We start from the raw sequence: 72089 nt of genomic DNA on the forward strand, positions 1-72089 counted from the left end.
TGGTCTGGGGGTGTGTTTTTGTGGAAGTAAAATGGAAGATTTGTACAGGGTAAAAGGGATCTTGAAGAATGAAGGCTATCACTCCATTTTGCAATGCCATCCCATACCCTGTGAATGGGCCAAGTTTCCTCTGACAACAGGACAACGATGCAATGCATAACTCCAAACTATGCAAGATGTATTTAGGGAAGAAGCAGTCTGCTGGTATTCTGTCTATAACAGAGTGGCCTGCACAGTCACCAGATATTAACCCTACTGAGCTGTTGTGGGAGCAGCTTCACTGTATGGTAAGAAGAGCCCATCAATCCAATCCAACTTGTGGGAGGTGCTTCAGGAAGCATGGGATGAAATCTCTTCAGATTACCTCAACACATTAACAAATAGAATGCCAAAGGTCTGCAAAGGTATTTGCTACAAATGGAGGATCGCTTTAAAAAAGCAATGTTAGAAGGACATAATTATTACTTAATAATATAAAATCCTCATTTCTAACCATGTCAATGACTATATTTCTCATAAACTTCCTATTCAAACTAATTTCATTTATGTCTTCATGGAAAACAAGAACATTTCTATGTGGCCCCAAACCTTTGAATGGTAGTGTGTTTATAAAATAAGGTTACCATATCTTTTTTTTGGCACCGACTAATGTCCCAAATCACTTGTTCAATGTGACTAAATACCCAGACTAAAGCCCCAGACTGCTGCTGGCAGCCTCATGCGGGAACACCTAGTTTATTATACAGATAATGACAACTTCAACATGTTCTATAGTGCTAGAAAGATATTTCAAGCAGGCAGAAATCAACCGACAAAAACAAATCTAGGTATTTTGCACTTTTAATAAATGACACTGTTTATTGTGTTCCACATTTTTCCATATAAAAAAATGTCAGAAATACAGTGAAATAACTTAAGCAGTCTATAAATACAAAGCAATGGACAGAAATCAGTAGGTTCCGATATGGTTGTTTCATTCGGTTGTTGCATATAATTGTTTCAATATAAAAAGGCAATGCTACACAAACATGTAAACAAAACAAGAAATCAGAGCCTTTAATGCCATATACCAGTATTTACATAGCCGCCTCCCATTATCTGCTTGGGTTCTGAAAAGTCCCATGCCTCTGCTCATTGTTAAAGGCCAGAATGGATACCACAGTAGGTGATCTGTGTGTGTGTGTGTGTGTGTGTTCAATCAAAAGTTCAGGCACTGCAGGTGATGTGTACTCCTCCAATGAGGAGTTAGGGCTGAGAGGTCTGGTTCAGTCCACTTCTGTCAGGCCACAGGGCCTCCGGAACTCTTGACCACGCTCGTGGATCCATTTGTTGGACACTGGCAACACAGAAATAGGCTTTCTATTGTCAAAGTCAGTGAAAATAAAACACTGCTGTAAATTGCTTATGAAGGTTTGACTGAAGCCTTGTGACACCTACAACAAATACTAACTAGGAAGTAGTTAAAGCAACACATTAGATGACTGACACCAATACATGGTTTAAGATCAGAGAGGCTGCTTTTGTGTCTGGATTGGAGTCTGACTCACCCCATTTACTTCCTACTAAGACAGGACATGCAGCGTGTCTGGTCCTATAGTCTCCTTCTCCGCTCCTGAAGAGGTTGTACCAGAACACTGCAGTTCCCTGTGGACACAAGTTGAGGAAACATCGCTTGGTCAGTACATCCAAAGTCCCCAGTGGCTCAACATAACTGCCACACAAAAAAATGGTGCAGAGTGGGTCCTCTAAGCATTATCAATCAATCAATCACATTTATTTATAAAGCCCTTTTTACAACAGCAGTTGTCACAAAGTGCTTTTACAGAAACACCCGGCCTTAAACCCCAAGGAGCAAACAACAGTAGGGTTGAATTTCAGTGGCAAGGAAAAACTCCTTAAGAAGGCAGAATTTTAGGAAGAAACCTAGAGAGGACCCAGGCTCAGAGGGGTGACCAGTCCTCTTCTGGCTGTGCCGGGTGAGATATTAAGAGTCAATTTAATTTAAACTAGGTCAGAAGTATGACCAGAAGGACAGGGACAGCAACGGGCCACCCAAACCAGGTACTCCGCAGGTGTGGACCAGGACCTCATGTCCTCCTAAAGTTTAAAACGGGAGGAGACTGGGAAAATTCAGAAAATGCCTTCCTCATATCAACAACGATTTATAGTGGAGAAGGAGAACTTAGTGGGGAAGGAGAAATGACCCAATCCCCCAGCACAATAGTATAGAAGCGTAAGACCTTGGAACTGAGATGGGAGGGTCCGGTGACACTGTGGCCCTACCCGGGGGAGGCCCCGGACAGGGCCCAACAGGCAGGAAATCAATCCATCCACATTGCCAGGCATCAACCAAAGGGACAACCACCAACCGCAAATACCCTGAATGAGGGCCGAGTATTGCCAGCAGAGTACAGCCCAATTGCACAAGTGCGCAACAGAGAGACAACAACAAGCCAGTGACTCTTCCCCCGAAAGGCATTGGAGGGAGGGCATCCCAGTGGCGATGAGAGCCCACCTGGCAAGACAGCAAGGGTGGACAGTATCAAGCCTTCTGGTCACCTTCACGCCCCCGGGCCAGGCTACACCTAATTATAAACCGTGCTGTAGAGATGAGTTTTTAGTAGACACTTGAAAGTTTGCACTGAGTTTGCATTTCTAACCTTAATTGGCAGATCATTCCACAGTAGTGGAGCTCTATGAGAAAAGCCCCTGCCTCCAGCTGTTTGTTTAGAAATTCTAGGTCCAATTAAAAGGCCTGCATCTTGCGATCGTAGGTTACGTGTAGGTATGTATGGCTGGATCATTTCAGCAAGGTAAGTAGGAGCAAGTCCATGTATTGATTTAACAGAAAAACCTTAAAATCAGCCCTAACCCTAACAGGCAGCCATTGTAAGGTCGCTAGTACAGGAGAAATGTTATTTTTTTTATGTTCTAGTTAGGATTCTAGAAGCCGTGTGCAGCACTAATTGAAGTTTATTTATTGATTTGTCAGGGTAACCGGAAAGAAGAGCATTTTATGATGAACAAACACTAGGATTTTTCCTGGTCAGGTCACATGGTACAGAAAAACCCCTGCCCCCCTAGAGATGCGCTAGTGAGGGAGCAGGTAAATGTGTCTCTCTCACCTTTCTGGGATAGATAGCAGCTCCGAAGTCTGGGAATACTGTGGCTCCTCCAGCTTCCACATCACTCATCTGCCAGGGAAGACAGCCATGTCAACTGGCTACACTAACACATATAGGTACCCCACCTAATGTCATTTACAAAATGTCTATAAGGAAAGTGTGAGTGCTTTTTGTGAATGTTTCGTATAAATTAAGAGTCTCCAGGCTGTAAAAATGTATGTGTGAAAATGTAAAGATTATTGAAGATCTGAAAAAAGGAACTGAATGTGTGGAAGTTGATGTCTTGGAAATATAATATAATTGCTTAACATCACAACATAACAACAGATGCATTCGAGCCATTCATTCAACTAGACTGAACGCAGTATAGAAAGTAGTCATCCAGAAAAGAGAGGGTGGCTTTAGATGTTGTATATGACCATATTGTATCATGTACATAAGAACATTTAAAAAATGTAATAAAGACAGGGTAAAAAAAAAAGTTGTCATCCAAAAGTGATGGGAGTTCTGCCAAGCAAGGTCACCTTTCTATATTTGCACACACCAATCCTACATGCAATATTAGCAGTGACCAAGAAATTATATAGTATGTTATGGCTAAAGGGGTTCAACACAATATGCACTGAAATTGACTGACTGTGTCCTCAAGGTGAATTTCCAGGAATTTACAAGCTTTGTTTTCCCACCACCATGACACTTGACCATGGCTAGAGGTTCTATGAACGTATGGTAACTGCTTGTCCAATGTTTGCGAAATGGGGGATGGTCAATCAATTGAAGTCCAATATTGAAACAGAAGTTGAAAAATATTATGCAAAACAGAAAGAAAAAAGAGTGTAAATCTAAATCAGTAGCTGGTACTGGAATTTCACAGCAACAACTGGTTACCCATACTTACATAATTTAAAAAAGTAGCCACACGATTTCCAGTGCCTAATGTTTTGAAAGCATCAGGCTCATCTTTCTATGAAGATAGAATTTGAAAATAAAACACAAGTTAAATATACACAGGGACATGTACTTACGTAGTTCAGGTAGGTAGCAAGTCTATTTCCATCGGCCATGATGTCCTGAGGACGCTGCAACAAATGTATATATCTTTTAACCCAAACTGAAATGAATTGCTCAAGGATCCCGCCACTAAAGGGCACTAAAGAAATAATCTGTGATCAAACTGATTATAATCTGTTGATTTAACATGGTTAAGTAAAACCAGTTAGTCATTAAAAAAGATTTAATAGTTAGTATATGAAATATAATTTTGAAATCTACACGTGTTATTATCAGAAACATATCTCTTTCCAGGAATATGGCTTAAGGACAACGGACATGCTTGAACTGCGACTTATTTGGCAACCAGCCAAGCAGGGCCCCCTTTTCAATACAACATTCCAGCTGTGATCCGAATGGAAATCTCTATTCCCTTCACAATTGCGTGATACTCTGATAAACGTTTGGAATGCAGCCTTCAGTTGTGAAGGATCAATGACAATCAATCACTAATCTTGCACCTGGACAGCTAAATGTGCACTTTTAAACAAAGTCATTTTAAACAAATGAAAGACAGCGTAAAAAGTGTGAAAAAGATCTCCCAAGATCACTTCAGTATAATGGATTGCATGTCTGTTGCACTCCTAATGCAGCAAAGTGAGTCCTGTATTCTGGTCACCCTTACCCTGGAGAAGTCAAAATGTGGCTCATATTGTCCGCCGACCCCATAGTTTGCAATCTGTTCAGTGAGAAAGAGTATTAGCAAAGTTAACTGAAAACCTGTGTAGTTCACAAGTCATAATACACTGAATTTCTGTACGTTTACCCATCAATAAATTAGGTTATAAAAAGGTTGAGAGTAAATAGGTTGAGAGTTGGAGTACTGATGTGTCATGGTGATCAAGAGTAAAATTCCTTGCTGTATACCGACAACACCTGAGCAATGCCCAGTCTGGCACCAATTGGCCCAGTAATGCCCAGGGTAGGTGAATAAGGTTGCCATGCATCATTGTGCTTTAGCGACTCCTAGTTGTGGGTTAGGCCCTTCAACTAAATTGTAGTTGTTGGCTGGTAAATGTGTTGTTGTCCAAACACAAGGGCGCTGGCAAGTCATTCCTTGTCAAGCAAGCATTGTGATGAGAAAGAGAAAGGCTTGGCGAGATGTGCTCTGGAGGCCATGTCTCAATCTGCTCTGCTAAGCCTGAGGCCCTAAGAGGGAATTGAATTTCACGAAACTGGGGTGGAAGACTATTTGTCAGGAAAACTATGTACTGTTACAGTATCTATGAATACAATGTATGCCGATACTATTCAGTATGTGATCTGTACCTGGAGTAACTCGGCAGTTTGCGTTGTCAGACCTGTAATGTCCTCTATCCTCTGGTTGACGCGCTCAATGACAGGGTCTTCCTCTCCTTCCAGCCAAGCACTGAAGGAGACCCATTGAGAATGACAGAGGTATTGAAGATGTCACGTTATGGCGTCTGAGAGCAGCACCACTGAAGCATTCATCCATTTTGAAGTTGTACACTTTTTTAAAGGTTGCTAGTGAAACTGAAGACAAGTGAGTTACTACCAAATACAGTTATGGAATGTTCCACACCTGTATAATTAATTGGCTCATCCCTCCTGATGACTTGGATAGAATCATGTGATCCTTCCTTAAACCACATGAAGTCTCACCCAGTTGACTACCTTAAAACGGTGAGTCTTCAATGCTGGCCATGCTCAAAGCACCATTTGGGCCACTAAAGGCCTCAATCAATCTCTGAGAGGAGGACACATCCACTAACTTGCCACAACATGAATTCACACAGAGATCAAGTCCTGCTTACCCAAAACGACTCACCTTTTAGATACCCGGTAGTGTGCTGTGGTCAGAACACCTGTTTTGGGGTCTCGAACAGTAGCTCTTGCAAGCTATACAAAGGCATACGTACAGAACAAATCAGTATCGACATAAGTAGTAGTTGCAATATTTAAACACTTACAATGAGATATATAGTATATTGAGATATACAGAGATTGTGATTTATGAGATAAGACTAGTGGTTGCTAGCATGAATCCTGAGTCTCTTACCCTTGGCTTGGCCAGCTCCTTGATCCTCTCAATCTCCTCGTCTGACAGGGCGTTGAGGTAGCGGACGATGTGTGGACTGTCCCACTCATCCTCCTCCATAATGGGCTGGAGCAGCAAGCGAGGGTTCCGGTGCCCATCCTGGTAGCGGCAGAACAGCCGGCTACGCCTGGCATCGGTCTGAGGTGGAAGGGGAGCTGGGTTTAAGGTGTGGGAGGTCGACACAAACTAACATCTCCTTAAATCCCCTTCAAACATGTGTCATCCATTTCATCCCTCTGAAAATCAGTAAAGGGTATCTTTCTAGGTTGATTACGTAGGGGCATATCCACAAAGATTATCCATCTAATGCTTGGCTATTAGGTGTACTACTATTCGACTATCTTAAGAAGGCCTTTCAGAAACTCTTTTACCATCTGGATTCCCTCTCCTCTGCACAGGGCCTCATAGCTCTCTCGCTCAGGCAGGTAGTCTCTGGGTCTCTGGTAAGTCCCCAGCCGGATGGGCTCCTCTGTGGCTGGCTCTTGGACCTCCTGACTGAGCTCATTCAGCTGCTTGGACAGCAGTTTCTCAAAATAACGCAGGTTCCCTCCTGCCCTCTGGTGGCTAGGGTCTGTAAGGACACCACAGGTCATGCAGTAACTTTAATGAATAGTAATAAAAATTACCTCTACAATAAACAACTAATGAGAACTCTATAAAACATTATTTCCCTTTGTTAACTTGAGTAAAGGGTTAGAAGTAAAACCTATCAATCTTTTCTTCCATAACATCACAAAATACTAACTAAAAATACATCTTGATTCTTTACTTAAATTTGACAGTGCTGGTCAATTTTCCCAGTTGTTGACCTTGACTTTGGTTCATTTCCCATTACTTTCAAAAAAATAGCCACAACTGTATAATTGCAGCCCTCAAAAGACAACATCCCGGATGAGGTTCAAAATAGTAAACCGTGACCACTTTCTGGGTTCCACCCTGAACTCTCTCTCTCAGACGTGCTGGAGTTGTTGAGAGAGTCATTCAACGGAAAAGGACAAGAATATGACATTTTACGATGAACAGTGTGTGTGAGAGAGTGGGTTTGTGAAAGGCAGGGGTGACTGGGGGAAAGTGAGAATGTGTGTTTGAATGAGAAACACAAACCCCCTAAAACTATCAATACAACCAAGCTCCCGGACACGGACCATATCAATACAACCAAGCTCCCGGACACGGACCATATCAATACAACCAAGCTCCCGGACACGGACCACATCAATACAACCAAGCTCCCGGACACGGACCACATCAATACAACCAAGCTCCCGGACACGGACCACATCAATACAACCAAGCTCCCGGACACGGACCATATCAATACAACCAAGCTCCCGGACACGGACCATATCAATACAACCAAGCTCCCGGACACGGACCACATCAATACAACCAAGCTCCCGGACACGGACCACATCAATACAACCAAGCTCCCGGACACGGACCACATCAATACAACCAAGCTCCCGGACACGGACCACATCAATACAACCAAGCTCCCGGACACGGACCACATCAATACAACCAAGCTCCCGGACACGGACCATATCAATACAACCAAGCTCCCGGACACGGACCACATCAATACAACCAAGCTCCCGGACACGGACCACATCAATACAACCAAGCTCCCGGACACGGACCACATCAATACAACCAAGCTCCCGGACACGGACCACATCAATACAACCAAGCTCCCGGACACGGACCACATCAATACAACCAAGCTCCCGGACACGGACCATATCAATACAACCAAGCTCCCGGACACGGACCATATCAATACAACCAAGCTCCCGGACACGGACCATATCAATACAACCAAGCTCCCGGACACGGACCACATCAATACAACCAAGCTCCTGGACACGGACCACATCAATACAACCAAGCTCCTGGACACGGACCATATCAATACAACCAAGCTCCCGGACACGGACCATATCAATACAACCAAGCTCCCGGACACGGACCACATCAATACAACCAAGCTCCCGGACACGGACCATATCAATACAACCAAGCTCCCGGACACGGACCACATCAATACAACCAAGCTCCTGGACACGGACCACATCAATACAACCAAGCTCCCGGACACGGACCACATCAATACAACCAAGCTCCTGGACACGGACCACATCAATACAACCAAGCTCCTGGACACGGACCATATCAATACAACCAAGCTCCCGGACACGGACCATATCAATACAACCAAGCTCCCAAGCGTCTGGACATACACTGGATCTCCCGTGTGCATGCGTGCGGGAGCCCTACCGATGGCCACTAGGCGGCGTGTCAGCTCGATGGCACGGGGGAGGTCTCCCATCTGGTAAACGGAGTAGCTGAGATAGTCCAGGACCTCAGCCTTGGACACCACGTGCTCCTCCCCCTCGTCCATCTGCTTCAGGGCCTGCTGCATCCACAGGACCGAGTGATAGTAGTCGGACTCTACGTAGGCCGTCTTCCCCATGTCGTAACAGTCGTCCACTGTAAGGAAAGCATCCCTGTGCATTCCTGCAGGTACGGAATATAATATAGTCAGGGCCGAAGAAATCCAGCAGCTTTACCAAAACACCCAGGTTGTCCGGATCTCCGGTTGGGTGACATATTTAATTAGTCGAATCCTCCTAAAAGGATGGCTGCAAAACAATTAGGGATGAGGGGCTGAAATATAGTATGTGTAAATGTGTCTGGCCAATATACAACAAACCCCCGAGGAGCCATATTGCAATCATAAACTGGTCGCCAGAGCATTTTGAAAAACTATTTTCATATACCACACATTTCAGCTAATCAGCATTTAAGGTTGAAACTACCCACTTTATAATAACAGTTCTTGTTTTAGGGAATAATTCTATTAATACAGCGCCATTCTGCTTTGTCTCCCATAGCACTTCATAACAACATCCATGAAGAAGAGTGTTTATGAGTAGTTTATTAACTGTTTATGGGGACTGCGTAAATCCACATGTGTTATGATAATGTCCTGTATGTTGCTATAGCAGCAGTCAGATGGCTATATCTAAACACTCAGCTTTTTTGGACAGAGTTCCCAGACACAGCAGGGTGTATCCCTAAGTTAATAAAAATATATATATATATATATTGAATGTGTGGACATAGCATCTGGTCCAGTTATCACAACGTTTCTGTCGACTTTGTATTTCTGGAGAAATGAAATGGAGAAATGGAGAGGTTAGACATCTGTCTGGAAGAAACCACATTCTCCATCAGCAGTACATAGCTAGCTGGAAGCGTTCTGTGAAGGCAGGCTGAGATCCGCTCAGCTTGCAGTGTGACAACACATCTGGAGGCTTTGCAATGTTTCTTGGCATTTTTCGTGTGATGTTTAACTCTGCATGGAGGCAGACGAGGACAGCACCATATCTTCTTTACCTGGCAGTCGGCCCCTGGCAAAGGTCTCAGAGTCCAGCTTGTACGTGTCCTGGAGGCGCATCAGTGCCTTGGCAGCGCCTTTCTCATCCTCCTCGTCAGGGAAGTACTGCCTGTGTGCTGTCATGTTGGAGATGAACCCTGCAGATGAACCCAGAAATAGCATCACATAGAAAAGCAGGTACAACACATACGCAGATCATCAAAGGCCTCGCCCAAAATAGACCACTACCTTTAACCAGGACCCACAGGGATCCATACATCATTAGGGTGCCCTATACAGTTGTGCTCAAAGCTTTGCATAACCTAGTGGAAACTGTGACATTCTGGCATTGATTCTGAAAATATGACTGATCACGCATTAAAAAAAATCTTTATTTTAGGATCGTGATCATATGAAGCCATTTATTATCACATAGTTGTTTGGCTCCTTTTTAAATCATAATGATAACAGAAATCACCCAAATGGCCCTGATCATAAGGTCATATACCCTTAAATGTTTGGCCTTGTTAAAGACACACAAGGTGAAAATGGCAATTAAAAAGTGAATTTCCCACACCTGTGGCTTTTTAAATTGCAATTAGTGTCACGTGGAGGTACTGAGCAGACTAGATACTGAGCCATGGGAAACAGAAAAGAACTGTCAAAAGACCTGCGTAACAAGGTAATGGAACTTTATAAAGATGGAAAAGGATATAAAAAGGTATCCAAAGCCTTGCAAATGCCAGTCAGTACTGTTCAATCACTAATTAAGAAGTGGAAAATTCAGGGATCTCTTGATACCAAGCCATGGTCAGATAGACCAAGAAAGATACAAAGAAAACCCACAGCTAACCCCTGGAGAAATACAGGCTGCTCTGAAAAAATAAGGTGTGTTTCAAGGAGCACAATATGATTATGGTCAAGTTGCCAGAAAGAAGCCTTTACTGCGCCAATGCCACAAAAAAACACCTTGACACACCTCATAGCTTCTGGCACACTGTAATTTAGAGTAACAAGCCCAAAACATAGCTTTATGGTCATAACCATAAGCGCAATGTTTGAAAAGGGGTCAACAAGGTCTATAGTGAACAGAATACCATCCCCACTGTGAAGCATGTTGGTGGCTCACTGATGTTTTGGGGATGTGTGAGCTCTAAAGGCACTGGGAATCTAGTGAAAATTGATGGCAAGATGAATGCAGCATATTATCAGAAAATACTGGCAGACAAATTGGCATTGAAAGCTGCGCATGGGACGCTCTTGGACTTTTCAGCACGACAATGACCTTAAGGCCAAGTTGGCCCTCCAGTGGTTACAGCAGAAAAGGGTGAAGGTTCTGGAGTGGCTTTCACAGTGTCCTAACCGTAACACCATCGAGCCACTCTGGGGAGATCTCAAACATGTGGTTCATGCAAGACAACCAAAGACTTTGCATGACCTTGAGGCATTTTGCCAAGACAAATGGGCAGTTATACCACCTGCAAGAATTCGGGGCCTCATAGACAACTATTACAAAAGACTGCACACTCTCATTAATGCTAAAGGGGGCAATACACACTATTAAGAACTAAAGGTATGCAGACTTTAGAACAAGGGTCAGTTCATTCTTTTCTTTGTTGCCATGTTTTGTATTATGATTGTGTCATTCTGTTACGACCTACAGTTAAATGTGAATCCCATAAGAAATAAAAGACGTGTTTTGCCTGCTCACTCATGTTTTCATTAAATGGTACATATGCTACCAATTCTCCAAGGGTATGCAAACTTTTGAGCACAACTGTAGGCAATCGGATGCTACTGGGTACATTTGCAGAGTCAAAGTTATTAAGGTGTGTAGCGTGGTCATGAAGATGGTACAGTAACTACAGACAGTAAACTGTGGGGGCAGTCACACATTTAAGAGCAAGATGTTTTCCAGGGAACCAACAAGGAGATCTACCAACAAGCAGATCTACAGTAATAGTCATGTACTTTGGTTGCCTATGGTGATGGCCCAATAACAGACACACACACAGTGACATAATCCATCCCTAGTATCAACAAATATGCTGGAACGTTCTCCTAAATTCCACTTCCAGACATCTTATAACACATAGTTAGGTCAATATAAACCCAGCTGCATGTCTTTTGCAAGGCAAACAAACACACGCACACAAGCAAGACGTGGCTCAGTGTTAACAGACATGCTAATGTTTTATTTGTATCTACCTATCCAGCTCCACTCTACACAGTGGATGAGGCGCTGGAGCATGATGGGTCCGAACTGGCAACCCACCCTGTTCTCCGCAAGTACGCACCCACCCACCCGAACAGTGGACCCAGATAAAGGCTGTAGCCCCACCCTCCCAGCGACACCACCGTACCGTCGGAGGGGTCCTGTAGCACCAGACTTTCCAGCTCAGACCATTCCGTGTTGAGTCTTTTCATCAGTTTGTAGGCGTTGACGGGGTGGGCGAGGTATCCCTCTGGGTCTGATGTGGAGGCACGCGTCAGACCCTCCAGCCTGTTGGCCCAGCTACAATACCAGGAGGGAAGCAGCCAAGTGAAGACAGCGGTTCTCAACCCCAGGCCTACTGGTTTTAATTCTAGCCCTCTAATCAGTTGAAAACGATCACATTTTTTTTTGTTGCTACAATCAGATTGAATACCGATTTTGATATTCAAACTGGCCTATCCTGTTTCCGTCAGTTAGCCTCATTCTGGCAAGTAGAAGGATTCAAGGTTAGCTTGCCATGTTCCTGGCCTCTGTGTTTCAACATCGGAGGCAGAGAAACTGTATGAATAAGTACTAAATGTGAAAATATGTAATTGCTTAACACAGATGGTAACAGATTGTAGTTTTTACCTTTTTACAGCCTCTAGTTTGTATTCCTCTGCTTTGATGTATTCTTTCAAAGACTGAACCAACTCCTTCTCTGTGTATATCAGGTCTGTCATTTGACCTAATAGAAGGTTAAAGGAAAAAAGCAAGTATGTGATTATAGAACTAATGCAGGCTCATTTAATATCCATAATCTTTTCTGTTAGTACTGTGTTACAAACTATTCTACATCTGGTAGCAAATACTATGTTAGACAACAAGGTCAAGTCAATTGTCATGATCATCATTTCATCAGAGAAAGAGAGTGCAGAGAATTCTGTGGTTCAATGGTCCACAAAATACGCCAGCTATTTTCGGAAAAGATTTCTCACGCAGAAAGACTGAGTGTCTCCACCCTGAAGTCTTTCCTGCTGAGATTGTATAGTATTACGTGTCCAACCACGCAGCACAGCGAAATGCCGAAATGCCAGTGACAGTGAAGAATTAGCCTCAACATTTCATTATTTACAAATTGGACAGAATACATACAACTCCCACTTTATCAGTTATAGATATGTGTTGCATAGAGAAAAATCTGTTAGTGAGGCAGCTTTTAAATAAGTGAAATTTGTTAGTGAGGCAGCTTTTAATGAGGTAATATCTGTTAATGAGGCATCTTTTAACTATGTAATATCTGTTAATGAGGCAGCTTTTAACTACCTAATATCTGTTAATGAGGCAGCTTTTAACTACCTAATATCTGTTAATGAGGCAGATTTTAACTACGTAATATCTGTTAATGAGGCAGCTTAAAACCCTTCATCAACACTTATGGAGAGGCCAGAAACTGTAATTCAATAGCCTAGACTTAAAAATTCTAAATAAGATGACTGACACAGGGATTATGGCAAGCACAAACATAGGATGACTGATGTCATTGCAGACATACAGTAAAATGCTAGAAAAATTGTGTTGGCCTAGTACACATACATTTGTAACGTAGGCATCTTTCAGAGGAGATACAGGAACAGGCTTACCAATGGAGGTGAAGATTTCAGCCTGTATGCTCCAACAGCAGCAGAACAGAGTCAGGGTAAGAAGGGACAGATGTTTCCTCATTGTACTGGTAGATGGGACCTGCAATAACATGCATAGTATGATGTCAATGACTCATTCAATTGAACATAAGATACATCATATCCCCTCAGGTAGTGAAAATTAAGACAGGAAGGTTAGTTAATCAGTCATGTATTTCTCCACGCAAGGATTATACAGGATTGAGTTTGATTCCAATTCTAATCTAGTCAATTCAGAAAGTTAACCAAATTCTAATGGTTCTTCCTGACATATTTTTTTGTAATGTAGTGTAAGCTACAAGATATGTGCATATTAAGCTATCAAAACCTTCCCAGGCAGTTGGATGCTTAGTCCTACACCGAATGAGAGGACACGTCAGTTGTCCCAAAAAAAAATCTGATGTCTTTTTGGTATAAAACTGGTAGTACTGTATTGGTTTTCTGACTGATGCATATAACATTTGGAATGGGGGTTCCAAGATAAGTCCTCAATTTGAAATTGGTTGTGTAGCTATGGTAACACTCCTGGCTCCATGCACATACTGAATGCAGCTAACTTCCAGAGAATAGGGTTCACATAAGTCTGCTTCAGTGTTGCCAGATTCCCGGCCCAACTGGTCTATTTTTAAAGAGAGTGCTTGAAAAATTGGTCTTGGGTGGGTTGATTTGTAGATATGGTTGTGTAGCAGAAATAGAATTTGGGCAGGTGTTTAGTAGCCATGCATTGATTTATTGGCCAGCAGTTGCTTTAAATGTGCCCGATATTTCAGACCGATAAAGCTTTCCAGTGTTTCTGATGTGTTCATTTTATTGTGGCACGTGCAAAACCATAGCCGCCATAGCAAGAAAAGAAGAAATCTGGACATTTGTTAAACACATGAATTGCATTTTCTGGTATATACAGCAGATAATCTGTCGAGTTACACCAGTATTCTCAAGTTTATTGAGCACCAGGAGCTATTGTATTTCTGCCTAGCTGTCCCTGTCTGAGGTTACCTTCGGATAGGCCACAATGTCTCTGGACCCCCATGTCCCAGCCCTTAGTTTTACTCTGCTATATAATTGTGACAGGGGACAAGGGTCAGTCTGAAAAGCATGCTCAGGTATTCTTTTGAGTCCAAGAAATGTTCTTTTTAAATTTCCTGTTGTCCTGTTTTATCTTAGGAGGACGTGGACTGTCCCTGTCTAAAAACCTCCTGGTTGTGTTGCAGATCATGTTCCATCCTGATGTTTTCTGCTGCCACTGCACGGATTTTGCACAATTCTGGCGAGCCTGGTGTGCATCAAACTGACTCCCCTTCACCTATCTGCCATTGCTTCTACTCTGTCTGGTAACAGAGCATTACAAATATGAGGAACTCACCAAAAACATTTATAAAAGAAGACATTATTGAAATGTGACTAACATTGGTGATACATACATTGTCATCCTTTTTTTTTATTTGTACTGTCTGTGGGAATCAAAACCAATACACCGGGGATGCTAGCACCAAGGTTAAACCAAATAAGCTACACAGAAACATTTGAATTCTGGGCCGGTGCATATCAGTGAACTGTTACATCCCTTAAAGGCTAGTATACTTTCAGAAATAGAACATATTTAAAAAAGGCAATGTCTTCATAATGAAGAAGCTGGCTTTGAAGTGTATTTATAGTTTCCACCAGGGCTTTTCCTCTTCTGTAAGCCATTACCATCAAGCCGGTAAGCCTAGTGCTGTCTGGTGGTTTGTAGTCTAAAAATGGCCGCAAAACCAAAAGCCTTCATTGGGGCTGGTCCGGAGAAGTGCCAGATGAGAAAGGAAGATGAAATAGGGTGAATCTAAAATATTTTCCTTGATTCATCACATCCTCTTTCCAATTCTGAAAACACAAGAGGATAGTTTCAGGAGAGCATTGGAAATTACTGAAAGAATTACCTTCTGAGAGGTCTAGTTACCAACTATAATAATATTTCCCACTTTCCATTTTTGTCATTAGGGGGCCAAGCAACAAAGTTGCTAGAACCCTACTGTAATTGTTAGTGTTCTTATTTTTATTCTTTTCCAGGGCCATTTTTTTTTACAAATATGATTTTACTCTGTTTATTAATGGCTTAGCACTGTCTGTCATCGTGCGCAGTTTCACATGCGTACGACGCTAGCCTAGCCTACTACTGTATATGAATGAATGAACTATCTATAAAAAAAAAATTTAACTTGGTAAAACTGAAACAAGGATTGTGGTGTAGCCTATAATTGTGTGAAATGTATGATGCAAATCGGCTAGCAATTTCGCCAAACAAATATCAAGAAATATTGCAGCAGTACGCCTTTGGAATACACTAGAGAAATCCGCGATGGGACTGAGCGCGAAATAGCTTCAGTTACTTCTTATAGTACAGACCACTGTCAGTCAAAAGGAGATGCAGTTTGACAGATCGTTAGATCCTCCAATCATCACGCGGAAGCCCGGCGTCCGGGCCAGCCCACTCCTCATTCACCCCCAGAGACGCTGAGCGTCCGTGGGCGTGACATAATCGCAGCATTTATCCAATCACCGTCTACTTTCGGAGCCCTTGGAAAAAAATATTATAAGCAGCCCCACTGAAGTCAATGGACGCTCGGCTTCAACAGGGAAATGCACTGTGATGCTGCGGGATTGTATGAGCAGAAAATCGAGTCAGCCGACCTGTAGCTGATATAGAACTAACTAGTTTTAGAGATGAACGTGTTTTAACGCATTTTTTGTCAATAAAATGTTTACACAATAGTACATATTTGACCATTATTTATTTTGACATTATAGGGGAAGCCGAGCTTCCCTTGCAGTCTCAAAGAAATCCCCACTGGCCCCTGTCCAGTAAAAATGCAAGTCGGGACTAATCAAACTAGCAAGTAACCGTCCCGGTCGTGCCAACTCAAAAAAATAAATTGATTGTAAAATAAGATTTGCATTATAAACTCAACATCCTCCAGTTGTTTCGTTATCTGGCACACGCACAAAACTACCTTACAGCTCCTTTCGCGCGCTGTTGACCAGTCAAGGGGTTGAGCAGTGATGTGATGCGTGGCTGTCTCGTATTGTTTTCCAATAAAACATTAAAAAACTTTCCCGAGTCACACAATTGAAGAAGGCAGTGAAGAATAACTATGAGCTCAAAAGAAAGCGAACATTTATACCTCAAAAGTGCCAAAAATAATGTACCTGTTCGACGTCAATGGAACACTATCGTCTGTCTTAAATTCCCGGCTAGAGTAGACAAATGTGGGTGTTTTTACAAAGGCACTGACAACTTTTGCAAACAATCCGGGGACCAGCCATGCCAATAGCAAACAGCACCTAGTCAGAATGACAGACAGGTTATCTTTAAAAGTCTATTAAGTAAGTTAAACGATAACTCAAACGATGTGTCCGCAATCTAACATTTATTTTGATATAGTTGTGGCACTATATTTATAAGGCTATAAATCCTAAAAGTATGTTTACAGATAAACCTCAAGGCCAGGACTGAACCCTGAAAGGTACGAATAGCTAGCTCTCATGGTGGCGCTATAAACGTCAATGATTTTTAGAAATTCACAAAAAATCTGCCCAATAAGTCATAGACCTTTCTTGAGCCACTACAGCAGCTAAAATGTTAAGATATTCACTGAAATTCTCCCATACAAATCAGACACAAGATTTGCTGTTTAGATTAATCAGTACATTTGATACTTAATATAAACCATCTACATTTTCTTGACCCCCTATCCTGTACAACCCCCCAACACACATTTTCTCTTTCAACATAAAAAAAAAACATGTCATGGTGTGTCTTAGACACTTGATTTCCATCAACCCCTCTGTCTACACAACCTCCCACCACATTCTCCTTTCCCCCAAGCTCTCCTCACACACACACATTATAATCTCTCTTCACACATAATCCACACTCTCCTCGCCCCTCCTCACCAACACACACTCTTTGCTCCACACACATATTCCTACCCTACACTCTACTCCCTCCCTCCAAATACACTTCCTCTCTTCTCTCTTTACACACTCTCTAATATGTCCACATAAAATCACACACACATTCTCCTGTCACTCAGCATACAGACATTCCTCTTTTCATCCAAGAAACCACACTCCTCCCACCACAAACACAATGTCCCGTACCTCTACACACAACAACACACGCATTCTCCACTTTATATACACATCGTTTCGTCATGGTCTTCTTGTTTTGTTTTGCTCTTCTTTGGTTGGACATCCTGACTACTAGCGGCATTGGGCATTTTTAAATAGCAAAAAAGATTTATCTAGTGACAGCGTGTAGTGAGATGCTTCCTGTGGCCTGCTTGGCTACTTGAAATGCTGCTTGCTGCTTTAATTTAGCGAACGCTCTTATTCATAGTAACTTAAAGGGGCAATTAAAGTGAACTGTCTTGATCAAGGAGAGAATGTCAGATACATCACGAGCACCAGCCATACTTTTACCATTTGGTTTATCCTTATGCCACTTGATTTTCATGGAATAACCTAACCACTGATCTGTACTGCCTCACAAGGACCTTGTTGCACTACTCTCTTTGCGCTAATGGACTGTGACATTACTTTGCAAAGTCTGACAAGGACTTTAATCAGTTGTCACATGTACATGTCGGGAACCTCAGTGCTGCTATCCCTGCATTTCTGTTGCAAATCCTACCTTGCACCTTCAATTTGCTTTCATTGCACACTAGAATTGCCATTTTTACTTGCATTTTTACCGCCATTGCACATTTATACATCCCACCTATAACATACATTGTTCTTAAATGCTAACTGCATTTCGTTGTATTTTACTTGTTAATTGACAGTAAAGTTGAATCTAATCTATGAAGTGCTGCATTCAGCTGACTTAGGAAAACACAACCTTTTAGATCATTACAACAATTATTCCCACCAAGTCGCAGTGAGCCATGTAATGACTATGATTTACCAAAGCTTATTCCACATACAGAGAGAGATGTCTTTTTTAAAGTGACTTAAGGGTGTGAAGCAGCATGGTTTCTGAACTCTCTCCAGCTGCCTACTACAACCATATCATTCCTCAGTGATGACTGTTTACTGCAGGGCTGTCTCCTTAAGCGCAGCTCACTTCACACCACGTGAACCATCATAACCCACTTTAATCCAGCTCTAATTCAGAATCACTACCATCAACAACAGGGTATGCCATATCTAACAGAGTTTGTGAGGTCGACTCAGGCTAAAGGCATGCTCTGGAGGTAGATGGATGCCCTAATTCATAAGTGACGACGTAAATTTTTCTCGAACGATGACTACTACCTGGAAAGCAGGGCTTCCAAAAGCCCTTTTTGGCCATGAAAAGTGTGATTGTAGAGGGTGGTCAGTTGATTTGATAAGGGTGTTTAACCTCATTTCCTCCTCAGGGAACAGTTATTACAGTCTTGGGAAATACTGTAGTAAATGCCATTATTTCGCAAATCATTGTTTTTACCTAAATTAAACCAATCCTGTGGGCCTTTCCTGATGATGAGTGCAACATGTGGGGGGAAATGGAGAAAAACAGATAAATATCAATTCGGGACATTGACAGATGTTACATTTAGAATAGGCAGGAGCCTAGATTTGCTGTAGCTACACTGAACCAAAATATACACACACCATTTAAAGTTTTGGTCCCAGGCTTCATAACCGGAAATAAAAGCACCCAGAAATGTTCCATACACAAAAAAAAATAATTCTCTCTAATTTTGTGAACCCATTTCTTTAGATTCCTCTTACTAAGCACTTCTCGATGGATAATTTTCATGTTTGAAATTTTGAGAATAGCATACTACAGCATGTACTTTAATTGGCACTTACAAACAAATGTACAATCAAGTGGCTAGATATGGAATAACTGATATTTTAACATTCAGCACAATCATTCCACTCGTCCTCCTGCCGCCTCATAGTTTTGCAGATCAATTCATTGGTAATGGCAGGGCTAATGATGAGGAAAGGACAAAGAGGACTAAGTGGAATATAGATCTTAAATGGACTGTTGTTGCACAGATGTTTGCAACAGAAATTACAATATTTACTTGTCATATTTAATCCCCTCCATTTGGGATGATTTGCTGTTAGTTCGGCAAAAAGACAGAAATTCCATGGAAGAACATCTGGCTTGTACAATGAATGGCTCTATCTGGGCCAGTTGATTCCAATGTGGGGGAGTGTCTATGTCACAAATTACAATGACAGAAAAGGGCCAATATAGGGTAAATTATAGAATATCTTACATTTTGCAGTGTTTTGCATGAATACAGAAAGGGTTATACCAATAAAGCTATGGCTGGGGCGAACTCACCGTGAAATTACTGTGTAGAAACAGACCATCTAGGGCTTCCCTGGTGGTGTGGTGTTCTAAGACACTTGTTTACATTTTTAGCAAGCTAACCCCCAAAGGTAACCCTGGTTTGAGGCTTGCCTGTGCCCATAGTGGCAAAAAAGCCTCATGAGCAATTTGGATTAGGCAGCCTAAGGAGCGAGTAGGCATTGTCAGTAGGGATTTTTTTGGTCTCGCTGTAGCCTAGTAAATCCCTCAGGAGACCCAGGCGCTTGAAAAGCTAACTAAATTGTCAGGTGATTGAGCCTGCCTTCAAACAAATTGACCTACTTCACTTTCTGGTTGGAAGGCCTGTGAATGAAACAGAAGAATGTCTTGGGGTGGATGCCTTAGATTAAGGCTTGAGACAATTTTTAACTGATTATTCCTTTGTGAGTAACAATAAGACAGGGCCATACAATTTGCTATACTCTGGTGATTTTAACAATGGGGTAAAATAATCGTATGACTAAATGCGAAATAATCTGTAGTTCCGTGAAGCTAGATAGAAGACCTAATCATGCACAAACACACACAAAAACACAAACACATCCACACCTTCCCCAGGCCGTGAGCATGTTGAGACAACCCACCCAAGTGTCTGGCTTAGATTTCTAGTATCCTAATGTTAGCCAAACTCATTCCTAACAACACACTGCTAGAACATAAAACTCCATACCACCTTAGGATGTACCACTAGAGAGGCCCGCCCACTCACTTCCATTTCTGCAGTACATTGGACCACATGTACATGCGCACACACACACACTATATGGCCGAAAGTATGTGGACACCCCTACTAATTATTGAGTTCAGGTGTTTCAGCTACACCCATTGTTCACAGGTTTATAAAGTCCAGCACATAGTCATGAAATCTCCATAGACAAAAATTGGCAGTACAAAGGGTCACACTCAAGAGCTCAGTTACTTTAAACGTGGCACTGTCATTGGATGCCACCATTGCCAAAAGACAGTTCTGCCCCAGTCAACTGTAGGTGCTATAATTGTGAAGTGGAAGCATCTAGGAGCAACAACAGCCCAGCCACTAAGTGGTAGACCAGGCAAATTCACAGAAAAAAGCAGCTGAGTGCTAAAGCGCATAGAACGTAGAAATCGACCAACATCTGTCCCATTACTCACCACAGAGTTCCAAACTTCCTCTGGAAGCAACATGAACTGTCTGTTGGAAGCTTCACAAAATGGGTTCCCATGGCCGAGCAGCTGTATGCAAGCCTCCCATTCACATGCCAAGCATCGGCTGGATTGGTGTTATGCGATGGACTCTGGAGAAGTGGAGATGTGTTCTCTGAAGTGATGAATAATGCTTCACTATCTGACAGTCTGACGGGCAAATCTGGGTGTGGCGGATGCCAGGAGAACACTACCTACCGGAATGCATAGTGCCTACGGTAAAGTTTGGTGGAGGCGGAATAATGGTTTGGGGTGTGTTTCAGGATTTGGGCTAGGCCCCTTAGTTCCACAGAAGGGTCAACTTAATGCTACAGGATACAAAGACATTTTAGACAACTGGATGTTTCCAACTTTGTGGCAACAGTTGAGGGAAGGCCTTTTCCTGTTCCAACAAGACTGTCCCCATGTGCACAAAATGGGGTCCATAAAGACACAGTTCGACGAGGTTGGTGTGGAGGAACTTGAGTGGCCTACGCAGAGCCCTGACCTCAACCCCACTGAACACCTTTGGGATGAATTGGAATGGCGATTTCAAGCCAAGCCTTTTCATCCAACATCAGTGCCTGACCTCACAAATGCTCTTTTGGCTGAAAAAGCACATTCCCCGAGAAACACTCTAAAATTTTGTGGAAAGCCTTCTCAGAAGAGTGGCGGCTGTTATAGCTGCAAATGGGGAGTACAACTCCATATTAATGGCCATGGTTTTGGAAAGGGATGTCCAACTTGCTCATATAGGTGTGATGGTCGGGTGTCCACATTCTTTTGGCCACATAGCCTAGTGTATATTTTATTTAAAAAGAGAGAGAGAGAGAGAGGGGGAGAGGGGTGTGTGTGTTACAAGGGGAGTTGACAAAGGGAGACTTGTCAAGAATGGAGCTCTGAAACATTCCAGAGCAGGGCAGGCTGGTCAGTTTCCAGTATTTATGATAAACTGAGATACAGTAAACCCATGAATCTGGAGTTGACACAAGGTGAATTATTTTCTGAATAGGTTACTGTCCATGTCTTACTTTAACTGGTTGTTTTGCACAACCTTTGACACAAGGTCCATAATGAACAATAGCAACGCTGTCCTGCCTCCAGTATTATGATGTCACTGGTACACTCAAACAAAATGGATTTAGCATCAAGCTTTGACCTGGAAAAGTATCTTATGATGGAGGAAGGTTTTTCTGTTCCTTAAAAAAACATGCCTGGTGTATTACATTAAAAAAATATTTCATTGATACAAACATGCACACACAAACACATGAACATATAAATGCACGCTCACACAACAAATGTTCCATAAATAAAATATTGACATTGAGAAAAAAAAATCTCCAAAATGATTAAGTGTGATATTGGTAGGCCTGTCCTCCTCCACATCAAAGGCAGATTGCCAAGACTGCAGGACCCACTCCAATTTACATACTAACAGAATAGATCCATTCTATTCACACCATCCATCGCTATTCACATGGCCAAAACACACACCTATGGATAAGAAAAACCTATGTGATGATGCACTTTATAGACTAAAGGCCAGTATTTAGCCCTAAATACTAGTTCTAGAAACTCCCCTGTGGAACAAGTTACTGGATATCCTGACAGGCTTTGTGAGGATTGTCAATATCACCTCCTCAGCCCTCCACTTTACTCCCTGGTTCTTACAACTGGGCCCCCCAGGGATGTCCACAGCCCTCAGCTTTACTCCTTGACCCTTAACACTGGGCCCCCCCAGGGAAGTCCACAGCCCTCAGCTTTACTCCTTGACCCTTAACACTGGGCCCCCCCAGGGAAGTCCACAGCCCTCTGCTTTACTCCTTGACCCTTAACACTGGGCTCACCCCCAGGGAAGTCCACAGCCCTCTGCTTTACTCCTTGACCCTTAACACTGGGCCCCCCCAGGGAAGTCCACTGCCCTCAGCTTTACTCCTTGACCCTTAACACTGGGCTCACCCTCAGGGAAGTCCACAGCCCTCTGTTTTACTCCTTGACCCTTAACACTGCCCCCCCCAAGGGAAGTCCACAGCCCTCTGCTTTACTCCTTGACCCTTAACACTGGGCCCCCCCAGGGAAGTCCACAGCCCTCTGCTTTACTCCTTGATCCTTAACACTGGCCCCCCCAGGGAAGTCCACAGCCCTCTGCTTTACTCCTTGACCCTTAACACTGCCCCCCCCCCCCCCCCCCAAGGGATGTCCACAGCCCTCCGCTTCACTCTGATAACCCACGACTGCGTGGCCCTGCACAACACAAACTCCATCATCTGATGCCATGGTTGTAGATCCAATAACCAATAAAGATTAGTCAGCCTACATGTAGGATCACAAGCATCATGGACACCCTCTCCCAATGACCGCAATTCAAAGGAGACGATTGTTGACTTTAGAAAGGAAACACTGCCCAATCAACATTGACAGGGTTGCAGTAAAGCAAGTCATTAGTTTTAGATCCTCTACATTCACATAGCGGAGGACTTGTCATGAACCCTGGATGTGGCAACAACGAGACTATTCCCTAACACAACTAAAGAAATGTGGCATTCAACCCTGGGTCCACTTCAAATACTATCACTTCAGCATAGAACGTTTACAGACCAAATGCTTTTCAACCATAACTGCAAGGCCCTCCAGGGGTGCTTAGGTGGTAAAAACAACAATATATATAATAAAAAAAGGCCCAACGCATCACTGGTGTCATGCTCCAACCAATCCTGGACATCGGTCTAAAATTATAATATCATTATTATCATATATATTTTATCGACATCGTATTTATTTTGTTTTTTGTTGCTGTCAAGCAGAATGCCTTGTGTATCCTGTGCGTTTCAAATCTTTTACAATTCAATACTTTTTTGGAATGCTGAGCAGAGGGTTTAATTTTCTCTGAACACATTTGGCCAAATTCTTATGAAATTCAAACTGGTTGGTTGTGGATGCTCGTTTAAGAGTTCTATATTTTCTTAGTTCTGCAAAATGGGGGGCTGTCTGCCACATCTGTTACCTGATGGCAAAAAGATAATCTGTATAGTAGGCTGGTACTAAAACTTGCTAAGTATGTGAAAAAGAGATTATTTTCCTCTAGTCCTATTGACTACAGTACAATATTTTCAAACATAAAGGCCTCACCCCCAACTTGCCTTATTGCGCTTATAAACATGTTACCAACGCAACTGGATCAGTAAAAAGTGTTGTGATGTCATACCCGATGTATACGTTCTCATTTCCCATGGCTATCAGCCAATCAGCATTCAGAATTCGAACCACCCGGTTTATGGTTTAGCATATTTATGAAAAATAATTACCCCGACAATTCTGAGATTTTTTAAACTATGATATGTGTATAAGTGTCCTAATACTCCAACCCAGCGAAAGGACATAAATAACCCAAGCCGGCTTTCTGGACGCCTGGAAACCACATCTTGTAATAGTACTTCACTCCGTTACAATGCCAGTTACGTGAGCCAAGACCGACGTTTCTAGAAACCTCCGATATTGGAACACTTTAGGTTCTCGTGAATGTGGGCAAGTTATTCTGAAATGTATATATAAATACAATTAAAAGAATGTTGTCAGCATATTATTCTATAGCCTACATACACACTATAAGTCCATGTGTTTAATGTAATTCTGCTACAATGATGGCTAAAACTTTGAAAACTTTTCAGTGGTGCTGTGTTGGTTCATAGCTTAGTGTTCGTTGCTTTTGCCAACAAGGCAGACATCTCAGGTTTAAAACAAAAGTATATTGGTTATTGACAGCGAATTACATTTTGCACTGATTGTTTTGCATTTAAAATATTAGTAAGTTACATTAAAACAAAGGAAGATCCATGCCAGTTCAACAAAAAAAACGGATTATCACACTACACAGAAAATCTGAAATGGATGCATCTGCAACATGAAAATGTGTGATTTACTTACCTTTGTATATCCTATGTAAATGTTGGATTATCCCAGCTGCACCTTTAATGTAAGAGAAGATCAGTTCAAGACGCTCTAGTGTAAGTGATTCGCGGAGATGTTTCCCTGCCACGTACAGCACCTCCTCTCATCCGAAAAGATCGAAGACCTCCTAAAAAGTGCGCGTATTATTTCGTGACCTTTCAGCTCCCAAGTCATCTTTGCTTTAACACCCTCAAGAATAGTCAACATTTTGTACAAATGCAGCTGTCTTAACAGTCTCCTAAACCAGTTAAGACAGAATTTCGCGTCATAGAAGAGCAAATATTGGTTGCTACGTGTTGCAACATAACTATGACGCAATATGCAACTCGTAATTCTTTTGACTGGACTAGAGTACTTACGGTAACATAATACATGAGTATCTGCACGTTTCAGGCTAGAAGCAAAGATGGTTTAAAACATCTGTAACATAGTGAGGTGGATTTCGGATCTCCGAAGTGAACAAAAAGATTCAGATCTTTTGAATTATTATTTGTATTATATTATTGGTTCGTTTAGCGATTTTTTTTTTAATTACAACTTTAGTTTGTGATGCAACCAAATTAGTTAGTGTAACATCACATTTCTTTGCATATTTCATGCCAATTCTCCAACTTTTGCAATGAAGCACAGACAACACTTTTCTGTTTTAATTCTGAAATTACAGTGATTTTATGTAAGAAATAAATAACAAAGTTAAGTATGAGGGGTAACCAGACTGAACATTTTTAATGTACAGTTGGTGTACAGTTGGTTTACACCGGATACCAACTGGCTTTTGTGAATCCCAGTCCCATATGGTGAACAACAGAAATTGTTGAGAAATAATTTTACAGCCTCGAAAGCATTTGGTCAAAATAATGCTACAACAATAATAATATTGTTTGCATGTGTCCATCTGACTCAGCCCACTCCCCCAGTGTTTGTATATGTCATTTAATAATATGTTACTGTATCCAGCTGAAGCTGTAGAGCCCCGCAAAAAGTGCATTTCTACTTGCATTAGTCAAATATCTTTATAATATTTCGCATTTAGTGAATTGTTACGATGCATTGATCAGTAAAACTTTAAACCATAACAAAAGTAGATCCTTTTACTTTCAACTTGCCCCCAACCAGAAAAACGTTCTGTAGCCACTAACCAATATTACATTGTCATATTCAACAACAAAATAAATATTGGAAACCAAAATTGTGAATTCACAAAATTGTGAATATTGTTTTAACTGGCTTAGTTTTCACTGTGTTCACATGGGGCACAACTCTCAACCACAAATCATTGTTACCATCCCCCTCACATCCCTGTGGCCCTTACATTTCAGCTACAGCCTAATTTGATGGTCAGTGGAAATAGTTCAGCTACAGCTGTCCCTGCTAGCAATAACCAATCCCCAGGGTGCAATGTCTGCATTTTTTTTCAGCACATTTACACCTTTACTATGATGTAATTATAAAACTCCAGACGCAATTTTGAATGTTGTTGTTTTTTCCCCCGTACTGTATAGTAATATTGTTGCATTAATTGCAATCAATATTCCGTTGATCAAATTCATGTCTGCCATTGTCAGATGTATTTATTCTTGCTCAGCATTCTTTGAACTCCTGTTCCTCTGCAACAACCCCAGCAGCTGGGCAGAGCCTAACAAAGTATTCCGGGTCACAGCACCAATGTAAAAGTTTTGCTTCCTGTGCTGTTGGATCGCTCAACATAGGGCTAAAACAAGTGTTTCTCTGAACACAACAATTTTCCCTCACCAAGCATTGTTGCCACCGCCCCAGAAAAGCCCCGGCCCTTACGGAGCAAGAGGAACAACTACTTCTAGGTCTCAGATCAAGTGATGTATAAATTAGAAAGGTTGTCAGTGTAATCCGCTAACTGAATAGCCATTTCACATCCATCACATTTACATAGAGGGAACTTCAGTAAACTCCATGTACATGTAAATTAATACATTCTAAAGAGAAACACTCTCACCAATTTCTGTTTTTGCCCAACCCTTCATATAAATAAAATGTGTTCAGGTTAAAAATTGTGGGTTGGTGGAATTGTTAATATTAATATTGGAGGCAAAATGTTTAGGGATGCTGATTTTTTTAACAGTTCTACTTCTCACAATAACCTTTGTTCCTGCTTCTTGAAGTGATAGTTCAACCTAGATTCATATGGTTTTGAAGTAACACTTACCCTGAGTTCTTCTTGAATGGATATACAGTGATTTTTTGACAAACCTGTTTTCACCTCTGTCCCTGCCTGGAACTAGCATTATTAAACTAAATTCTGTAATCTGTCGCACTAGCATTTTAATTTTGACTTACAAAACAGCTGACGGAATGATACAAACTTTTTTCTGTACCCACCACCTCTGTCCTCTGTTATTCGACAATGATGTCATCGGTAACTAGCAAAGTGGTTGTACCAGATGGTCAATAAAGTTATGTTGAAATTTGAAAAATGTAGATAACATTGTGAACAAAACTGACTGATAAACATCGGAAGTACAGTATCAGTTTAGTTGAAAATGAGTGTCACGTCTCCCTCCGTGGCTGTCTCTTCTCCTGGTCTGTGACGTCACCGACTTTAGCCACCACCGATCCCCTGCCCCTGTATGCCAGTTTCCCAGCGCCACACAACAATTTTGTCTTGAAGGCACCATGGACTGTCCTGTCACCAACACACCCCTGGTACACATTTGCCCTTATTACTAAGTGTAAATCTGTTCCCTCTGCTCCCCTAGTCCTTGTGCGTTATTGTGTTCCCTGTTAAGTCGGTATACCCTGTTTTGACAGTACCTTTATTCTGGGCTTTGACCTGTTGTTTATTTTGTATGATTCTATGCATTTAAGAACGCCTTCTGTAACTGAACTTTCTGCTTGTGTGGCTACATTAAAATCCATACTAAATCCATACTCCGCATCTGGCGCCTGTCTCTCTCCTTTTACCGTGCTGCAATGACATTCTCCGACATTTACAGGTAATTTGCGATAAACAACACCCCTGAGGGGTATACTACGAAGCGAGGTAACCGGCTCATCGAGGAAACTTCAGGAGTAACTTGGTGACGTCGGGTGTAATTTACCGATTAACCCATACTAAGTAAGGTGAATACATTTTACCCGGGGTATGCTGCCATGGCAATTTACGCTGCATCTCTAAACTGCTCCGAGCAGGTTATCTTCATGGTTAACTCGATGTTACCCAACTTAAGCACCGCCTTTCCGCCCTCAATAAATCCGGCACATTGGAAGACCCAATCGACATTGCCTCACGGACTACGAGAGGCTCACTGCGCTGGGCGAGGGTGTTTAAAGACCGTGTACTTTTAGTTTACCCCGATGGTGTTTTTATAATAAAGATAGTGATTCTCATCTGAGGGAATTCGGTATCTTTGCCGGCTTCTAGGGCCAGACGTCTCCAATGCCACTCTCCGGAGTAATGCGATCATGTTGAGCAGTGTCGTGCTCTGTGATATTTTGCCAGTGGACATTTCATGTATTCCATCGGTGATACTGAACATCTGAGCAAGAATACTGTAGGCTATGTCGTGCAGTTCGCAAGGTGGTAGCTCTCACTAAACTCCTAATGAATGTGTTGTGTTCCCTGGCCATTTAAGCATTCTTAAGATCAAGTATGCTTTTTATGCAATCGCAAGTAATTAGCAAAAAATACTTGGTCCATTTTAATATGCAATATACAGAATATTTTTTTCCCCATAGGAATCCCGAGGGTGATTGGTTCGATTGACCGTACGCATATCCCCATTAAGTGCCTCTGTGAGAACATGAAGGGGGTTATGTGAATGTGAATTCATTTCACTGCATTAATGTTCAGGTATTTGATCATTAAATTCATACAGGTAGCCCTGCCACCTTAAATTCAGAGATGTAGCCCATGTGTAGGCCATAACTGAATTAACTTAATTGTTTTCACATGTTTAGATACACTATTTTATTTGTCCTTATATCTCAATCATACTTCAAATAAAAGAAGAGTCTGTAAGCCAAAATAGAGAACATAGGACAAGAACACTGCTCTCACGAATCCATCGTAGTACCGTTTAACACCACTTTAGGCAATCAGAGTTTGTCAACCCTGACTTTCCTTGATAACCCTGAGTTAAATCTGAGTAGGTTGAACAGCCTTCATAGTATACAGCCTCTGGTTTTAGTTAGAAGTGTTTTGGAGAAGGTTTCTGCTTGAAAAGCAGTTTTTTTGCTCGGGATGCACAGTTTCAATTCATGAAAAAAAAGTCAATAATGCTAAAAATGGTAATTCCTGGCTAGGATATAATTAAATAATGACTAATTGGGGAAAATGTTTGCATAGGCCTTCGTGAAGAACTCAAGTTGAGTTAAAAAGAGGCCAGGGACTCTCATTAATTACCCCTCATAATAAAAATCCTATTGGAGTGTGATGTTTTATAGCATAAACGTTATTTTGGCAAAGCATGATTTAAAAAAAAAAGTATTCAAACCTCGGTCCTGTGAAGCCCACTTAGAGCATGCCTTGACAACACAAGGGTTGTCTGTATGTACAACTGTAAGTCACCCTGTAAAGTTACTGAAATGTAAACCTAATAGAAAGATGTTTTCAAAATAACTTCCTGGAATTCTAATCATTTTGCCACAAAAAATGGCACGAAAATATTTTAGATGCTCTTTAAAAATGTTGTGTTTCCAGGGCAGATAATCTATTTTAGATATTTTTTGACAAATGTCCCTTGCCTGGGACTCTGAAGGCCTAACCTCAAAATAAAGCTGGTTCCAGCATTAGGGTGACTATTTAGAACGTTTTGTTGATTTTGCAGATCCCTGTTTGTTTGTTTGGCACTCAACTGACCTCAGCTGTGATCTCAAACAGCCACTGCTTAACCACACGTCCATTGCACCTCCCCCCCGCGTCTCCCCCCTCAAGCCTGTAGATCCTCTCAGCCTCTACTATGAACTTAGAGTCCATTCGCACTATGAGATTATAGGGAACAATAAACAAGGAAAATGAATGCAAACCTACAAACGTCTCAATTGTCACAAGTTACCTTCTGAGGAAATGTGCAAGCCTTCCACAAGTGATACCCCCACCTATAACTGAATATTTTGTATTCTCCAGTGTGCATTGTGCGTATTATTCACATGAGTGGTGAGGTGCAAGTTCTAGGTTCAGAAGTCTATGGATGCTTCTGGACCCATGTATTATATACACTGTTAGACATTTAAAAGAGGGCTTAATAAAGTTACTTAGTACATAAGTTACTAGCTTAATAAGGTAGCTACCTCTACTTCTTGTGACAAACACTTTGTTTAGTTTTACTGTATATTTCAAATATAGCCTCAAAATAACAGCAAATTTTGGAAAATCAGTTTAGTCGCAATGGCCCCCACTAATCAACAAAGCACAGTCCACAGCCAGTAACTGAAGTCAATGTAGAAGGCAGCTGCTTTGTGAAAACTGTTGATAGCTAGCTGTCTAAAAAGAAAATTTTATTGGACAGACCTTTAGGGTTTTTTCACATTGAAACTGTGGGGGTACCCCTATAAGTTATTTTATGGAGTTCCCCATGAAATAACTTGGTTTGTTTACATGGTACTTACAAAGTATAAATTGTCTTAAATACAATACTTTTTGGAGGTTTTGCCTTATATCGATGTAACTAGTTAGCTTATGGTGGAACTTCAACTGTATGTAATGCTTGTTAGCTGCATCACTTTTCCCTTTCATAAGAAGTCTGACTGGATGACTTCCTGTTTACAAAGAAGTTGGGACACTGTGTAAAATGTAAAGAAAAACAGAATGCAATGATGTGCAAATTATTTAAACCCTATATTCAATAGAAAATATAACAAAGACAACATATCAAATGTTGAAACTGAGATATGTTGTTTCTTTGAAAAATACAGTGGGGACAACAAGTATTTGATACACTGCCGATTTTGCAGGTTTTCCTACTTACAAAGCATGTAGAGCTCTTTAATCTTTATCATAGGTACACTTCAACTGTGAGTGACGGAATCAAAAAAAAAATCCAGAAAATCACATTGTATGATTTTTTAATAATTTATTTGCATTTTATTGCAAATAAAATGAAGAATCAAAATGTGAAGTTATTTTTGGAAATTTTGGATGCCGTATGTTCTCGACTAAAGAGGAGAGGGACCATCCGGCTTGTTATCAGCGCACAGTTCAAAACCTATCATCCATGATGGTATGGAGTGCATTAGTGCACTTGAACATCTTTGAAGGCTCCATTAATGCTGAACAATATATACAGGTTTTGGAGCAACATATACTGCCATCTAGAAGACAGCTTTTTCAGGGAAGGCCTTGCTTTTTTCAGCCAGACAATGCCAAACCATATTCTGCACATATTACAAAAGTATGGCTCCGTCGTAAAAGAGTCTGGGTGCTAAACTGGTCTGCCTGCAGTCCAGACCTGTCACCCATTGAAAACAGTTGGCCCATTATGAAACAAAAATACAACAAAGGAGACCCCAAACTGTTGAGCAGCTGAAATCCTGTATCAAGCAAGAATGCAAATTTAATACTACAGCAATTGGATTCCTCAATTCCCAAACACTTACTGAGTATTGTTTAAAAAAAGAGGAGATGTAACACAGTGGTAAACATGGCCCTGTCACAACTTTTTCACATGTGTTGCTGGCATAAAATTCAAAATGGGCATGTATTTCTCAGTTTCAACATTTAATATGTTGTCTTAGTGTTATTTTATTAAATTTAGGGACAAATTATTTGCATATCATTTCATTCTGTTTATATTTGCATTTTATGCAGCGTCTCAAATCTTTTGGAAATGGGGTTGTCTATTGTAGTAATTTAATGCTTATTTTGCATATCTTTTTTGCTGTTGGTTATTATTATTATTAATAATAATTATAAAAACAATAAAAAAGAATACTAATAATACAAATAAAAAAATATTATCAAATATATTTGTATTATTAATACTAATGATAATGTCATTAATAATAATATTATTTTGGAAATTTCAACAAAAAGACAAATATCCTGACCAGATATTGTTTCACTATAACTAAGCATAGAATATCTGGTTTACCTTAAATCGTTTTATTTTTATTTTTTGTAATAACTTCAGCCCCCATCAGTCCCAAACATATTTTTAATCAGCCCAAATTTTGCATGTTTCTCTACCCTTTTACTTTCTGTACATTGCACTTGTCATTAAATACACTCAAAAGAAAATATTCCTGGAGGATTTTCTTAGGTGTTCCCACACAGTTTCTATGAAAAACCCTGAAAGGATCCTCCAAGACCCTTTTCTTGTGTAGGACCAGAAATGATTAAGGGCCTTGCTCAGGGGCAGAACAACTGATTTAATTTCCCTTGTCAGTTCAGGGATTTGACCCTGCAACTATTGTGTCCATTACTGTCTTTAGCTTCTAAGCACTTGGCTCTGCCACCATATATATTGATTACAAGAACTATGTTGCAGTTGAGCTGGGATTTAGTGTGGGTGGACAGAAAATGTAGCAATACTTAAAATAACCTTTTTGTTAAAAGTTATGTTTTTCATTTGAAGCCAAATATGAACCTCCCAATACACTTGACAATGGATGTCATTTATAAATCATATCTGGTGATTGTTATATGATATTATGTGTCCAGTAGATGTCTCTGTGGCTCTCCTTAAGGCATCCTCCTTTGGTTTTACTCCAACAGGAAGTGAGTGTGTATGCAATGTATTCAAGGTTGCATCATCTAGTTACCTCCACTGGGTGTCAGCAATGATCTTTGTGTGAGAGAAGGCTATAAACCTTCTAGGTCTTTATACATATTGAAATACTACCATTGTTTATCTAAAATGATATTAAGATACAACTGATAAACAGTTGTTCTAGTGTTGTAATGCTATACAATAGTCAGCTGATATCCCACACTTTCTGAACACATTACATTTACATTTAAGTCATTTAGCAGACTCTTATCCAGAGCAACTTACAGTAAGTGCATTCTTCTTAAGGTGTCTTGGAAAAACAACATCTGACAATCATAATAAGTACACTTTCCTTCATCATAGCCAGAGATATCAAAGTTAATTGCATTTTCTTTCAGGTGGTGGGGATGGTGGGGATACACAAGTTCATTAAGAGACTCATCAAAAAGGTACGGTAGGTTTTCAGCCGTTTTAAGTAGTTTGACAGGAACTCAAGGGGGAGTTTGTTCCACCACTGAGATGCCAAGACAAAGAAGAGTTTTGCTTTGGCTGAGCGGGAGCTGTCTACCCGTGAGGGTTCATTGACCAAAAGAAGTGGTGGATCGGAGTGCACAGGAAGGGTTATAAGGTTTAAGCATGGCCTACAGGTAGGGAGGTGCAGTTCCCTTTGCTGCTCCATAGGCAAACACCATGGTCTTGTAGTGGATGCAAGTTTTGACCAGAAGCCAATGGAGCTTGTGGAGGAGAGGGGTGACATGGGCGAATTTGAACACAAGACGTGCTGCAGCGTTCTGGATAAGTTGCAAGGGCTTGATGGCACAAGCCCAGCCAACAGTGTGTTGCAATACTTCAGATGGGAGATGTCAAGTGACTGGAACAGAACCTGAGCCGCTTCCTGTGTAACGTAGGGTCGTATTTTGTGGAAGTTGTAAAGCATGAATCTACAAGAGCGAGCCACTTCTTGGATGTTGGCAGAGAATAAAAAGTTGTTGTCAAGTGACATCCCAAGGTTCTTTGCACTTTGTGAGGGGACCACCGTGTAGTTGTCCGCTGGGATGGACAGATCTTGGAACTGGTTTATCACCTGCTGTTTTTTGTTGTGTGTGGGCGGTAAGCTATAATAATTATGTATTTCAGTCCATCTTAGTCTAGCTATTGAGATGTGAACAAATCATATATTTTGTAATCATTTATTTATACAGGGCCTTACCAATCTGGCTTTCATTAAGTAATGCTAGGTCAGGATTATGAATCATATTGACATAAATGGGTGTGTTTTTATTCCTGCAAAAACACAAAGTTACTTGTGTCAGCTCAAGTCCATTTAAACGATTATATTTGTACACAGTATTTGTACACATGAACAGAGGCTCTAAATGCTCAGTATAAATGATATAGTCATTACTTGTGAATAGGCTAGTGCTTGATATGTAACACAACAATGTACAGAACCCATTTATATGTATACAGACGGAAGTTGTAGTTTGTACTTAAGCTATTTGATAAAGTATGGTGAATCATCTGACACTAATGACTAAGGACAAAATATTCTGGTAACTTTGTGTACTGGAGCCTCAGGTAGCGTGGTGCATATGGTGACAGAATTGCGCTAAAAACTGCCGTCCCTTGCAACCATTTACTTAAGCTAAGTTTTTCCAGATGTGCAAATGGTTCCAGACATTGGGGCGAGCTCGTCTTGGCTTTGCCAGGTTAGTCATACACAATCAAGGTCAAAATGTCAAAGATGCACTCTGCTGTTTAGCATGGAATGATGATTGATTGTGGACACAGCAAGCATCAGGTTTCAGGAACTCTAGTCCACTTTCATTAGCTGAACTGCAGGTTCTTGATGGTATACCTCTACTGCAGCACTTTTTCACCACAGCTGATTGTTCTGCCTGGCCCGCACAAGATACAGAACATGACAAAATGCAGGGAAGTGGAGATTTAGGCTGGGAAATTAACGTGCCCAACCACCCAGCCAAGGAAGGATTCAAGGGCGATCTCTCAGCGACAAGGATCAGGTTACAACTGCGTCAGTCGTTATAAGAAAAATGAGCTCCCCTGGGAAAGGAGTGACAGAGGCTCACACTCCACCCACAATGGAGCGGATGGATAGTTTTGGAGGACAATGGGCTGTTAAGTACTTTCAAACAATTTGTGAGATCACTCATTGACAGAGAGATAAAGCAAGATTTGTGTGATTGTTATTTGATCCTGATGATATATCGGAAGTATGTTGTGTTGCTTAAAAATGCAGTGTTGCATAAAAATGGCAATTTATGTTAATTTAGTGTGCTTTACATGCTGCGATGCATCTAAAAGTACACACCCAAGCAAATCTGTTTGTGTGTGTGTGTGTCTTACTTGAGTAATGGCCTTGTCACTAAAGCATACCTTGCAGTTTAACGTATCACAGAGTTACTGCTAATTCACCAATATTGACTCAGTTCTTTCATGATAGAACAAGTAGGTAAAACAGGTGCACAAACCAGTTGCCACCCATTACAGTAGTGAAATACGAGTGAAAACCAGGAAAGGCTTTTTCTTACACCACTATAACCACTGAGCCCTGACCCAAGTCTGACAGAAAGGTTACAGTAGGGAGTTTCTCCCAGAACAAAGCCAATAATTCCTTTTAAATTTGTTTTTTTTCTACCATTTTGTTTAGACTCTTCACATTTATTGTCATAATAAGTCATGTGTACATAGAATGTACATAGATTCTCCAGTCTAAACATGACCTTACAAGGACTGAGTGCTCACCAACTAAACAGAAAAAGAAAACAAAAAGTAAACAGAAATACAATAAACACAAATTATACACTTGTTACCAACATTTCAGCATTGTTTTATTTAGCATGGTGTTGCAAGCCCCACGCTCTCCTAACTGAGACACAAGGAACCCAAATGCAATAATAACAATATAATTCGTTCTTTTCCAGTCTGAGGGTCATTTGACGTCTAGTTAAGTAATGACAAAATAAGTGATTGTTCAACCCAAAGCACCTAAATCAGAAGCCCCTAATGAAAACGTCCTGTTGGTCCAATATGGTTCTATAATGACAAGGACATGAGACAAGAGACCCAAGAATAAAATGAACATGTGGTTTACATAAAACTTAACCTGAAGTAATTCCAACTCTGAAGGAGAATATTGGAATATGTCCTGCCACCCTGTTTACATTATAGGCTATTTCACACAAAGACTGGAAACCAACTCGACTAACTTATGAATAATGCCTCAACGAACCTGGAGTAGGTCTCAGATCATTTCAAACTACTTGTACATGTGAAGCCCAGAGCCATCAAATACACACTTTCAATAAGGTACGCTAGGTTTGGGGCAATCAAATTACATCAACAGCACATGAATTTGGAATTTGGAAACAGTGCTTTACTAGCAACACACAGGGAGAAATAGAGAGGTTTTCTCCTTGAGGCATATGCTGAAGTAATCAGGAACCATGAGGATACATGGGCAGCCATTCAAAGAGCAGCTTAGAGAGGGGATCCAGATCCCCAGGTCTTCTCTGCATTTCACTCTAAATCGTATTTGACCACTTAATGCCAGAAGCCAATGCCGCTCAAACCACAGCCTGTTATAAGAAGCCAATGTAGTCCCTTCCTGAGTCAAATGTTCTACCACTATGCACACAATCCGTGAGGCCTGCTACTCAATACAAATAAGCAACTGTAATATGTTAATTGACAGTCTAAGCCAGCACACCACAAACTGAGGGAAAATAATGATTACATTTTAGTTATTGTTTAGGACTCTTTTTTCAAAAGATGAATAAGATGAAACACATCAGCTCTGTACATGTTATGTCATCTTCACTGGTAAGGTATGTGAAGTATCTGAGAGAGAGTTAACAGGCAAGAATTTGGTCATTTATGATTACGTATCCTTTGAATAAAAGTAGGAGATTACATTTCCACAGATACTGGGTTATTGCATTTCAGCAAAGGGTCAGAGGATGATGCAGAATACTGATTGCTAAAGCTCATCTGTTTTAAACTCTAAAGTTGGCCATAAAAGGTTGTCAAGGACGTCTCTCACCAAGGATCAACTCACTGATGTTCCTTGACAGAGGAATGCAGCTTAATGAGAATGAAACAGCCGATAGTCTGGAAGTAATTATTCAAAGAAGGTAAGGCATTCTCCTGCAACCCTTCCACCTAAAGCCACAAAAGTCCTTCCATTCCTGAACCAAGGGGCCATAAATAAGGGTCACAGCTACATTCCCCTTCATCATGCAGAGGTACAGTACAGTAAGTCTGTGTCCTCAATAGCACACTATTCCAAATATAGTGTGGTACTTTGAATCAGACCTTTATTTTTAGATTTTAGATTCAACTTTATTGTCATTAAGCAGTACAAGTACAGTTGAACGAAATGCAATTAGCATCTAACCAGAAGTGCAAATAGAGGAGGGCAGAAAATATACACGTTTTTTCAAGTATTAGGTATATGTATATTACCTGTGGAATGTGTAGATGTGCAACAAAGGCAAATGCAGTATAAATGGCAATACTAAATGTGTAATAAGACAAATAGCGGAGGGTAGAAAATGTACAAGTAATAGGTATAGAGCATGTTACAACTGGGATATTTTTTTATTGTTCGGGGGAAAATGACAATTGCAAAATGGCATTCAAGATGTGCAAATGAGGCAAATGAAGGAGTGAATGACATGCGTGTGTAACAACTGTAAAAAAGCAGTTTATGGGTCCTGGTTCAAACAAAGTGCACTACACAGGGATTAAAATGCCATTTGGGAGGCTCAGCACTGAGACAACCCACTAAACACAAGACAGAGACAATCCACCAAACACAACATACTAAACACAGCACAGAGACAAACCACCAAACACAGCACAGAGACAACCCACTAAACACAGCACAGAGACAATCCACTAAACACAACATACTAAATACAGCACAGAGACAAACCACCAAACACAGCACAGAGACAACCCACTAAACACAGCACAGATACAACCACCACACACAGCACAGAGACAACCACCAAACACAGGATAGAGGGAAACTATCCAACAAAAGACAGAGAAAAACCACAACAGGTCAAAGAGATACCGCCAAACACAGGAAAGAGGGAAAGCACCAAACACAGGACAGAGAGATACCGCCAAACACAGGAAAGAGGGAAAGCACCAAACACAGGACAGAGAGATACCACCAAACACAGAACAGAGAGAAAGCACCAAACACAGGACAGAGAGAAAGCACCAAACACAGGACAGAGAGAAAGCACCAAACACAGGACAGAGAGATACCACCAAACACAGGACAGAGAAAAAGCACCAAACACAGGACAGAGAGATACCACCCAACAACGGACATAAAAAACACCAAAGGAAAGAGAGAAACCATCAAACACAGGACCAAGAAATAACCAAACACAACAAAGAGAGAACCCACCATAGACAGAGAGGAACATATAAACAACTGACAAGCTCAACAACCCTTAAGGCCTGGAAAACATCAGGGAATGTCTAGCGGCTTGCGACAATGTGTGGGGGACACTGAATAGATGCCTGAATAATAGAAACTGGCAACCACAATAAAACTGCGATAACACAAAAACCCCCAATAAACACCAATCTTTGGCTTCTTTCTCTGTACATCATTGTTAAGAGACGCACATTTTTATTTTAGGCTACAAAACACAAATTGGCAACCAGCTATATTCAGTTAATTCCTCTGATGTACAATATGTTCTGTCGTTAAGCCAGGTACAGCCTCATGAACAATGGACTCTAGGAATAAAAAAACGATATCAGTAATTTCCTGTAGGTGTGTACCTGTTGGCAGACTGTCTGTTCCTTTCTCACAAGTTCTGTTTGACATTCCTGAGGAAAGCTGGAGCAAAGGCATGGGCATGGGGAGGAAAAATGCCTTTTCCTGGGGAGAGGGGCTGTCGTATAGCACTGTGGCATAGTGGTTCAAGACAGTGTGTTTCATGTGGAAGAGCGGAGAGGTCTATATTAAGAGAGGGAATATTTTGCTCCTTTACACTGGTTGCCTGTTAGGGTTGATTTTAAGGTTGTATTGTTAACCTATAAATCAATATGTGGACTTGCTCCTACTTACCTTGCTGAAATGATCCAGCCATACATACCTACACGTAACCTTAGATCACAAGATGCAGGCCTTTTAATTGTACCTAGAATTTCTAAACAGCTGGAGCCAGGGCCTTCTCTCAAAGAGCTCCACTACTGGGGAATAATTTGCCAATTAAGCTTAGAAATGCAGACTCAGTGCAAACTTTCAAATGTCTACTAAAGACTTATCTCTTTAGCATGGTCTATGATTAAGTGCAGTCTGGCTCAGGGGTGTGAAGGTGACCAAGTGAATGGCTTGATACTGTCCACCCTTGCTGTCTTGCCAGGTGGGCTCTCATCGCCACTGGGATGCCTTCTCTCCAATGCCATTCTGGGGCGGATTTACTGGCTTGTTGTTGTCTCTCTGTTGCGCACATCGTGCAATTGAGCTGCAATATTCCGCCCTCATTCAGGGTGTTTGCGGTAGGTGGGTATACCTTTGGTTGATGCTTGGCAATGTGGGCTAGGTTTAAATAGACTCTGGACTCAGCCCACATGCATTCATTAATTATTACAATTTGTACTGCTAATATGTTCACCCAGCACAGCCAGAAGAGGACTGGTCACCCCTCTGAGTCTAGTTTCTCTCTAAGGTTTCTTCCTAAATTTCATCCTTCTTTGGGAGTTTTTCCTAGCCACTGAAATTCAACATTGTTGTTGCTGCTACTTGGGGTTTAAGGCCGGGTGTTTTGTAAAAGCGCTTTGTGATAACTGCTGATGTAAAAAGGGTTTTATGAATACATTTGATTGATTGATTGACCATGGCTCTTTGGCTTGATCCTGCCTTCTGTTATCGGAGGCTTAAGGGGCGCTAAGACTGTCAGTTCTGAAAGGAACCCAAACGCAGACCGGATGAGTGAAGTGCGAAAATGTGTTTAATATGAGAGGTGAAGATCAGGGAAGGAGAGGGGTAGGTTCTAGGGCAGGAGTAGGTGCAGGGTAATCGTGGGCAAGCAGAGGTTCGGTATACGGGCTGGCGGCAGAGGCACAGGCAGGGAGTAGGCAGAGTAGTAGTGGACGGGCAGGAGGTTGGTACACGGGCTGACGGCAGAGGTACAGGCAGGGAGTAGGCAGAGTAGTAGTGGACAGGCAGGAGGTCAGTACACGGGCTGATGATGGTCGTCAGGAAGATTCCTATAGTCACAGGGAGGCAAGATTAGTTTAGACTGAATAGCAAGGCGTATTTCAGGATTTCGTAATGAGCCGTAACACATACGAATGTGGAACAAGGATCCGGCAGGGACGCGTCGCCAGGGCTCCTCAGATATACAGCCGGTGATGAGCCAAGCAGGAACAGGTGTGTGATAGGTAATAGGGAACAGCTGGTACCGGCTCTATTCAAAAGAGTGATGCCACGCCCCCTAATGCGTTGCCCCGACAACCTGGAGAAACCAAAACACGCCACCTCAAGGGAGGGAGGACGTGACAAAGACAGGCAGACTGAAGACCTATAGGTTCAAATATGTTTGTATCTGAGAATCTGATAAAAAAAATATATATAGTACAATAGTTAATCAAGTCGTTACTTTTATTTTAGCATTTCAATGGTTATTTGTATAAAAAAGTCCCAATTTTCAAAAGTTGACCTTGCTTTACACCAGCCCTGCCCACACAGACTGTGCTGAGCTATTTTGCAACACCAGTGGTGAGGCCTGCCGCAAATAACTGAATGATGCAGATATATGACTTTTTACAACAAACAGTAGGTGTACACTTTTTTTTTATACATTTTCAAATGTTCTAAAAAGGAAGGTTTGAGTGAGGAACAGAAGGGTTAAAATTAAGAGACCACTGCATATTGAACGCTTCTGTTCCTCACTCAAAACTTTCCTTTTCCACATTTCTGAAAAAAAAAAAGGTGCTGTGGTGTCTTTTTTCCAGAGCTGTATGTAGTACGTATAGTAATCCTATCAACATTCAACATCTGTTGATAAGCAACTGCTTGCTATGGATAAGCACAGATTTAGAATAAGATTTAGGGTAAGGGTGAGGATTAAGGTTAGGGTAAGAGTTAGGATTAGCAGACAGTTAAAATGTTACTTATAGTCAGTATATGATCTGTAGAGCATCTTTGAGGACTACAAAAGTTGTACCAAATTTTGAAATAGTATTTACTAGTTCTTTTGTAAAAACTTTATTAATATTCTTGTTTCGAAATGTCTTGAGAAGTATTATTGAATGGTCGTTTGAATCCTGATGTGATGTGTGAGGGTAGCAAGGGCGTAAAGAGGAGAGGCAAAAGGGAAAATGACAAAACGAGGAATCAAATATCAGTCTTCTTTTTAATGCAATCACAGTGCTGCACCACACGGTCAAACTGAAACGACACAATAACTCGAGAGGGGCGAGTGAAAACAAGGAACTTAAACAGACTACAAAATGAATGATGAGGAGCAGGTGTGTGTGAGGTGCGCTTGCTGCCATCGTCTCCTGCCGGTGGTTAGTACGCTGGCGAGGTGGAGCGCCGGAGAGGGAGAGGGCACGCAGCGCCACGCAGAGCAACTGTCACAATGGGACTGACTAATGGCAGATTTTTCAGCCTCTCTTTATTAAAACTCTCACAAATGCTTTGATTCGGTAGGCTGGGTTTTCACAGGTAGTTTTAAAAATATATCTGAAAGCAAAATAAATCTTGTTTATTGTAGCTGAAAATCACCAAGCTCCTTGAATAAACAGGAACCCCTCAGAGGTTTAACTTGTCATTTTGTTATTCAATTTTCTCTCCTTCACTTGCTCTTTAAAGAGTATTTTAGCCAGTATGACAGTCTAGGCTTCCGCTGAGTGCTCCTCTGAGATATGACCTCACATGGAAAAAGCTACAGCTACTGCACCATAGATTTATACAACAATTAATATAGGCCTCCCATGGGAAAAACATGAGGGGCATTTCAGAAAAATGGCTCAACAAATTCAGGTTTCTCTCAACATATATGTCTTCTCTCAACCTGATAATGGAGTCGCTAAGTTTTTGGTTCCAAAATGGCTGGTTTTTTAATACATTTAGAAGCGGAGATTGGATGATCCGAGTAATGTGCTCACACAAGATTTAAAAGGTTCTCAAGACGATGACAAAAAATGTGATGCGCATCATGTCCATCACAAAAAGTAAAAAGATATAGCACAATATTTTAGTGATTTTTAACAATAAATCTTTACCCCCTACAACGGTGGTGTAGAAGTTTTCTCCAAAATATGTTGTATGATGTTCTTTGATTTAATTTCCATCTGCTTATTCTGTATCCTTTTTTCATACAACTATAGAATAAGTGCGTAGTGTGTAAATTGAATAAAACGCCATGCCTCTATTGACTGTGCATTGGTTCTACTGTACAAGTACAATTGTGTCATACTGTAGGTTACCACAATTTAGGTTACAGGATTGATAAATGTAATATGCATTGCAATAAAAGTGCTCACTGAATGAGAAACCATCTGATAATTTAATCATGCCTCATCCACAATGAATTAAGTCATATGTTGTCTGCCAGGCTGACACTATGGCTTTTCTGGAAGCAGTGGTACAGCCCACTAATTTACTGATCAAAATCACGAAGCAATAACATTAACCGTATTGGTTTACATTGGACATGTATGCGCTGAGTAAGTTGGCCCGAAAAATAGTTGACTGTGTAGAAAAATGCTAATGTTAAAAAATTAATAATTCTGAATTACATTCTTCAAATACATTGTTCCCTTTGCATGATACACAATGCAGGCTCGGATGTCATAAGGACAGGCCATGGTGACAGAATAGAAAATCATTGAGGGATGAGCTCCATGTTCATTCACTTTCACAGGCTAAGATCCCCATTAATCTAATAGGTAGCAGGTTTGGTGCAGAGCATCAGTTGCTCTGGTTTTTTTGACCAGGCTACACTTCCTGCATTCTTGCTGGAGCCGAAGATCCAGATTTTGCCTTGCGGACACGGTCCTGCTCTCCTCACACAGGTGAAGAGCTGTCACTGAATGAAAGACTTCTGATCCTTCGTGGCCTTCCTGTTAGGTCTACCATGTAATTGAGTGTCTCATATTCAGGAGCAGACTTGTCTCACACACCCTGTCGTCCAGTCCTGCTATGTGTGGCCAGGTGGGAAACTCACCTCAGTCTGGTTAAGATATAGCACCAGGCTAGCTGAAAATGACGATCGTTAGGCCACTTCTTCTCTGACTGTTTTGTTTGTTGCCATCCTGTAGATTGTTGGGGGGGGGTCTTGAAGAAGAATGGATGGGGCTCGGGCGTTGCAGACGTCTTGGCACATCTATACCGTCTTCTTTGTCATAACTCTGCCTAACCATCTTTCAACAAGATACTTTCCCTATATTTATAAAAGAACAATGTCCCTATAATACTTCTACAAAGTTTTCCCTGTGAAACTCGAATGCAGGTTACCTATAAAACTCCTTTAGTTTCCCAGCTTGTGTAATTCATCATTTTTAGTGCTTCAGAACACCTGCTCCTTTAATGTTATTAGTTCGGTGCCATACATGTACGTACTTGAGAAACGGTCTCGCTATATTTTAATAAGCTACGCTTCCTACCCTTTAACCACAGATTGTAAATGCTTATAATGAGATTTAGAAATATTATACTGTACTATACTGTCAGATTATTTGCTGGTTCACAGGGATTGTACTTACATATCCAGTTTGGTTCTGAAAATAGGATGCATTATGCTTGATTTCAATTTCACTCATCTAAAAGGTTTTGTGCACATGCAATAGAATACAAATCACCACACATACTGTATTTATTGGCTTATCACACATTCGGTTTGATCTCCAGTATACTTCTAAAATGTACCTCTAAAACAAGTATTCCTCTAAAACAAGCTATAACAAAAGCTTATTATAGCTTGTTTACTATGGTACTATAATGTAATAATTGGCTACCAAAGCTGATCAACGTTTATGTCATGCATCCTTTTTCTCTTTTCCCTCTATCTAAATGTAGCCCTTACAAAAGCCTTATCCAGCAGGTGACCTGTGGCGTTTGTGAACCATTTGGCTCTTTGTTCACTAGCTGGAAAACAATCTGTTTAGGCCACGCATCGAAGATGGCTGTCATTGACAGCAGGGATAAAGAGAAAGAATGAGCTGGCAACAGTGGCGTTGTGAGGAGAACAAAGCCGTGAGAAGGCTGAGCTCAGCATCATGCACTGGGGTGGTGTGTGTGTGTGTTTGTATGTGTGTGTGTGTGTGTGTTTGTATGTGTGTGTGTGTGTGTGTGTGTGTGTGTGCTAGTCAGAACATTTTCAGACTCCTCCCTCCATCACTAACAGAAAGTTAGGTAATAGAGTATTGAAAGCAGCCACAAGCATTTTAGCATTCCATGCGAGTTAATGAGAAGGCTTGGTGTCATTAAAAGTTTATATGCATGGCCACGGGAGAGATGCAGCTGAAGCCAAGACAGAGGTTATCAAAGCACACAGTTCAAGTGAATCCTAATATGGTGATGGTCTTCAGGAATACTGTAAAATTTCACTGCTCGTTGGGTGTAGAGTACAACCACCTTGCCATCCATACATTTGGGCCTGTGTATGCCAGGGGGACAGTAATATCCATGTGGTTGTGTATATTACTGTTACTATGTATGCATCAGTTATGGCGATTCCTCAGCAGTGTCACATGACCTTGATCTTACTCTCAATTGATTCAATTAAATAAGTGCTGTTCTCAAGTATTTTGGCAACTTTAACCAAGGGCAACATCCCACATTTAGCCAGAAGCCTAGTTGTTTGTCTGGGTCACAGAAAACCTTTGGATCACATAGAGTGTGCAGGGATAGGCCCACAGTGATGGATAGCCAGTTGAATGGACTCTACACTGGTGGCATTCAAACTGTGGTCACATTGGTTCTGCAGGTTATCCAGGATAGGCCTATCTATTACTTCCACTGAATTAATTGTCATTTTAACTGCAAGATATTTCAAGTTAAAAAAGAGTCTGCAAAAAGTATCCTCTTCATCACTACCATCACCTCACTCCTCTTCATCGCTACCATCACCTCACTCCTATTCATCACTACCATCACCGCACTCCTCTTCATCTCTACCATCACCTCACTCCTCTTCATCGCTACCATCACCTCACTCCTATTCATCACTACCATCACCGCACTCCTCTTCATCTCTACAATCACCTCACTCCTCTTCATCACTACCATCACCACACTCCTATTCATCACTACCATTACCTCACTCCTCTTCATCACTACCATCACCTCACTCCTCTTCATCACTACCATCACCTCACTCCTATTCATCACTACCATCACCGCACTCCTCTTCATCACTACCATCACCACACTCCTCTTCATCACTACCATCACCTCACTCCTCTTCATCACTACCATCACCTCACTCCTCTTCATCACTACCATCACCACACTCCTATTCATCACTACCATCACCACACTCCTCTTCATCACTACTATCACCACACTCCTCTTCATCACTACCATCACTGCACTATTCATTGTCACCTATCACCACCACAACTCAGTGCATTGATGAGTCCTGCTTGATTGTATAATGTATAATCACAGTGTAACTGGAGATACTTTGGCCCTATGGTTGTCTAACTTCAACATCTGTTTCTAATTCACTCAGCATTTTTCTAACCACATGAATTAAACTGCATAATTTCCATTCAAGCCTTTTCTCTCTCTCTTCCGACAAAGCATTTGGGGACGTAAATCTTGAAAACAAGCTGGCTGCCACAAATATATACTTTTTTTGCTTTATTAAAAATTTTAACAATTGTACATCTGCAGCCATAACGCTGGTGGTTGATTGAGACTTTAACTGTGCTTTGAAGTGAGGATGGGAGTAAGCATACATTGTTTACAAACAGAAGTTTTCCTGAAACTGAAAGAAGAATTCCTAAAAACTGAAAATTCCCCGGTTCTTTCACGGCCTGCACACTCAACAGAAACTGTCACCTTTTGAACAAGTTTGGAATGACCTGGAACAAAGATATCTGTAACTAGCAGATGCTGTATATCCAGTTATGTGAAATCCATAGATTAGGGCCTTATTGATATATTTCCATTGGCTGATCACCTTATATGAACTGTTGTAAATCTTTGAAATTGTTGCATGGTGTGTTTATATATTTTGTTTATACAAATATCAATGACTGATTTATGAATTTATTTGAAAGACCATGCCCATGTAAATGTTTATTGGTCAATAGTGGGTAATTTGTGTTTTGGCACAAATCTGAAAAAGATTGCGTTGAGCAGATAGCAAGAAATCCATCTTGGCAAACTTAAGGGTTCTTCAGGGAAATGTTATTCCTGTGAAGAGCGGGACCTGTGTATCTATCTGTATCTATTTGTTATTCAATTCAAAATATTACTGTTTAATGTGTAAATATTCACATATACCATAGAATAAGGACCAACATAACATAATATTCAGGTAAGTATGTGTTTGTTATGGCTTTACAAAGCTAAATGACACACATGCACGCACAGACAGAATGTTGTTCAGTACCAGTAGATATATGTTATCATTAGACATTACATATCGTAAACGTTACTCTGAGACAGTCCTGACTCACCTTGACTCAGGGGTGTTCACGTAAACCAACACAAACTCAGACACTTCTTCAGTTCCCATGTCTGTTTTTTACAGAGACAGTACTAGTCATGTTGGAATGTTTATGATGTCATAGGCTCACGCACAAAAACCAGAGTCAGTGAGTCACATTGTAAGAGACTGGTGAAATGAGGGAAGAGACCAGAGGATCCCTCAATAAATGTACGTTGCCTTTTTTTGAATGCAGCAATATAATACTACTTTTTTCCAATCAATGTCAACTGCTCACATGAGAACTTTAGAATTGCATCTATATTTCAGTTGCTTTTTCTGGAGTACTGTAGGCCTAGCCCACAGTGAAATGTGCTGTTCTAAACAAAACAATTCAGACCTACACATGGCGGGCTATGTAAACATGCATGGCATCACATGGCCAGTAGCCATTAAGGAAACACTTCACTTGAAATCTGTGAAATCCTCCAATCTCAGCTCCAGTGGATGAATCCATGGTCAGGAATTAACAAGTTTAACCTCTTGATTGCTATCATTCTTGTGAATTTAAGTAATAAAAGTTTGTTTTTGTTTGGTTTCTGTAAAAGTTTGCCATGGTTTCTTTATTACAATGAAGAGATGAAAAACAAGCTACATTTTGTATACTAGTGGTGCTCAAAAAGCTATATTCTACAGTAAATATTGCATGCATTTAAAATATATTTGGTGAAAAAAGCATCAAATCTGGTAGATGTTTCTGGAGGCCCCAACATTTGAAAATAAATGCAAAACAATATTTTGCGTTCAGTTATTACCTATGAAGCGAGGCTTTTTACTTAACTCCAGGGTATAAATGGGACTTCTGTTAAAGGTGCATTCCTGTCACATGATCACCTCATTGAAAGTACCAAGCTCTTTCAAAATCACTCTGTTATATAAAAGGTGATTTCACCTTGTCTAAAAGTGATTTCACCTGTCTCAGACAGATCACCACCAATTCCAATCTGAATGAGGTTCAGGTGTGCAGAAGATGCTGTGATAAGTGCCTGCGATGGCACAGATATATTCTCTCAATAATCAATATAAATATTCCAGAAAAAACAAGGTAATTTTTGTTGTACAAATAATATAATCACAAATGTAATTTAATGTATATATCAAATATACACACACGCACAATTTACACTGTGTGTACAGTATGTGTATGTGTATGTAGGTGTATATATACTTAATTTTTTTTTTATTGGATTTAAAAAAAGAAAATGGTGTTATAATAATGGCACCGTTTCATGAATCTGACTACACAAACGTTAAGCCAATTCTTATTTAGCCTGTACTAAACATGGTTCCAGGGGGCGGGACTTTTTAATTTATAGGGTATTGGCTCCTTAAAAATGTATATGTCCTCCTGCCTTGTTGAACCCTAGGAACTGAGGACCAATGTTCCAATCCACGACTGACTCCCCCCCCCCACACACCAAAAAATAAATAAACGACCCTACTAGGATACTTCTACGGTCTGTCAACCTAAACCACTTGTTTCCATGGCTTGTTTCCATGGACCAGCTTTTTGTTGCACCCACCCATTCGGTTTCAACTGAGCGGGTGCACGGCGGCTTCTCAATGCACAACTCCCTATTACACGTCAGAGGCGGCTTCATTATTTAAAGTTGAATCAACTGGGGAAGAAAGGTTTTCGACAAGAGACAGTGTTGCCTAGCAGTTCATATGTGCTGGAATTAGTAATACGGCACAGTTGATTGCACAGTTCCTACGGATATATTTTTCTAAATCAACTATGACCCAGATCGTGACACTGAAGGGACCCTCACCTTGGGGTTTTCGACTGGTCGGTGGAAGGGACTTTAGCACCCCGTTAACTATTTCGAGGGTATGTACGCTTAATGTGTTCCCGTATTTTTTCTCGTAAAAGCATATTACGATTGCTGCGGTCAATGATGCATTTGGTAGGCTAATTGTAATCTAGTTTGTCAGAAATGTGCATCTGTTTTTTCTTTTATTCCGCCAATGAATTATAGCCAACTAAATTAACACACGGGGAACTGCTCTGGTAAGCAAGGCTGATTTAGCAGATCGAATGGCTGTTGATATGATCATATAGCCAGCACAACGGTGCCAAGGGAATTATTGTATTGTCAGCATATGCTCGGAGGCTCCAGCTGATATTGTCGCGGTCCCGTCTGTACTCAACACCGACGAAGTACTTGTATGCCAGTCAAACTTTATTCAAGACAATCTCACCACTTGTTGCAATTCTAGGGCTGCAGTTTTTGGTCCTAGTGTTAAATTAAGTGTTGAATTAAGTGTTGCATGCTATGCCAAACTTGCCACAAAATGTTAACCAAACTTGCTACAAATGTTGTCCCAAGATGCAGGACAGATTATATGTTGGCATTTATTTGCAACAGCAAGCCTACATTGTGATGATATGCTAATAACAACGCATATCTTGGGTGTCACAATATAAATATAGTGGACAAATAATAAAAATATAATTTAATGTATACTTTCTGCTATTTGACTAAAAGATCACAAACACCTTTGCTTTGTCTCAAAATATTTTGATAACATGGATTTACATAGTTTTGAAAGAGTGGGTTGGGGGGCAGCTGTGTGTTTGGCAGTAGCCAATAGTTTACCTCAGTCAGGATAAACAGTGGGTCCTGGCTGTGGGCTGGGCGCTGACATTTGTTTTTCATCAGGGATGGTGCCGCTGAGGGATTCCAGGTGTCGTCTCAGCTGTAAGCCTCGGGACCATTTAACTACCACTGAAACAAAGAGGGCCATTTTTTAGATTAACAAGGGGAGACTAACTCAGGGTCACCTGAAATACCCCCTTTCATGTTGCAGGTCATTGACATTGTTTTACATGGTTAAAAAGCTAAAACGCTTTCGAAAAATCACTGTACCATGACTTCGTCTGGTGTATGAATTGATCTTCCATGACCGCTTTTTATTGTACCATGTCTTATGAGACTTTTTCAGATTTTCCTTAAGGCCAGTTAGGTCAATACTCTTGGCAAATGGCATCTTTTCCACCATTAAAAGGCTGTAATTCAAGCATTGTCAAACATACATTCTTAGAGTGCCTAAATTATGACAGATGTGTGTCCAAATGAGTGCACTGCCTGGGGAGTAGGTGACATTAGGGACTTTCATTACAGGGTACAGTGAGAGCCAATGGTGCTTGAAAAAAACATCGGATCCACTCCATTAGCTCAGTTGACTCTTACTTAACACAAAAAACATAACAGTGGGAAGGAATTCAGCTTGGATGGTCCCTAGAACCCTGTAGATCTTTTGTTTGCTGCTGAGTTAGTATCACCAGCTTGGTATTCATCACTTTCTCACTGCATTCTGGCCATGACAGACCATAAGTGTATTTACTGCTCCATAGGCAGCACTCAATGTAGCAAGGTCCAAATGTCCCCACAGGGATTCAACCTGACCCCCACATGGTTACATTTCTGAAGAACCATTTGGGAGAGAGCAATGGTGATAGCGTTCTTTCCATCCATGTTTTTTTTTATTTTTTATATCAGAGTTAATGGTTTGGAACACCTGCATTTCAAACAAAGAAAGTTCTAGACTCGAGTACACTGTCATGATGGCAGCAGCTGTTTTGTAGCTAAAGTGCCTGCTTTTCCGAGGCTATGCTGGGCTTGGTGGATTGGAAGTCTGCAGGAGTCTGCATTCTAAAATGGTCAAACAGGGGCGCCGGCCAGGTCACTGATATAATCGCTGAAGCATGTTGACGGGATATGCAGAAAATTGCAGTTGGATACATTCCTGTTAAATAATTGTAAATTCCACTCCCATGCAAATAGCGATGCTAGTGACCTTTCAATTGTGTTAATCTGACAGATTTGGACACAAGTTAACAGTTGTGCTTAAATAAAACGTATACACTTGTCACTCTGGTCGGCTGTAGACACTGATAGCTTTGTATTTTTCCTCTGTATACTTCTGGGCGTTTTGATACTTTGTGATAGTGGCAGTGGGAAAGGAGAGGGTTTTGGCTGGAATGGTATGTGTGCACTAGAGGCCATGTCTTACTGGTGGCCCAGTCTACAGCTTTGGCCTGTGTTTGCTTGTAACCAGCCTGCACTGTTTATGCCAGCCTTGTCTGTGCCTCTTTCAATGTAGAACGATTTGAACTTTTATTGACCCCCCCCCCCCCCCAACCCCCCCCCCCCCCCCCCCCACAGTGGACGGCTTGCACGTTGGTGCACTGTCAGGTTCCGGATCCTATGAAGCCTCCACAGCAGTTTTTTTTATCTGATATTTGCTGTTTATCATAGAATAAATTGCGTTAACTGAGCAGATAAAGCTGGAATGTTCAGTTACCACAAATGCTTGGGTTTTCTTCTTCTGTTTTCCTCTCCTCTGAAGTTATCCTTTATCAGAGACAGGAATGTACTCCATCTAATAGGCAATATATTCTTTATTTTTCCTTCTTCTGGTTCCTTCTAAATTTGATATACAGGCCTTTCTTGTTTGCCCTGTTTTATGATTGGTGTTTTCCTAATTCCATAGTGCTGAACACATTGTCCCTATTCTAAGCTTTGTCTGTCCCGATGAAGCATACCTAAGAGCCATGTGACCTAGAGACACAAAACAATGAAGACCTGATAGGTTTGTGCTGCTCTACAAGGAGACCCATATTGCTGTCGCTCCCTATCACCACTTGAGGCATTAAACTTCAATTTGGTTTCAGTTACCGCCATACAAATGGGAAATTAATTAATGCAATTTCAGCACATGCTATGGTATTTCTTAGTGGAGCGTGACAAAGACGGACGTTGGATGCTGTCCAATGGACTGGAAGGGGGTGTATTCTCACTAGAGGGTAGACTCGACCTTCAGCAACAAATTAGATTCAGAATGTTGCACTCAAGAAGCCCATGGTCATACGCACAGTGAAATAGGCGATGGCATCACTCCTCAGTTGTGTTGAAGTTCAAGGGGACTATCCCTGGCTTTTCCTACTCATTAAAGTTTGAGCCAACATGTTTGCTAAACAGCTGCTCTATTGTTTATGGCATGGCACATTGAAACTCCTTTGTAAGAGTGCCACAATCAAGCGGTATTAAGAATTTTGTGACCAAACAAGTAATGAATCGTCTCCCTAAGTGGGGTCAAGGCCATCGTCATGGTTTCCATCACCCAACAAACAAGCAAGCAAACAATAGTGGTTGTATGTTTTTTTTTTTTTCAGCATTATTCCTTTTTGGCATCATGTGATGCACTGTAAAAAAAAAAGGTTTTCTACTTTAAAAATAAATTTGCAATTATTTACACGAGGTTTTTGAGTATTTTCAACTAGAGATATTATTTTATAAAATATTCTTGGCTTCTAATGTTCAATCGATCTGGTTGTTTTGAGATCCGGTCACAATCCTCTAAAAACAGGGCCAAGCAGCAAGTAACCCCCGAGAGATTAAAATATTTAAAACGTCCATTTAAAAAAAAAAAAAAAAAAAGTCTAGATAAATGTGACTGATTGCAAGTATTTCTAATATAACATTTTCTTGGTAATATATGTTGGTTATATTGTAAAATAATTATCCAAATTAAGGCATTCAAACATCAAGCATTCTAACAACTGATTTTTTGGTGAAATTCAAAACAATTTGGGGTAACATTGACTAAGCCTGTGAATATATATTATTTATTTACCACATGTATGTACTGAAGTCATATCACAGGGGGAAACTGTTCAGAAGAACACTGCACAATGCAATGACTCAGACCCCACCAAATGGCATTGATCTTGCCGTATTGGATCGAAGCACATATTGTATGTTGTGGGTAATTCAGCATCTGGTACTCGTGTCATTAAAATGTCAGTTCCCGGCCATGTTTTAGTGGTTATGTCACTGTGTTAGAAGCCTCCCTAGAGAGTGAACCAAATGATTTAGATTGCCCTGGTAATAGACTATCATACCTTCAATGCCACTAATGCCTAAGAAGGGGTCTTGACTGGACCTTTCACCAAAATCACGCCATTCGTTTAAACAGGGACTGTTTGTTCTAAAGCAGGGCTGCTCAATTGTGGTCCTGGAGATGTACCATCCGGTAGGTTTTCTCTCCAACCCCAGTTGTGACTAACCTGACTTGGCTTTTCATCCAGCTAGTTATTAGAATCAGGTGCGCAAAAATAGGATTCGAGAGAATTTACAGGATGGTAGCTCTCCAGGATCCAGATTGAGCAGCCCTGCTCTAAAGTGAATGCTTTGTGTGTGCGTGGGTCTGTTTGTGTGTGTGTGTGTGTGTGTGTGTGTGTGTGTTTGTGTGCGTACGTGTCTGTGTGTACATATGCACTCATGCATGTTTTGTGGGAGTGTCAATGTGTGTGCGTGCGTGCGTGTGTAATCCATGTCTGTGTGCACACATGGGGCCCTGAAGTCCCCTTAGTAATGGTAAATCCAGAAAAAATTGCCGGTTACCGCTAGAGAAAATGCAATGTCCGGCTTTGGGATTAGATTTAGGAAGAAACAATTTGGGTTTAGGGATTTAGGAGTTAGAGATTGGTTGAGTTTAGGTTACTGATGTTAGATTTAGTGTTTGGGATACAGGTTAGTAGGTTTAGGGCTAGTGGATAGGAAACATGGAGTTCTAGGTTTGGGTTACATTTTAGGTCCCCACAAGGATAGAAAAATAAACCTGTGTTTGTCGGATAATGAAGTCCTGTGGTTAATGTCTGGTAAAGGGTTATGAGTAAGTCACACACAGACGCCGATTTATTCCCTGACCCTGAAGTGGTCTTTGTCCGGCTGAAGCTTAACAACATGACACCGCAGTGGAGTCTCATCACACTCCACCTCTGTGTCCTCCGGTCCAGTCCAACCCCAGGGTGGTGACCTCGAATTCAATGGCGCTGCCTCTGACCGAGGGGGAGAGTCAATGGCTGTGAATTAGGCGTCCCACACTGAAACACACATCTTCGCTGTTAGCTTTTAATGGACCATGCGATTTACGTGCTTTCGCCCCTAAAACAAAGCTCTGCTCCATGTGCTGGCCTGCTCCCCTGCAGTGCTCCCCTGCTCCCCTGCAGTGCTCCCCTTCTCCCCTTTCTCTATAAACATTGTGAAGTGCTGTAGATCGTTTGGTTAAATCAAGCTGCCAGTGTTTGAATGCACACCGAGATGTTGTTCTGAGTGGACTTCCTGGATAAGGGATTTGAATCTGTTTAACGCGAGTGGAGGATTTCCGTTAATCCCTGCATTTTATACGAACGTCCTGATGACGGCCTCCCCCAGCGCTCGAGACTGCTACGTTTGTACACAGGGACCACACACTGTAATGATTGCTGGTTTCATTCAACCTCTGTCCGCCAAATCAATATGTCCGGTGATGCAGTAATGGAAAAAGATGGGGGCCGTAAGGATGAAGGGCCAGGGCAATGGCAGGCAGGGGGTAATTATGGAAAATTGCTGTCATGTGTAAACAAGTGTCTAGGAAGGTAAAACGTTCCCAGAGGAAGGAGGAGAACCCCCGCCCCCCCAGCTCCTTTTGTCCTCCGGAGCCCAGACAGACGTCCACAGGGCTGACGGTATATCTGATGAGAGATTACAGGACAAACCTGTACTGTATCTTCACCCCCGTTTCCAAAGAAATATGGGACCCTGTGTAAAATGTAAAGAAAATCAGAATGCAATCATGTGCAAATCATTTAAACCCTATATTCAATGGAAAGTAGTACAAAGACAACATATCAAATGTTGATGCAGAGAAATGTTATTGTTTCTTGTAAGATACAGCTCCGGAAAAAATAAGAGGCCACTGCACCTTTTTCTTTCCTTTCCAAAAAAGTTTAAAAGGAAAGTTTTGAGTGAGGAAGAGAAGCATTCAATTTGCAGTGGTCTCTTAATTTTAACCCTTCTGTTCCTCTTTTTTTGTAAAGGAAAGTAAAAGGTGCAGTGGTCTCTTAATTTTTTCTGGGGCTGTGTATTATCCACTTTGTATTTGATGCCAGCACTTTAAACAGAAGACTTTAAATGACCACTGGTAGTAGATTGTGAACAGGTAAACCTTATCCTGGTGCCATTGTGTGGTATTATTTTTGACTGGGTGTGTGGCCTCTGTTCTAATATGGTGTCTGTCTTTTGTTTGATGGTCAGGTGACCCCTGGCAGTAAGGCCGCACGGGCACAACTGTGTCCTGGGGACGTCATCCTGGCAGTCAATGGGGACAGCTCCGACACCATGACCCACATGGAGGCCCAAAACAGGATCAAGGCCTGCGTGGTGGAACTCACACTCACTATCAGCAGGTACGCGAGAACCTCCCATTTACAAAGCCCCGCTTCTCAGGACAAATGCAGTGCACTTTGCTGTGTAGATAGTGGGTAGCTTTTGGGAACACAGCCTCCCTTTATTCATTAGTTCATTACAAGATGTCTAGTTGTAATGAATGAACGACCCCATGCATTAGATTTCCTAGTCTGTTTAAGCCACATGGTGATCAGTTCTCCAACCCTGCAGGGAACTCTGGCCAGGAGGCATACGCCCGGGAACACAGCATAGCATGGGAACATCGACTGTTGAATTGATATTGTATAATCAACTAATCCTGATGTGTAATGGGACTATTTTTCCACTTCTTCCAGCAACTCATAATACTATATTTGGGAACATTGGGGAAGACATGATTTACCTGGTTCAATGTAACACATGAAATACTCTAATCCAAAGTTGATTGTTGGTCTAAATGGCCAGTCCCTATTTGTAAAATATGTCAGATTGGGGGTTGAAGCAGACCGGAATGTTCTGTTTTTAAACAGTTTTACAATGGAGGGTTTGAAATGTCCACACGAGAGGAGTAACTTACTGCATTTTTGGAAGACGGCAGCTCCAGGATGAAAATGTCTTCCTTTCTGAAGAGTAGACCCATATTGGTGCTAAGCCTCAGTCTGGAGCTGACTTTGCAGTGGGAAAGGAAAGGAGAATCAGCCTATTCCACAACCAGGGGTAACCTGATCCATCAGATGAGTCATGGGGTTGTTTGAGCTCAACGTTTTATCCCGTCAGAAATAACGTTCCACTTTCCATTTGTTGTATGTCGAGTATAGAATATGCTTTCCCCATAACCCTCTACCTTCTCTTTTTCGCAGCACAAGGCCCTGCTATTTGCTGGTATGTGGCCTCTTTCACGAGCAGCCAAGAGGTTTAAATGATGCTTGGTGCACAATCTGTTAGCACACTGGGAGGAGCGCACATTTAGAGTGTGCATACTACTTTGGGTTTCCATGAGACGTACAGGTGCTGGTCATAAAATGTGAATATCATCAAAAAGTAGATTTATTTCAGTAATTCCATTCAAAAAGTGAAACTTGTATATTATATTCATTCTTTACACACAGACTGATATATTTCAAAAGTTTATTTATTTTAATTGTGATGATTATAACTGACAACTAATGAAAATCCCAAATCCAGTATCTCAGAAAATTAGAATATTACTTAAGACCAACACAAAAAAAAATGTGTTGGAAATGTTGGCCAACTTGAGCATGTACAACACTCAATACTTAGTTGGGGCTTCTTTTGCCTGAATTACTGCTACAATGCGGTGTGGAATGGAGTCGATCAGTCTGTGGCACTGCTCAGGTGTTATGAGAGCCCAGGGTGCTCTGATAGTGGCCTTCAACTCTTCTGCATTGTTGGGTCTGGGGTATCGCATGTTCCTCTTCAAAATACCCCATAGATTTTCTATAGGGTTATGGTCAGGCGAGTTTGCTGGCCAATTAAGAACAGGGATGCCATTGTCCTTAAACCAGGTACTGGTAGCTTTGGCACTGTGTGCAGGTACCAAGTCCTGTTGGAAAATGAAATCTGCATCTCCATAAAGTTGGTCAGCAGCAGGAAGCATGAAGTGCTCTAAAACTTCCTGGTAGACGGCTGCGTTGACCTTGGACCTCAGAAAACACAGTGGACCAACACCAGCAGATGACATGGCAACCCAAACCATCACTGACTGTGGAAACCTTACACTGGACTTAAAGCAAAGTGGATTCTGTGCCTCTCCTCTCTTCCTCCAGACTCTGTGACCTTGATTTCCAAAGGAAATGCAAAATGTATTTTCATCAGAGAACATAACTCAGGAGCAGTCCAGTCCTTTTTGTCTTTAGCCCAGGCGAGGCGCTTCTGACGCTGTGTCTTGTTCAAGAGTGGCTTGACACAAGGAATGCGACAGCTGAAACCCCTGTCTTGCATATGTCTGTGCGTGGTGGCTCTTGAAGCACTGACTCCAGCTGCAGTCCACTCTTTGTGAATCTTCCCCACATTTTTGAATGGGTTTTGTTTCACAATCCTCTCCAGGGTGCGGTTATCCCTATTGCTTGTACACTTTTTTCTACAACATCTTTTCCTTCCCTTCGCCTTTCTATTAATGTGCTTGGACACAGCTCTGTGAACAGCCAGCCTCTTTAGCTATGACCTTTTGTGTCTTGCCCTCCTTGTGCATGGTGTCAATGGTCGTCTTTTGGACAACTGTCAAGTCAGCAGTCTTCCCCATGATGGTTTCACTTTTTGAATGGAATTACTGAAATATATCAACTTTTTTATGATATTCTAATTTTATGACCAGCACCTGTAAATGTTCTGCTCATCTGAAGTGGGCTACACACATGTGATATTTGATTTTAATTTGTAAGGACGGGGTCAAGTTTGTCATACAACTCTCTCATGCGTACCATGAAATAGTGTAGTCTTCATTTTTTTTGGAATTGCTCCAGAAGAAACTCAACTGTTAGCAAATACCTTTGCCAAAGTATCCATGCAGAGAGCATCGAGTCACAGCAGCACCATCAAACTACAGAGGCCGCAGCCAAGATCACCCCAGCGGTGATGTTGCCAAGCTCCGCATATGCTATCCATTCTTCTACCAGCATCATTTACACAATTGCTCCACAGGTCCTTCAGTCTCCGACTGTTCCTGATTGAACAGAGGTGCCAGCCCACCTGGGCTAACCTATATGGTTAGCCCAGGTAACCTATACGGTTAGCCCAGGTAACCTATACGGTTAGCCCAGGTAACCTATACGGTTAGCCCAGGTAACCTTTACGGTTAGCCCAGTATCCTATCCCAGCCACACATTCCAAAATGTAGTAGCAACTGGTGAAATGCACCGCTATTACCTAATTCATTACTTGGCTTGTTTGAATTTGATTCACGAAAGTGTATTGTGCCAAATCACAAATTGCTATGGCTACTATGCATGGCATGATTTTCCATGTTTGAAGCGGGCCGATGTATTTACGACAGCTGTTTCATGGGTGCATCTCATAGAATTGTAAATAAAGATTACACATTGTGTGCTGCCTTGTTCGAATATGTAAAAGGCACAGTTGCGCATACTCTTGCAATGCAGTGGAATGGCAGGGGTTTATCTCCATGTCTTGGCTATGCTATGAGGAGCATGACGCATGCTTTCCTCTCTTTAAAAGGTCAGTTGGTGTGAGGGAGCGACTGAGGGCTGCATTTACTGTATTATTACACAGCTGGATTTATGCTTTTCTGTTTTTCTGATATGCTTATGTTTTTCTGATATTTTGTTTTATTGTATTGATGTGTGTTCTGTTCACTTTACATTCATTCTTCAGCATTAACTGCTATTTTGTACTTTTGTTTGCATGAATTCCTGCTACTTTCAGTATTTAGTTGAACTATTATTTTGGTTAGACAGCTGTGCCTGCTGCATTTAAATAGTTTTTTGATAGGTGAATACCCTTTCTGTCTTGTAGCCTATATTGTTTGTTTGCTGTCCCTGGTGCTTAGCTGAGATAGAGCTATGTACATGAACAGTGAAGGGTATGGAGCTGGTGGAATTGTTTAGGAAGAGAGGGAGAGAGCACAAAAGGGAGAGGAAGGAGCGCTGAAGGCAGGCAGAGAGACAATTCACGTGGGCATAATATTATTTTACTGCCCAGATTTCTGCTGTGTGTGTACAGCTGGAAATTCAATTACAAATACTGCGTGCATAGCGTTGCTTAACCTTCTGTTTTTTGTTCATAGACCCATTATGTCCCTGTGTGACCAAAATGTAAGATATGCACTCAGTGGCCACTTTATTAGGTACACCTGCTTGTTAATGCAAATAGCCAAACAGTGAATCGTGTGGCTGCAACTCAATATGTAAAGCATGCAGACATGTTCAAGCGGTTTATTTGCTGCATGACCAAACATTACAACAAGGAATATGTGTGATCTAAGCGACTTTGTGGTATGCTTGTTGGTGCCAGACATGGTGGTTCCAACATCTCAAATGGCTGACCTCCTGGGATCTTCATGCACTATAGTGTTTACAGAGAATAACGCGATAAACAAAACATCCAGTGAGGGACAGTTCTGTGGGCGAAAACACTATTAAATTAATATAATATAGCGAAAACACTATTATATTAGGGTCAGAACCTAAATGTGCCTCATGTCAACAGTACAGCCTGGCGGTGGTGTAATGGTTTGTGGAATGTTTTCTCGACAACACATCAGGCCCCATAATACCAACTAAGCATCATCTGAATGCTACAGCGTATCTAAACATTGTTGTTGACCGTGTGAATCCCTTTATGGCCACACTCAACTCCTTTTCAAATGGGTACTTCCTACAGGACAACATGCCATGTCATAAAGCATGCATCATTTCAAGCTGGTTCCACAAACATGACAGTGACTTCAGTAAACCCCAGTGGTTACACAGTCACCATATTGCCATCCTATTGAGCTCCTTTGGCGTGTGGTGGTATGGGTGAGTTTACCTAATGAAGTGGCCACTGAGTGTATTTTCGGGGGTGGGGAGGTGACCAGAAGAGGCCGAGTTTGAATTACCCAGAGAATAATATTTTTTGAGAACAACAGACTAAGCCCTCATTAAAAGACACTGCCATAAAGGACTCAAACTGTCTAAAAAGGCCTGTAATTTTCGGCTGCTGCTGTTGGATAAATATATGAGCATACACGTCTGCTTGTGAACCAAAATTACATTGTTTGCAGCCGAGCTTGAGGCACTTACATACAAGAATGTCGTAGTTATGCCTCTGAATTCATTACTTTCATGTCTTTTATATATTTTTTCATAACCTCTTTTTGAAGAGCCTTCATAGGAACACTGGCTAGCTGACCAGGGATCCTCATGAAAGAAAGTCAAAGAAATATATAGAGTTCATAAAAACTGGGCATAGAGTAGCATCTGTTTTTGGACATGAAACTAGCACAGAATCACAGAATTGGGTTGTTAATACGTTTGTCACACAGCCATTTAAACGTGGTGGGAGGAGGAAAAGGGCAGCAGGCCAGCTTTCATAGAGCTTGACACTGAGTCACCCACCTCATAGCTCCATGTCGAACCACTGATACACTCCCTAGGCACTGCCCTGGGAGGTGAAATGGACCAGCATTTCTGACAGCCTGATCAGAATGTGCGCCTTGCACAGTGAGAGTGGCCCCTACTAAACGGGCCTGGCTCCAAGTTCACGCTGGTGTTAGCGCAGGCGGACAGAAATCCGGCAGGCCACAGTAAAAATACGTAATGTCTCCCGTAACTGGCCTGTATATCTTCAGGCCAATGGCGCTTTCTCAAAGACATGGAGCAGCTGTGGGGAATCTCACCTCCCAACCCTCAAGTCCTCCCGCTCTCACCCCCACACTCTGGCACCACTCCCCCTTTTTCTCAAACTCTTTTTGTCTTTCCCTTGAAGAGAGCAGTGCTGGTTTCATAGAGCCGGGAGACAGATGACTGTTATTTGTTTCCACCAGTGGTCAGAACCTGCGGAAAGAGACTTGCTGGGTTGGCTGGTCCAGTGCAGTGAAGTCATGTGACCTGATGGGGGAGAAAGGGGAGAAAGTGGGGGGGAAAGATAAACAGACAAAGAAAATCAGGGGGAGAAAGAATGGTGGAGGAGGTTGCTCCGCTTATGAATGAGATCGGGCTATGAAGCGAAGTAATCCTAGGAAAGCGAAAGAGCGAGCCAAAGAGAGAGAATACCCCTGTTGACGTTGTAAAAGGCCAATCAAGGGGGCCTGCAGAGTCTGGAGGGGGACTATACTGCCACCATTGATCTTGTAATCTCAGACCAGGAATCTACTGGTGACCCCACCCTGTACAGAAGATGAAGTGGGGGGGGGGGGGCTGGCTGGCTATGTCATAGGCTACATCTGATCTTGTCTCATTTTACATCAATAACAAAGTAGCAGCTTGATTGTTTTGATTTGTAACAGTATAATATCCAAAGACTGCTTTCAGTTAAGGATCAAGAGGCTTTGAGCTGCATTTGATGAAAGTCGTAAGGATTCTGTGTGAGCTAGAAACTGCAGGAGGTGATGCTGTTGGTCAGCATCTTGTTTGTGGGTTCCTTTCTCCCCTCTAGTGTATGGTACATCCCTGCACAGCCAAAATAAACCATCCACATCCACCACCTCAAAACCAAATCAGGAAATGAAAACTGGCAGAGAGAGCCATGCAGAGGAAAATCTGACCAGAAAGGAAAGTTATTTGAAAGTCATAATGATAAAGTGAGACCGGGGTCCTTTCATTAGAGAGACCTCTATCGTCTTTATTTAGCAGTGAAATATGCACACGCTCCCATTTATGAGCAAGCTTTGGAGAGGAGGAAGGATTTCCTATTGGACATAAATGTGGCCCCACTGACCCCTCAAGTTGCAAATCGGCCATGGAGTCAGGCTCTGAAAATGATTTCACCAGTTGTCTCCCTGTTGGAACCTTGGCACTGGAAGCCAGTAAGGAGAGTGTAGAAGGCAGTCCTTGGAGCTCCACAAATCCCTCACATACTGACTCAATATTGGAGGACACGCTAAACTGGATCACGGAAAACAATATGCTCCATTGTGTTATATTGGTACGTATTAATATGTATCTGCTGCCTTGCCTGTCTGTCTCTCAACGGTTTCCACGCTCTCATCAACGTCCTCCACATAGCTTTCTCACATTCTTGGGCTTTTGGTATTAAAAATGCCCTTTTACTTTTCCACCAACTTGCTCAATGGTGCATTCATATGTGTCCAAGGAGACAAACATTCTGGGATGCGGAGTGTCGTGTCCATGGTGGAGTTGTAGGGCTGGATAGATGTCTTGGATCGTCCCACGCAGTCTGCAGCTCATCCATCAAACGAGCTTGCCCATGAAGCAGCATTGATATGAACACCTCTGTGCTCATTTCTAAGGGATTGCCTCATCCTGCTACAGCAATGCCAGCAGAATCCAATGACCTCATCCTCCGGTCGTAATATTTCCACCAGCAGAGATCTCACAGAGGCCTCATTGTAGTGTTCTGCTCTTGCATGTGGGCGTGACTGACTGACCGATTGACTTGCTGACCAACCAGGGGAAGACTAAGGGAACGATGGCCAACTTTACCGCCAACAGTCTCTCAACGGTATTCCAAAAACATGTTTGGATAGAAATGTACAGAAATGTTTAAGCAACTACTCCCAGGTTAAAGCAACTCCACCCATTCTTCTAAATCAGCCAATCAAATTCAAATAACAAATATTACACTTAATAAATGAGCTTCTGTACTGTTTTTCTATCAGGAAGCGGAAGTTATGCCGCAGTTAACTTGGCGGTTATGGCATCTAATTTGTAACCAAAATGTTGTCCCTGAACATAGCGGTTATCTAAAATGTATAAGTCTCTATGGGTGAAACTGTCTTCTAAAATATTATCTTTTAACTAAGATGAGCCAACTTTGAATATCTAATGCTCATCACAGCTCATCACAGGTATGAGCTGATAATGAAACTCATGAATGGAGCTGCTTAAACTTTGCTTAACCATCAGCCTGTAAGGCAGCAGAGCCTCCCAGGTGTTCTTCAGGCCATGTTTCTCGTCACTGCTAATAGATCCGCCTTTCCAAAAAGCATTAGCTTCTCCTTCCCACAGAAGCTTGTGCAGCCAATCCCCAGTTATTTACTAACCCACCCCACCCCCCAACTGTGTGTCATTAAACACGCTGTACAACGGCTTCTCAGTTGGACTGTGTCTTTTATTACCATGTAATTTACAAGGACTTCTAAATCTGGCTAAAGCTATTCTCCATGTCAAAGCAATTCTCTGGGATGTCTAGCACAGGCGAAATAGTGGACAAGCCTGTTGTGTAGGTAAACAATACAGTTGAACAACAGCTACAGAATATGTATATGCATGTAGGTCTAGCTATGGGAAAGACAAATACTGTGTGAATAATGGATAACGTGGTTTGTTTTGCAAAGTCAGCTCCCACAGAAGGCAGAAAATCCATATTTGACCCCTTGCCATACTTTTGTTTCTCTGTCTCAGCATGTTTAGCTAAATTAATAAGGATATTACATTGTGTATACGTGTACACACACACACACGCGCGCACACACACACTGGGATTAGGTTACCAATATCTGCCTGTATTCATGTTAGACACATTATCCTACAAGTTTCCCGCTAGAAAAATGGCAGGTGTACAGCCATCACTGTCTGTGAATTCAAGACAACAATTGGTGTTAGTGGATTGTGTTTTTACATGTCTAGGCTTGGTCCAGTCATCACAGATAAACTGTTCTATGTTATGTGGTTCTGAAGTGGATAAAAAGAAAGTTGTGCCAAGAATTGGGAGTTAATGCCACAGTTTTCCTGGTGAACTGCGGTAGAGATGATTTTCTCATTAAAGTGTGTTTGAACGGGGTCATATTCAGCTGCAAGTGTTATGCCTGCCAAACGCAAACACATGCCACTTGATACTGTGTAAAATGAAGACGTTAAGCTTATTTTGGATCGCAGTGAACCATTTTATCCCATGGGGCACGTCGCTAATATTTTGCTGTGGTTAGCGGTATTTAATAAGAAAGTTCAAGTCATCATGTTTTTTAGCTCACTTAGCTGTATGATGGTGTGTCTCCAGTTTCTTTCTTTTTTTTACGCCACTCTAACAGAATCATATCCAGATAGAACAAAATATAATGGCGGCTTAATAGCGACTTCTGCGAGTACATAACCAAATTGATAGGAGCAGAAGTGACAGCTTTAAAAGCCTTTTAGTGTTTAACAGATAAGGGGATCTTGTTTATCTAATAGTCAAGGGTATTGTTTTTCAGGTTGGGAGACAAAGTCTGGTCTCCAACAATTATTGAAGATGGCAAGACAAGTCCCTACATGGCCACGCTGGAGTGCGAGTCATCACAGGTATGAGCTGATCTTGTTTACATGTAAATAGGCCATTTTGTATGATATGCTGCTGTTTTCGCATGATTAAGAATTAGATCAGTCAGTTCGGAAAGTACTGAACTAAGTCCTTCGATTGTCCTTGAGTCAGGTTATCTGCCAAGTGTGTATTCATGCAAGCCAAGCCCTTGCCCTTTACTTCTGCAGTTTCCCAAAGCTGAAGAGAGTGATGCAAAGTGCATTTAGAACAAGCTTACAATGAGCATATTGTATCTCGGACATCAGAGAAATGACCATTTGTCTGTATTTGTGGCTGTTGGTTGTCATGTTGGGGGCACTTTCCCATGTCCCAGGCATTTCAGTGACGCTGCCCCTGTCAAATGGGCTGAAAGGCCACACAAAGGCGAGGGGGTGAAATGTATGTCATCTCAACAGTTGGATGCTGACACTGAACAGGAGGCTAACAGATGTATTTAGATCCACTTCAGGTGGCTGCCTGCTAGACTTTTTAACTGAAATGAATGAAAGTTTCCAATCCTTTCAGGTAGATGGGGAAAGGATTTTTTTTCTACCAAACAAATCTTCACAACAAGTTCATTCAGAAAGTATTCAGATCCATTCGTGTTTCACATTTTGGTTACGTTATAGATAATTAAAATATATATATATATATATATATATATATATATACTCCATCAATCTACACAGAATGCCCCAACGACATCCCCAGGAGCACATTGTGATGACATTTAGAACCACCAATAACTTCCTCGGTCAGACATCCAGTTCTAGGTAACAGGGCACCATGTCAGGGAGGAACCCAATGGCCACTCTAACAGTGCTTCTGAGTTTCCCTGCAGGGATGGGAGAACCTGCCATAAGGACAACCGTCTCTGCAGCACCCAATCATTCAGGTTTTTGTGGTTGAGTGGCTGGAGGAAAGACACTCTTGAGCTAAAGGCGTGTGACATGCCATCTGAAGGACTATGAAAGCATGAGAAAAATTATTCTGAAACCTAATCCAGAGCACACAGGACCACAGACTGGGGCAAAGATTCATCTTTCAGCACGACAACGACCGGAAGCACACCGCCAAGAGAGCGCTGGAGTGGATTTGGGACAAGTCTGAATGTTCTTGAGTGTCTCAGCCAAAGTCTGGATGTGAACCCCATTGAACTTCTGGGCGGACACCTGAAGATTGCAGCTCACTGACAACCCCCCCATCCAAACTGACGAATTTGAGAGGACCTACAACACAGAACGGGAGAAACTCCACAAATCCCGGGGTGCACAGCTGGTATAGGCATGCCCAAGACAACTCAAAGCTGGTATAGGCATGCCCAAGACAACTCAAAGCTGGTATAGGCATGCCCAAGACAACTCACAGCTGGTATAGGCATGCCCAAGACAACTCAAAGCTGGTATAGGCATGCCCAAGACAACTCAAAGCTGGTATAGGCATGCCCAAGACAACTCAAAGCTGGTATAGGCATGCCCAAGACAACTCACAACTGGTATAGGCATGCCCAAGACAACTCACAACTGGTATAGGCATGCCCAAGACAACTCACAACTGGTATAGGCATGCCCAAGACAACTCACAACTGGTATAGGCATGCCCAAGACAACTCACAGCTGGTATAGGCATGCCCAAGACAACTCACAGCTGGTATAGGCATGCCCAAGACAACTCAAAGCTGGTATAGGCATGCCCAAGACAACTCAAAGCTGGTATAGGCATGCCCAAGACAACTCAAAGCTGGTATAGGCATGCCCAAGACAACTCAAAGCTGGTATAGGCATGCCCAAGACAACTCAAAGCTGGGATTGCTGCCACTTTTGCTTCAACAAAGTACTGATTGAAGGGTCTGATAAAAATACATTTAATAAATTATAAATTAAGTCTATTAGACAACAAAATGTGGAGAAAGTGTTAGGGGTCTGAATACTTACCAAAACCGCCATGGTTTACTTTGTTTAGGGGAGTGGGGGGATTTTCTGTAGATAGTCACATAGACATTTTATTGATTTAAGATGTGTGACATCCATAAACACGTCAGAGCCACTGATCCTAACTCTGAATATAACTAATGGGTCATGGGGTGCATGGTTGATGTACAACTCTTGTGCATGGTGGTAATAACAAATAAATCTGCCGAGTGAGGGAAAAGACCACCCCGTTCCAGGTTTTCAGCAGTCCAAGGAGACAGTCATATTCCCTGAGAGGGTTCCTGTGGATTGGGACGGTTGTATTTCACCAGGTCAACACGAGTAGAAGCATTGTCTTGATTAACGTCAGGAAATACAACAGACCTGAAAGGGGAGGAACATTCAACTGAAACTCTGGATACAAACCAAAGTGCATGCGCGCGCGTGCGAGAGTGTGTGAGTGATCAGAGCAATTATAATGTACAGACTCAAATGGGCTGTATCTTAGGGGCCCCAGCTAGCAGGGGGCCTTAGGACATTGGCCAAACAATGTTTTTATAATTGTAAATTACACTTAATGAAATTAGGGGCCCAGGGTTAATTTTTTCGTTTTGTTTTTGAAAATAGAATTAGGCAATTTGCCTACGACTGACAGTCTGGAATTGTTGTAAATGATTAGCTGGAATGGTAGTAGATGTCTGGTTGTATCTGGCACAGTGGATTGGCTGTGTCTAACAGTCATACTTTGGCATTATCTTTGAACCCTCATTGGGCCTGCTTCAGTTGATGTTAGCGGGAGGACAGCTCTGACCAGCTTGTTATGGTAAAATGGATGACATTGTGCTTACATACTTGGCTACGCATCTTCTGGACAGGGACAGAACATCTCAGCTCTCCGCCAACGTACGGCTCCCATGTGGAAATATACAGATCAAATAAATGTCTGGCTGTGTCTTGAAAAACCTTGCATCCACAGCCTGCTAAAAGGCTCTGCTGTTTCCTTTAATAGAGTTAGATTTGACAGAAACCACAAAGTGCATTTAGCTGTTTTTGCTTCATTTCAGGTGGACAATTCTTAACATGATAGGAAAATGGTTGGTGGTTTTGTCCCTTTTAACTATGCCAAATAAATGGCAATGCTTGTTTTCTGCTCCAGGCTAGTAGAATTGAGCAATAAGGAATGAGGGGTTGTCGTATTTTGCCAATATACCATGGCTAATAGCTGTTCTTAGGCATGATGCATTGCTGAGTGCCTAGACACAGAGCTTTGCTGTGGTGTATATACCACAAACCCCTGATATGCATTATGGTGTTTATAAACTGTTTACCAAAGCAGCTAGAGTAGTAAAAAGTAATGTGATGTCATATCCAGGAAGTACGGTCTCATATGCCATGGCTATCAGCCAATCAGCACTCCACCATTTGCAGATGCAACCAGTTTGTAATATAAAGTATTACAGTAATGTAATATAGAGTATTACAATTATGTAATATATAGTACCTTTAAAGAATGGATAACAAATGGTGCCGATCTTTCTCCAGAAATAACATGTGAACTCCCTACCAATTGGAAATTCCAGAGTAGCAACTTTGGTCTCTAGCCAGCAGGAAGTGACACATGGAAGTGTTGAGGTGTTTCCTTGAACAAGGGGGAACATAGGAGATTCACTGTGCAATGAGTAATGACTGCATTTTTTGGATCCAAGCCTGAACAGCTAAGAAACCGCTATTTTGTGGCATCATCAAAGTGTAAAGAGGGTAAAGCATAAGGAATGCAAGAATACTCTTTGATTACCAGAGAGAATGACTCCTTCTGACAGTATTATTAGAATAAATGAGGGGAAACAGGCTTGTGGTATACAGTGGGCCTACAGGTGGCCAGGACGTACTGGCAGCAGTTCACTCAAGGGATACACAACTGTGGTTTTTGCAGTGGCCTCGGAAACGATGGGCCTTTCAGAATGTGGAAACACTGGAACTCGGGCCACTAAGTTTCTCTTCTAAAGCTTCACTGCCAATTTGGCAGGAGTGATAGAATTCTCCCAGCTAGTATTTATGAGAGTTGACAGTGAGGGTATAAGCAGTACTTGGAAGTGTCATTTTTTTCATTGCTTGGAATTTGTTTTCCTTCACAGACTCTATATGATACACATCTCTTTTATGAATGGGACATTTCCTCTGGTCTTCCAGTATACCTGTCAAATAAGATTGTCTGCCTTTTTAAATAATGCTACAGGACTCTAACAATACAGTGTACTTATCGTGTGTCTATGGGATTTTTCAATAGGATTTTTATCCTGTTTCAAACATACAGTACTCTACCCCTACCAAATGGGTTGTATAGCTTTCCTATCCAATTAATACCGTGCACCACGTTTATCCAGTCCTTCATGTTGCACATTTGTGAAATTATTTTGCTGTTTGTTTGTAATCCCGGGTGACGTAATTACTAATCAGCCAGTAATCCCCAGAAATTTCCAAATATCTATTTGGCTTGGCCCAGAGAGGTCTGTCTCATTCAGAGAGGTCTGTCTCATTCAGAGAGGTCTGTCTCATTCAGAGAGGTCTGTCTCATTCAGAGAGGTCTGTCTCATTCAGAGAGGTCTGTCTCATTCAGTGAGGTCTGTCACGCTGGGGAGCAGATGGGGTCATGGAGAGCAGGAAGCTGAACCCTAGTCCCCCTGTCCCCCGGATTGCCTCCAACCAGCCTCAGCCTCAGCGTCCCTGGGCCTCTTAGGCTGGACCTCTGGGACAGGAACAATAAAAAGCTGTTTTGTGTTTGGTTAGTGGTGCAGAGTGCCATGTGAGAAGTGTAATATCTCAGGTCTGGGGATTACTATGGGGAGGTGAGGAGGGGGAGGCAGAGGGGAGGGAGTGGAGGGCTCAGTCAGAGGCAGCCATATGATTTCAATTAGACTACTCCGCTCTCTCCCTTCTACACCTCCCTCTCCTACTCTCCAACTCTTCCCTCCTCTCTTTGTAGACCTCCGAGATAGAATTTTGTCAAGAGATGGATATGGGAAAGGTTAGAAAACCCTATTTTAGAAAGCCCCGAAAGTTCCCAGGAGCACAGTGGGCTCCATCATTGAGAAACGGAAGAAGTTTCCCTCCATCTCTCCTGTCTGCCTGACCGAGCTCTTTTGTGTCGACTGAGGTAAAAGCAGTAAATCTCTTGTTACCCTTCTTTCCTCAGTCCTTAATGAGTATAGCTTTAGGTCAGGCTAGTTTGCCCAGGGTGGGAGCCCTGTGGTTCTGTCTGAATGGACCCCAGTGTAAAGGCATAACACGAACACAGGACCCCCCCCCCCCCCCCCCCCCCCCCCCCCGGCCCAATACGCAGGCTGAGAAGCCAGTCACCCAGAACCTCGGGCCTTGCTTGGCCACTGTTGTAAAACAGGTCAGTGAAATCTGATGATGGTCAAAATTTACGAGCAGACAGATCTACTACTCATAAATAGTTGCTGCTTTCTTTCTCTGAGCCTTTCTTTCCGAGCCAGAGTCAAAGTAGAAAGAAAGTATAATTATTTTGTAGATCTGCTTTGTTCCATAGCCTTTCCATTGGTGGAACTGTATTTATGAGACTCAAAGAGTGCCTTGTGCTGTAGCAACATTAGCTTTTTATAGCTTTGCGCTAAATAACAAGATAAGGTTACTAGGTGATTTATCTGATAATAAGATATGATTTAACAAAGCACACTAGAAGGAGTGTCACTGGTAGCCATTAACTGTATTTTATGTGTGCCCTTTTAAAATTGCCACTACAGACTGACATACAATAAATCAGTTTAATGTGACAGTTGGCTTACTGTGATTAATTTAATGCGAATAATGGTAGCCTTTGTGTGCAACTTGAATGCACTTGAACGCACGTCCTGAGTTTGACCAAACTGTCCCTTCTAAAAGCCATGCACCAGACTTTCTTAAAAATCTGCAGTCCACTTGAATCAAAATCCAATTGAATGTAGATGTGACGCCACAGAACTGCCTGTAATTAAGAACTGTGCCAACTGGACTACTCTGTGTTCAGCCGAGACCGAAACATAAAACGTGTTGCACAAGGGATTTAAAACAGTCCCGCTTTAGCTTTATCAACATGTGAAAATTCCTCCTCCTAACAGCCAACGTTTTTTTCTGTTCATTTTCTGTGTTTGAAACGGTAAATCATCACTAATGTTATCTGCACTTGCTCACTCTCAGCAGGGACTGGTGCAGACAGAGTGTTTGCCAGGCCTTTCAGCAGCCCTGTCACACTTCCTCCTGGTGTGCTTGCTCAGGGCTGTAGTTTCTATTGTAGCAGTCTGAGGGAGACGTTGGAATCCATCCCCACATCGTGTTTACACAGATTAAAGCCTCCATAAAATACCAAGTTTACTGTCATGTCACTGCAGGAACTCTTAGTAATACAATACACCATTTTTATTATTATTTATTTTCGCTCTCCCACTCTTTAACGGCCGTTGCCTCGACCTGAAAACGAAAGTCTTGCACAACAACGGTACAGTTACTGATCACTATCAGGGGGGAGGCTGAGAAGTACAGCCACGGTCTCCCTTAGTCCTCTCCATGTCTGGGCTGGAGGGGAGAGATGGGGGAAATGGCTGAGGCTGGCGCCGCAGTTCAGGGTGGAGGATGTGGGACATGGAGTCCAGAACTCTGTTGAATGGTGATTAGAGATGGCCTGGCCGTGGGTGGTCCGGGCCAGGGAACCAGAACCTGGCCACATCTGCTTAGATGACAGGGTCCTCCCTCCTTCCTGGAGGTTTTCTGTCAACCTCCTGTTCCTGTGGCCAGTGACTCAAACCCACTGAGCGTGCACGCGCGCATGCGTTTCTCTAAGGTCTGACTGGCTCTGTAGGATGTCGGCTATGTCTAAAGGGCTCCCTTTGTACAAGCATTCAACAGGTCAGGTAACATCTACAGGGGAGTTTGACTGTGTGGGGCTCACAGCAGCCACTGAAGTCTGTGTCTTTTGTTTGACAGAAAGTCATACCGCTAAAACTGTCCATTAAGGAAACTGATGTCCTCAGGCGAAGGACTGCGAGGTATTTTCAACTCTCCACCAAAGCTACGGCTAAACAGGCCGTGGATGATCGATCAGTGCAGTTCCCGGCGCCCAGGCTGCAGCCATAAACATTTGAGATGTGTTGTGCAAGACCCTGCAAAATGTTATGACCTATGTGAAAACGGTCGACCTCCTTGGAAATGGAGGAATTGGTGTTCCCGTGCCCGAATGGTCTCATGCAACGAGGAGCAGGCTGTGACAGATAAATCAAAGTGCATTGGGAGCAGACATTTTGTAAATCACTCCCCTGGGTTGCTTTTCCTTATCCAGAATTTCCGACCCATAAGCACTGGACCGGTCACCAGTGGAAACACCGGTGGCTACAGCGGCGGCGGGAACAACGGCAGCGGTTCCGTCCGGAAATCGTCCTACACCGCTGAGCCGCAGCACCTCAACAACGGCACCTCCAAGCAGACCGGCAACCTGCAGTACAACAACCCCACCAGCCTGTACGCGCACAACAATGGAGACGGAGACCGGGGCCTGCACAAACACATTGGCGCTCTCAGCCTGAACTCCCCACACAGGTGAGGCTGGTGCCGCTCGTTGTCACGTGGTCTCCCAAGGGGTGTGTGTGTGTGTGTGTGTGTGTGTGTGTTGGGGTGTGTGTGTGTTGGGGTGTGTGTGTGTTGGGGTGTGTGTGTGTGTGTGTTGGGGTGTGTGTGGCTCTGAGCCCTGTTGGTGTGTGTGTGTGTGGCTCTGAGCCCTGTTGGTGTGTGTGTGTGTGGCTCTGAGCCCTGTTGGTGTGTGTGTGTGTGGCTCTGAGCCCTGTTGGTGTGTGTGTGTGTGGCTCCGAGCCCTGTTGGTGTGTGTGTGTGTGGCTCCGAGCCCTGTTGGTGTGTGTGTGTGTGTGGCTCCGAGCCCTGTTGGTGTGTGTGTGTGGCTCCGAGCCCTGTTGGTGTGTGTGTTTTTGTGCTGGCCCTTTGGAGGGTCTGAAGAAAATGATCTTCACCAAGCCATGCTAAATATAAGGCTGATAAGCTGCTTTTTGATTACTGGATATATTCTCTCCAGTCAGTTTCTGAATGGGTAACAACCACTAGGCTGATCCCTGATGAGGTCTGTCAATGATGAGCTCTGCTTTGTTCATCTGTCGTCCAGACAGACCACTGTCCAGTGGAGAGATCCGGTCTGGCAAACATGAACTTGGTGCTGTTTCAGTTGGCCTGGAACAGAGCGGCACGTTTAGCTCCTAGAATATGTCAAAAACATTCCTGTCAATTCCTCCTGGCTCAGAGCAGAGGATTGACTGGCTGCAACACTTTTTTGACATGGGCTGTCGTTACGATACCCAGCTGTCTGCTCAGGCAGTTGACACACATCTCGGACACTCATCAGGTACCGCAGAAGACATTCCACCAGTTCACAATGGAGGTGGGGGTGTGGGGGGGGCATACAGTACTAGAGACTCCATGGAACTCTCTGCCTCCCCAGGTAATTCAGGTTGGCAATAAAACCTGATTTAAAACCAGAACAAAGAACACCTTGTTTTTTGTTAATAGCGATAAAACATTAAAATGCATTGGGATTTTTATTTTATTTTGGGAATGTCTTATTCTTTGGGATTTGCACTTATTTACTCTGCATTTCTTCTGAAAATGAACTGAATTCAACCTTAAAAACTGCTTCATATGT

The 72089-nt window shown here is 42.0% G+C and overlaps 2 protein-coding genes across 3 annotated transcripts in view; one reads left to right on the forward strand and one right to left on the reverse strand.

Annotated features, from left to right (window-relative positions):
• Window positions 1–824: 824 nt before the first annotated feature.
• Window positions 825–25049, reverse strand: p4ha2 (procollagen-proline, 2-oxoglutarate 4-dioxygenase (proline 4-hydroxylase), alpha polypeptide 2). Of its 2 annotated transcripts, none has more exons than XM_010900853.4 (15): window positions 24924–25049; window positions 13451–13550; window positions 12459–12555; window positions 11977–12128; window positions 9634–9771; window positions 8512–8751; window positions 6606–6805; window positions 6196–6372; window positions 5965–6035; window positions 5445–5544; window positions 4801–4854; window positions 4151–4204; window positions 3126–3194; window positions 1548–1644; window positions 825–1336 (listed from the first exon to the last, which is right to left on the reverse strand). In XM_010900853.4, the coding sequence occupies exons 2-15, from the start codon at window positions 13530–13532 to the stop codon at window positions 1266–1268; spliced, it is 1602 nt and encodes a 533-aa protein (XP_010899155.1). In that variant the 5' UTR covers window positions 13533–13550; window positions 24924–25049; the 3' UTR covers window positions 825–1265. The 2 variants fall into 2 exon arrangements, with proteins under 2 accessions (XP_010899155.1, XP_010899154.1); XM_010900852.4 differs by lacking the exon at window positions 4151–4204 and adding an exon at window positions 4024–4089 and having other exon boundaries at window positions 24924–25048.
• A 22786-nt stretch (window positions 25050–47835) lies between these two features.
• pdlim4 (PDZ and LIM domain 4) overlaps window positions 47836–72089 on the forward strand; it is a 29523-nt gene continuing 5269 nt past the window's right edge. The window contains exons 1-4 of the mRNA XM_010900854.5: window positions 47836–48181; window positions 54435–54586; window positions 63397–63484; window positions 70725–70981. Of these exons, the coding sequence (XP_010899156.3) occupies window positions 48089–48181; window positions 54435–54586; window positions 63397–63484; window positions 70725–70981 (590 nt within the window). The 5' untranslated portion in view covers window positions 47836–48088. The remainder of the gene's footprint in view (window positions 48182–54434; window positions 54587–63396; window positions 63485–70724; window positions 70982–72089) is intronic.

The sequence above is a fragment of the Esox lucius genome, chromosome 7 (genome assembly GCF_011004845.1).
Source record: "Esox lucius isolate fEsoLuc1 chromosome 7, fEsoLuc1.pri, whole genome shotgun sequence".
In the NCBI taxonomy this organism is placed as follows: Eukaryota; Metazoa; Chordata; class Actinopteri; order Esociformes; family Esocidae; genus Esox; species Esox lucius.

Bases quoted from the DNA above. Each gene is read 5' to 3' on its own strand.
- p4ha2 (XM_010900852.4), bottom strand. From the start codon at position 13,532: ATGAGGAAACATCTGTCCCTTCTTACCCTGACTCTGTTCTGCTGCTGT. The intron at 6,806-8,511 runs GTAGGGCTCCCG...GTGTCCTTACAG, and splicing joins ACGCCGCCTAGTGGCCATCG to ACCCTAGCCACCAGAGGGCA. The intron at 6,373-6,605 runs GTAAAAGAGTTT...CTTCCACCTCAG, and splicing joins GAGGAGAGGGAATCCAGATG to ACCGATGCCAGGCGTAGCCG.